The 72,089-nt window shown below is 37.1% G+C and overlaps 1 protein-coding gene across 1 annotated transcript; it reads left to right on the top strand.

Annotated features, from left to right (window-relative positions):
- The first annotated feature begins 20,043 nt into the window (after positions 1 to 20,043).
- On the top strand, positions 20,044 to 44,036 carry IL13RA2 (interleukin 13 receptor subunit alpha 2). Its single transcript, XM_081276545.1, has 11 exons — positions 20,044 to 20,155; positions 23,487 to 23,640; positions 26,807 to 26,933; positions 31,490 to 31,641; positions 33,156 to 33,309; positions 34,000 to 34,120; positions 37,157 to 37,341; positions 38,256 to 38,401; positions 39,931 to 40,078; positions 42,489 to 42,604; positions 43,890 to 44,036. The coding sequence occupies exons 3-11, from the start codon at positions 26,840 to 26,842 to the stop codon at positions 43,938 to 43,940; spliced, it is 1,167 nt and encodes a 388-aa protein (XP_081132671.1). The 5' UTR covers positions 20,044 to 20,155; positions 23,487 to 23,640; positions 26,807 to 26,839; the 3' UTR covers positions 43,941 to 44,036.
- The last annotated feature ends 28,053 nt before the right edge of the window (positions 44,037 to 72,089 follow it).

The following is a 72,089-nucleotide window of genomic DNA, read 5'->3' as shown; positions in this document are numbered from 1 at the left end:
TTTTCTGTGTGATTTTTTTCCCCCTATAAATGGGAATGTTCCACTTTGTAATAACTTTTCTCTCTTAAGCCTAGAGATAACCATAGAGCTCTTCTAAAATAAATGATTTCATTTATCTTTGCATGATGTTTTGATTTAACTTACAGAACATACATATCCTCTATATGCATGATTTCATTTGTTTATATATTATGATTATGTATATAGTAGGGTTATTAAAGTAAGAGTTCCAATTTTCACTGCTTTTACTCTGAAATGTTCTAGCACCTTATACCTTTGATACTTGTTTCCCTCTGAAAGAACACATAGTTAACACTTGAATATGAACATCACTTTTACACACTACACTCACTTTGGATGCTTCCAGATTAGTTTTCTTCTATTAATATGTAAGAAGGTACATGAAACAAAGACATCATCACCAAGGACTTACTGCCTATTTTTGATTGAAATATTATTTAACTATAGAATGTTATAAAGAGTTCCAGACAAGTAAGTAACATGGATGATGATGATGATGATGATGATGATGATTATTATTATTATTAATTTTAAGTGGGAAAAGTACTAAACTCGGGACCAAGAGATCTGTTTGCCAGGTCTCCTCCATATAGCTCTGCTAGCTTGGAACAGACACCCCACTCTTCCCTATCTTACTTTCTTCAGCTGTAAAAAAAGCCTGAGTCCTGACTGTGCCTAATGTTATGAAAGACAATAAAACTGTTAGAAATGACTAAATAGTGGGAACAAACAAAGGAGAGGCGAAACACATACAGGATTGATTTATTTCTTTTTGATGCTAAAATCTTACCTTTTGACCAAAAGATGATTTGGGGGTTAGTTTTTGAAAAATCAGAGGAATATATCACCTGTTGCAACTTGGAGGAGCTGAGCGGGGATGGGTAGCTTGTTCCTCCTGATGTATTTTTCAGGGTCTTCAAGAAATTCATTAGGAGGTGGCTCCTGGCTATGGAAGCAGAAGGCACCTACCAAAGACATTCTATGTGCTTCCTTAGCTGTATGATGGCAAGTGTTACTGCTTTCATTCTATTGATAAGAAAATTGAGAGTTAGAAAGCCGAAGTGCCTTGCCCAGATCTATGTGGCTCTTTCCATCATTCCATGCAGCTTCTACAGTCACTCTGAGGTAATCATGAGAAGATAAGCTCTGTGGAATTATGTTTCAAAGCTGTGTGTGGGTTCAAGATTTATGCTGGAGAGAAGGCTTGATCCTTGTCCCCATGCCAATCCACAGTTTTGAGAAAAAGGAAAAAGAAGTTTTATTGCTTTGCTAGCAAAGGAGAAACAAGTTTTATTGTTTTGCTAGCAAAGAAGAAACAACAGGGGACTCCTGTTTCAGAGGCTGGGATTCAGCCCATCCTGGAAAACAGAGGGCTTTTTAAAAAGCTATTCAAGGGCTACATTCCAGGTGTGCCTGGCAGGGGGTCCCAGGTGTGCCTGGATGGTGTGTTAGGATTCACTTGTTGTGGAGGACAGATAAGGTAATCTTGCTCCCCGCCCCCAGGTTAGGGAGGGGGAAAGGGAGGAGAGAAAAAGAAAAACAGGTCCCTTTAAAATAAGCGGCAAGGGCTGTATTCAAAAGTGGACCTCTGTTAAAAAATTAAGAGTTGAATGGTACATAGTGAGCAAAATATATGATCCCTGAACTCATGGAGTATAGTCTATTGGAGCAGAACTTAATCAGATAATCTCATGGTAAGTCTCTAAAGGGAAGGTAGTCAGTGCTTTGAAAGCATGTGACAAGGCCTCACTACACAGGTGGCAGCTCATCTGAGGTCTGAAGAATGAGTCACTGTTAATCAAGTCATCCTTCTACATGTCCCTACTCAGATTCTTCTTTTTTTGTTGTTTTGTGCTGGTGGTGGGGTGTCTTTTGGCAGTGCTGGGGAATTGAACCTAGGGCCTTGTTAGGCTAGCATATTGACACTGAGCCACATGCCCAGCCCCCTCTGTTTTCTTTTTAAGCCGCCTACTTACTGCTCCCATTTATTCTCAGGAAGTGGGCTCATCTCCTATTTTGCATAGAAAATAAAAGCCACCAGGTGTGCCTGAACCTTTTGTTCTTCCACCTTGTGTTTTACAAATACCTCGATTTTCACCTTCACCCATGTTTTTGTCCTATCTCAGAGGAAGACGTATCCCTCCACCAGTCCAAGTTTAATCTCTGTTTCTGAACCCATGCCCTCTTCTGGTTTTCTCAAGTATCTTTTTCGTAATTACTCCCTTACTCTTCAAAATATTGTACCTCTTCCTCTGAGTTCTTTTCTCAGCAAAGAAAGAGGGGAGAGAGGGCTGGGGATGTGGCTCTAGCGGTAGCGCGCTCGCCTGGCATGCGTGCGGCCCGGGTTCGATCCTCAGCACCACATACAAACAAAGATGTTGTGTCCGCCGAAAACTAAAAAATAAATATTAAAAAAATTCTCTCTCTCTCTCTCTCTCTCTCTCTTAAAAAAAAAAGAGAGGAGAGAGAGAGAGAGAGAGAGAGAGAGAGAGAGAGAGAGAGAGAGAGAGAGACACCTTTTCTTGACCTTGACTGTACAACAAACTCCTTTACAACCAAGGTTCTATAGAAAAAGAGTCCAAGGAACCTCACAGAAGAAATATGAATGGTCAACAAATATATGAAAAAATGCTCAACATCACTAGCAATTAGAGCAATGCAAATTAAAACTACACTGAGATTTCATCTCACTCCAGTCAGAATGGCATTTATTAAGAATACAAGTAGCAATAAGTGTTGGTGAGGATGTGGGGGGAAATGTACAATCATATATTGCTGGTGGGACTGCAAATTGGTACAACCACTCCTTAGAAAACTTGTAATGGAACCATCATTTGACCCAGTTATTCCACTCCTCAGCATAAACTTAAAGGATTTAAAATCAGCACACTATAGTGACACAGCCAATCAATGTTCAGAGCAGCTCAATTCACCATAGTTAAGCTATGGAAGCAATGGAGGTGCTCTTCAATAGATGAACGGATAAAGAAAATGTGGTACCTATACACATGGAATTTTACTCAGCCATAAAGAAGAATGAGAATATGGCATTTGCCCGTAAATAGATGGAACTGGAGATTATCATGCTATGTGTGAAATAAGTCAATCCCAAAAGAAACCAAAGGTCGAATGTTCTCCCTGATATGTGGATGATAACATACAATAGATGTGTTGCAGGGTGAGAAGTGAAGATTCACTGCATTGAATAGGGGGAATGGAAATAGGAATGACAGTAGAATGAATTGGACATAACTTTTCTATGTTCATATATGAATACACGACCAGTGAAACTCCACATTAGGCACAACCACAAGAATGGGAAGTTAGACTCTATATGTATGATGTGTCAAAATAGATTCTACTGTCATGTATATCTAAAAACAACAAATAAAAAAAGGGGTCCATGGGGCTGGGGATGTGGTTCAGTGGTAGAGCACTTGCCTGGTATGCATGAGACCCTGGGTTTGATGCCAGTGCTGCCAAAGGAACAGAAAACTGGTCTATAATGCATCCAACCGCCTTTACTGAGGCCACCAATTACTTCTTATTTTCAAAGGCAACAGACACATTTCAATTTTTGTCTTACTTTCCCCCAGGCACTCTCCCCACTGTTTCACATTGCCAAGTACTCAGCTTTTTAAAAAATTTTCTAAAAATTTTTTCGTAGTTGTAGATGGACAGAATGGCTTTATTTTATTTATTTATTTATTTGGATGTGGTGCTGAGGATCAAACCCAGGGCCTCATGCATGCTAGGCAAGCGCTCTACCACTGAGCCACAACCCCAGTCCAGTATTCAGCTTTTTAATATTCTCTCCTTGAAATGTTTTGCTGTATTAGTCTTCATGATACCAGCCTGTCCTGCCTTTCTGCTTTTCTGGTCACTAGTTTCATTCCTGAGTAAATTCAACTGCCCAAACATCTCTCCAGCTCTCCAGTTGTCTTCTCCATTTTTTTAATTGATCATTAAGGCCTATTTTACCTTCTTACAATGTATATGTACTTTTTATTTATTTATTTTTGATTGTACAGAAGACTGAGTCTAGGGGAGCTCTACCATTGAGCTACATCTCCAGCCATTTTTATTTTTTATTTTGAGAGAAGGCCTTGCCAAATTGTTGAGGCTAGCCTCAAACGTGCAATCCTCCTGGCTCAGAACTTGCTATCCTCTGCCTCAACCTCCTAAGTTGCTAGGATTATGGGTGTGGTCCACTGCTCCCCACTGTGTTCCATCTTTTTTAAAAAGCATTATTGTTATCATAGTATGGGCCTTCATCTTCTCTATCCTGAACTGTTGAAAAAGCCTCCTAAGTTGTTTCTCTCTTTTTGCCCCTCTCAGATCTGTTCTCCTAAGGGTGGCAAAAGCTATATTCCTAAAATTTGCATGTTTTAAACTGAGCTATTGATACTGCTGTTGACCGGTGACGAGTTCTTGCTTCCCCAATGTTGAAGAATAACACCAGAAAAGCACACACACGCCGAGGCAAGGTCAGAGTAGAAATTAGAAGTTTATTAAAGAACAGCAGAAAAGACTTCTCCCGGAGGAAGAAGGGGACCCAAGAGGTGGAATCCGTGGAAGTGTGGTTGTTTCCCCTTTTTATAGTTCTTTCAGTGATGGAATGTAGGTGGGAAGGCCGAGGGGTGGGACACAGGTGGGCCAAAGAAGTAGTCTGAGCAGGAAGGACTTCATTAACACTTCTTTGGGATGGGCTATCTTCAAATCTGCTGGGGGCTGTTCATTAACACTTCTTTGGGATGGACTTTGGCCTAGGGCCTTTTCAAGGACTTCATTAACATTCCATGAGTTGTCCTGTTTCCCTGAGTCATTCTCAGCATGGCCTCCATTTTAGATTTCACTCGATATTAGACCCGATTTACCTAACTACACTGACTACCTAACTTTAAATCTGGCTTCATTATTAGACATAATCCTCAGGTTTAAAACACCTTCAGTATATATTTATTTTGTATTTTCTTTTATAAATTTTTTTTGGTTGTCGATTGACCTTTGTTTTATTTGTTTGTTTGTTTGCTTATTTATTTATATGTGGTGCTGAGGATCAAACCCAGTGCCTCACACATGCTAGGCAAGCACTCTACCACTGAGCCACAACCCCGGCCCTTCAGTACCTTTTTATAACCCTTGTGATAAAGTCCAAAATCTTTTAACATGGCTCAGAAAGCATTCCTTCCTATGTACATCTCACACTGTGGCCAAGACAAATGACTTGTAGATCCCTGAATGAGTTAAGCTTTATCAATTCTCTGTATTTGCTCAGTTAATTCTCACTGAGGAAAAAGCCTTCCCTCATCACCTTCTTTGACAAATACCACATCCTCATCTTTGAGATAGCATAGGTCCTGCTTTTCATAAGGACTCTTACGTGACCACAACGCCCAAGACCCAAGAGTACCTGTCCTCTGTGCTTCTAATTGCTTGCCTCCTTCCTGGAATTTAACCACATCTTATAATTGACATTAGTGTCAATCTAGTCCACAACTTGGGTCTGGCAGAAATTCCACACAATGTTCTTTAAACTATCTTCTATTCAATGTTCTTCCAGGAAAAGTAAGATATACAATTTTAGTCAACATTGGAGCAGCCTGTTGGGTTATACAAATATTTGAGGCCTTAGGCAACCCCAAAATACCAAGGAGTCCCTTTTAGTTTTGATCATTAATCTTCTGTTGTAAGGGTCCGGCGAAACATCGGAGGAAGAGACCACAAGAGACCAGCTTCATGCAATTGGCAGGAGGGAGTTTATTGAACCAGCATGCTGGGGCTCAAGGCTCACTCAGGAAGGGAGAGCAGCCTAGAGCCCAGAGCAGAGGTCATGCAGAGCTTAAGTACACTTTTTGGAGAGGGTGGGGGGCTTTGCATACATCAGAACAAATCATCTTGAGGCGAAGGAAAATTGAACAACAACTTTGAGACATGATTAGTACATTCATTGGCGGGAACAGTCTGGGCAGGGGTGATTGGTTACTTCTGAGCGGGGTACACATTTAAACTGATTGGTTTTGTGGCCTGGATGCTTACGTGCTGAGCTATTTGGAGCCCTTAGCTAATAAACAACCAGGGAATCAATGGAAATATTTACTGGGCAGTTCAGGTATTGTCCTAACAGCTACAGAGATTATAGGTTCCGGGGGTTGCAGAGGAATTTTAACAATACTGGTCTTTTACACTTTAACTCAGACCTTTGCAGCTTAGAATCAGCTTAGAAATTTTACCTTTACACTGTCAACTTCTTAATATACTCTTTGATATGCCATTTTGTCTTACCCTACTAATGGTCCTTTCATATTTGCGGCTCCTCTTCCTGTGCTATGCTTGGGGGCACTGGATCATTACTAAGATGGGGTTCCCTGTGGCTAGGGCGCAGAACATCCACTGAGCTTTTGAAGCCTTTGAACTTCCTCTCCCGTCCTCTCCCTTTCCTATGTTCATATGTGAATACATGACCAGTGTAACTCCACATCATGCTCAAACACAAGAATAGGAAGTTACACTTCATGTATATATGATGTGTTAAAATACATTCTACTGTCATGTATAACTAAAAAGAACAAATAAAAGAAGTGGGGAGATCCATTTGATTCAGTGGTAGAGTACTTGCCTGGCATGCATGAGACCCTGGGTTTGATCCCTAGCGCTGTCAAAGGAACAGAAAACTGGTCTACACATATAACTGCCTTTACTGGGGTCACCAATTACTTCTTATTTTCAAATGCAACAGACACATGTCAACTTTTGTCTTATAAACTCTTATCTTGGGTCATCAAACGTTGAGCTTTTTCCTATTTTCCCTGTCACCTCTAACCTTACCAGACCCCTGAATTCTTTTTGTCTGAAGTATGTGTCCCTTCCTTTCCTTTCAGTACTCTAGAAGGAATTTTATCTGTTCTCTTGAGACACTCACTGACATTCCTAAGCATCATCTCTCCCATGAGCTTGAGTTTGTGAATTTTTGCTTTTGGTCCTGGCAACAGGGGAGAAGGGATCCCATTATGTAAGGAATAATAAAATGGCTCAGCAATCTTTTTGAAATGAGGAGAAAAAGAAAAAAAACTTAGAGCAAAACACAAAGCTTAGCTCAAAATGTTTCCTTATACTTGTTTTTTGAGATTGTCCTCTTTACTAAGTGGTGAGTACCTTTTATTTTATTTATTTATTTGGTACTAGAAATTGAACCCAGGGTAGCTTCACTTCTGAGCCATATCCCCAGCCCTTTTTATTTTGAGACAGGGTCTCACTAAATTGCTTAAGGTCTCACTAAGTTGCTGATGCTGGTCTCAAACTCGTGATCCTCCTACCTCAGGCTCCCAAGCAGCTGGGATTACAGGTATGCACTATTGTACCGATTGATGAATGCCTTTTAAAATATCGGGTTGATTCCCTAAGATTTCAGTAGAGGGTACAGAGGAGACTCACACAATCCAGTCTGGAGGAGCTAGCACAGAGTATATGTAGAAGGAAACACTACCTGAACAAAATCTCAATGACCAGAAGTGATCTCAATGATTAGGCTGTATAAAGCTTTGATTGGTATCAAGGCTTAGGACTTAAACAGGGTCCCACTTTTCAAGACTTATAAGGAAGAGATGAGTGTGAAAGTGTTAGTGGGTACAGAGAGTGGGAAGCATTGAGTGCCATATAAAAGGGTTTGCATGATATTTTATAAGAGATAATACAGCATGGAGGTTAAAGTCACAGACACCATTTGGCTTTGAATCTTGGCTTGCTCATTTGTAGTCTCTCTGTGCTTCAGTGACTTATAGGTAAAATGTGATACCAGTATGTATCTCATTATATATATATATATATATATATATATATATATATATATATATATATATATAGAGAGAGAGAGAGAGAGAGAGAGAGAGAGAGAAAAGTTTAAGTGATTTAATACCATGGGGTGTTAGAGAGTCACTGGCATTCTTTGAGCACATTTAATTGTGAGTTGTCATTATAAATTATTCTCTAGAGGAATGGGAAGCCAGTGACTACATTTGGACATATTTGAGTTTTTAAAGGTTATTCCAGCTACAGTGGAGAAAATGGTTGGGCCCTGTTTATGGTAAGGTGGAAAATGCATCTGGAGGTTATTGTAGTTAATCCATCAAGAGATGTTGGTGAGTGGAGCACAGTGTAATCCCAGAGACCCTGGAGGCTGAGGCAGGAGAATCACAAGTTCAAAGCCAGCCTCAGCAAGTTAGTGAGACCCTAAACAACTTAGTGAGATACTGTCTCAAAATGAAAAAGCAAAAGGGTTGAGGATGTGGCTCAGTGGTTAAGTGCACCTGGGTTCAATCCCTGATACCTACCCACCTACCCCCCCCCAAAAAAAAAAAAAGAGGAAGAGATGATGATGGCTAGGATAAAAGTAGTGGCAGTAAAGATGGAATGCTTAATCAAAAGGAATGGATGTTAGTCTAATAACTACAAGATTTAATAAATAATTGTCAACTCTACTATGAAGGAAAGTTTCCTGGTGGCAATATATTATAGTGTTTAAAAACACAGGCTAGGGGCTGGGATTGTGGCTCAGTGGTAGAGCACTCGCCTAGCATGGGTGGGACCCGGGTTCGATCCTCATCCTCAGCACCACATAAAATTAAAGGCATTGTGTTGTGTCCATCTACACCTAAAAAATAAATATTAAAAAAAAACCACACAGGCTATAGAATCAGACTGTGTTTGAATCCTGTTTTTTTCCTTCCACTACTTGTGTCATCTTGGGCCAGTTACTTGTCTGTGTCTCAGTTTCTTGTGTAAAATGGAGATAATAACTTTAGTAGGTGTTAACTGTTCCAAGGGGAACAACATGAGATAAGAATACTCCAAGTAGATGAAGAACATCATGTACATGAGCCCTGTGGTCAGAGTACAGAACAGAAACAGGACAGCTTCTAAGAAGCAGCTGAAGAATAGGTGCTATAATATTTATAGCTTTCAGGACCAAGCCAAGGATTTTGATCTTTATTCTATGATAAGGAAGCCATAATCGATTTTTACCATGGAAATTGCATAATTAGATTTTCACTTTAAACACCAAGATATACACTCTGCCTGCAGCATGGAAATAGATGAAGTGGGGTTGGAGTAAATTCAGGGAGATGTATTAAGATGCTGTTGTAGGGGGCTGGGGTTGTGGCTCAGCAGTAGAGCGCTAGCCTAACATGTGCGAGACGCTGGGTTCAATCCTCAGCGCCACATAAAAATAAATTTAAAATAAAAAAAGCTACTGTAGGGCTGGGGCTGTAGCTCAGTGGAGGAGTGCTTGCCCCTAGCATGTGTGAGACACTGGGTTTCATCCTTAGCACCACGTAAAAATAAATAAATAAAATAAAAGCATGCTGTTCATCTACACCTACAAAAAACATTTTTTTTTTTTTGTTTTTAAAAAGAAGCTATTATAATAGTCCAGGCAATTATGAAATGATGGTGGAGACTTGGGTTAGAATTGAGGAGAAATTGGACATAAGTAGTTTCAAGGGATATTTGACAAATGGACAGGACTTTATTATGGATTGGATATGAAGGATGTAGATGTCGAGGGAGACTCTGGCTTTTGGCTTATACTGGTGCATGGATGCTGCAAGAGCACTTATTTTCAGATGGAAGGTCATAATTTTTTAAAAATTGTTCTTATTAGTTATACATGATAGTAGAATGTATTTGGACATATTATATATATATATGGTGTGTAACTTCTCATTCTTCTGGTTGTACATGATGTAGGATTATATTGGTCATGTAATCATATGCACATAGGATAGTAATGTCCTATTCATTCTACTGTCTTTCCTATTCCCATCTCCCCTCTCTTCCCTTCATTCCCCTTTGTCAAATCCAAAGTAGTTCTATTCTTCCTTACCCACTCCCTTATTGTGAATTGGCATCTGTATAACAAAGAAAACATTTGGCCTTTGATTCTGGGGGGATTGGTTCATTTCACTTAGCATGATAGTCTCTAGTTCCACCTATTTACCACAAATGCCATAATTTCATTCTTTTTACGGCTGAGTAATATTCCATTGTGTATATATACCACATTTTCTTTATCCATTCATCTGTCAAAGGGTACCTAGGTTGGTTCCATAGTTTAGCTATTGTGAATTGAGCTGCTATGAACATTGATGTGGCTATATCACTGTAATATGCTGATTTAAAGTCCTTTGGGTATAAAATTAGGAGTGGGATAACTGGGTCAAATGGTGGTTCCATTCCAAGTTTTCTAAGGAATCTCCATACTGCTTTCCAGAGTGATTGCACCAATTTGCAGTCCCACCAGCAATATATGAGTGTACCTTTTCCCCCACATCCTCACCAACATTTATTGTTATTTATATTCTTAACAGTTTCCATTCTGACTGGAGTAAGATGAAATCTCAATATAGCTTTAATTTGCATTTCTCTAATTGCTAGATATGTTGAATATTTTTATATGCTTGTTGACCATTCTTGTTTCTTCTTCTGTGAAGTGTCTGGTTCCTTTGCGCATTTGATTGGGTTGTTTAGTTTTTTTGTGTTAAGTTTTTTGAGTTCTTTATATATTGTGGAGATTAATGCTCTATCTGAGGTGCAGGTGGCAAAGATTTCTCCTATTCTGTAGGCTCTCTCTTCACATTCTTGATTATTTACTTTGCTGTGAAGAAGCTTTTAAGTTTGATTCCATCACATTTGTTGATTCTTGATTTTACTTCTTGCGCTTTAGGAGTCTTGTTAAGGAAGTCAGGTCCTAAGCCAACATGGTGAAGATTTGGGCCCACTTTTTCTTCTATTAGGCATAGGGTCTCTGGTCTAATTCCTAGGTCCTTGATCTACTTTGAGTTGAGTTTTGTGCAGGGTCAGAGTTAGGGGTTTCATTTCATTTTGCTACATACAGATTCCAGTTTTCCCAGCACCATTTGTTGAAGAGGCTATCTTTTATCCAATGTATGTTTTTGGTGTCTTTGTCTAGTATGAGATAACTGTATTTATGTGGATTGGTCTCTGTGTCTTCTATTCTGTAGAAGGTCATGATTTTGGTATTTGGCATTTTGCATTTGAGGTATGATTGAGATTTCCAATTAAAATGTTGAGAAAACAATGGAATATATAAGTCTGGCACTGAGGATAGTAGTTCAGGTGAGAGACAAACATTGGAAAGTCATTGGCACACAGATGATAGTGTAAACTATACGATGGCTAAAATCACCTAGGGAGAATGTAGAATCAGAAGAGATGAACATCTTGGACCAAACTTCAGAAGAGTCTGTAATTCTCTATTAGGTAAGTAAAGAATGAGTCTGAAAATTAAATGAAAAGAACGGCCAGAGAGGTAGAAGGAAAACCAAGGGAAGAGTGTTTCAAGAAGGGTAATAGAAAATAGGTGGGTGCTGTGAGAGATTACACAAGATTGGAATGGAAAATCTGATTGGATTCATCACTGTGGAGGTCATTAGTTATACTGGTGAGAACTGTTTCACGAGAGTCATGGATTCTGCTTAGATGAGGGAATGGAGTGATGAAGAACAAGAGGGAAGCTTTAATAAAAATAGCAAGGACAACTCTTTCTGGAAAAGTGGCTCTCAAGAAGATGGGAGCACTGGGACAATAGTTGAAGGTAAATATGTGGGTAAGGTAGTTTGTTTTTATTTTTAAGATTGGGGAGAAATGAGCACGTTTCAATGTTAAGGGGAGGTCTCCTGAGATATGTATATTCATACATGCATTTTATGTATGTTGAAAATACAGAAAAGAAGAAGAAAAACAGTGTAAGATCCCTGCAAATGTGACCAGGGTTAGAATTCAAAATACATATGAGGATATAGATAATAGAAAATATACCTCCTTTATTATAGCAAGAGGGAAGAAAGAGTGGATGTGGGAAGTTTCTTGCTTCAAATCAGAAAGATGAGGGAATTTCCATCTATTAATTTCAGTTTGTTTTTAAAATGAGAGGCAAGGTCATGCACTGAGTTGGGAGAGAAGGAATGAGAAGTTAAAAGAGGGGGAGAGGTTTATCATTTTCAGGAATGGGATGAATTTCCAGTCTCAATAACTTAGTGAGGCTCTAAGCAACTTAACGAGACCCTGTCTCAAAATAAAAAAGGTCTGGGGATGTGGTTCAGTGGTTAAGCACCCCTGGGTTCAATCCCTGGTACCCCCCCCCCCCGCCAAAAAAAAGTATGAAAAGTATATGAATTTAAGTAGAGCTATGTAATAGGGCTTTTGAGTAGTACTGTAGGCTTATTTAAAATGGAATGTTATGAATTTAGCACAGAACTAATGTCTTGTGATATTTCTTTTTCTTTTATTTCTGGTGGTGCTGGGGACTGAATCCCAAGCCTTGTGCATGCTACGCAAGCACTCTACCAACTGAGACATATCCCTAGCCCTTGTGATAATTCTTTTACGAGCAATCACCTGGTGAGGTACTGGCATAAAGAAAGTCTAAGAGATTCATGCAGGGTGGGGATTTTTTTTAGGAAGTTATGATATAAAACAGGCAGAAGAGCTGGGTGTGATGGTGCATGCCTACAAACCCAGCAATTCTGGAGGCTGAGGCAGGAGGATTGCAAGTTCGAGGCCAGCCTCAGCAACTTATCGAGGCGCTATGTAACTTTGGGAGACCCGGTCTGAAACTAAAACATAAAAAGGGCTGGGAATGTGCCTCAGTGCTTAAGCATCCCTGAGTTCAATTCCCTGTACCAAAATACAAAACAAAACAAAACAAAAATAGGCAAAGAGGCAAATTCAGTAATGTAGTTTGGGTTGAATAGAGAGGGGAAGAGGGCAAAATCTGGTTGATGGATTTTAAAAACAAGAGACAAGTCTGTGAATTGAAAGTTTTGCAAACCAGGAAGATGTTCATAATGGCAATATTTGCAAAACAGACGCCAGGAGGAAAGGAAGTTGTGGGAACATCATTTATCTTCCTTGGCTCTGTGTCTGCATCTGCAGATAAGCCATGGCAATAGATGATGAAGGCCAAGTACATGTTTGGATTTGTAAATTTGTATATATATCTCATTATCTTTGGGTGGTAAGTATCAAGAAAACTAGTGGGGGTAAAATTGTGGAGTATGGGTCACTGTGGCACACACCTGCAATCCTAGTAGCTTGGGAGGCTGAGGCAGGAGGATCATGAGTTCAAAGCCAGCCTCAGCAACTTAGTGAGGCTCTGTCTCTAAATAAAATACAAAAAAAGATTGGGGATGTGGCTCAGTGGGTAAGTGCCCCTGAGTTCGATCTCTGGTACCAAAAAGGAAAAAAAAAAAAGAGTGGAGTGTTTCTAGATGGTAGGAGGTACTAGTCATTCTGAGAACCCTGTGGATACTCAGTCAAAGGGAGCCAAAGCCCTGCTTTATAGCTGTGATACTACAAACACTTCTCTTCTCCCTTGGCATGATTATCTTGTTCATCCAGCAGAGGTCAAACTAATTCTGGAAGCTTCTTTAGCACTTTTGGAAGAACAGTGTTCACTGTTGACACAATTAGCATTGATTTAGTGCAAGAAAACTTGAACTCCAGGGCATTCTGATAATAACCAAAACATGTGGGTTGAGCTGTCAACCATTGGAAAAGGTGGATACAGCATAGGATTCAAACTGTTTCAGTACAATATCACAATGTCATTCAGAAAACTGTGGCAATAGCTGTTGATGGTAGAAGTGCTGCAACGCTGGTGAGCAGCTCATAGTAGCAGAACCACCAGAAGGTTCTCCAGGACGAAGATACGCCCCCACTTTTTTTTTTTTTTTAACAATAGTAAGCACTTTAAAGGCCTCAGAGGAGGATATTGAAGTGATATCACATTGTATTTTGTCCCCTTGGCCTTTTGTGGTTATAATATTTACAAATAGGGTGGTTCGATATGTTTTATTTCCCAGGTACTTGGTCAGAGCTTTAGCCAAGGAGGTGCTGTAGAGGCTATTAATGTGACCTTGTGCAGATAGGCTATAGGAGCTTTAGACTCAAAGGTTATGTAGATGCTGGGGGGGGGGTGGCTGAGGCAGAAGGACTGCAAGTTCAAAGTCAGCCTCAGCAATTTAGTGAGGCCCTAAGCAACTTAGCAAGACCTTGTCTCTAAATAAAATATAAGAAGGGCTGGGGATGTGGCTCAGTGGTTAATCACCCCTGGGCTTAATCTCTGGTACCAAAAAGAGAGAGAGAAAAAAAAAGATTATGTAGAAAAAGACAAGTTGGACCACAGAAGTGTATTCTTGTATTAGAAACTGGGGGGCAAAAGGATAAGAACTTTTAAAAGACTTTGGCACACAATGCTAAATACTCCTCCAATTAGTTTTAAGTGACAGGTTCTGTTTTGATGAGAGAGCAGGTTATTTTTTTCTCACTTAACTGCCTGGGGACACGCTGATCTAGGGCTGCATGAAGAGCTTGAAGTTTACTGCACGAGGTCAACAGGGGCCATGTGCTGCTCTGAACTTGTTGTTCTGCCATGCCTAGGGTGTTTCCCTCATCTGCTTGATCAAAGGTGGCTCAGTACCAAGACTACATTCTAACAAGTAGGATGGAGAAAAGGGGAAAATGGGAAGGGGAGAAAAGATCCATTCTCTAGACCAAACTCACGAGATGAGTGATAACACTTTCATTTGTATATCTTAGGCTAGAACTTATTCATATGCCATGTGTATCCAAAAGGACACTCAGAAACCTGGTGATCATTTTATATGGCTATATGCCCAGCTAAAACCTGGCAGTTCTATTACTACTGGAGGAGAGGAGAATAAATACCAGGGGGCAGCTAGTAATTTCAGTTACGCCATCTCCCAAAGTGATTGCATCAGTTTACATTTCTACCAGTCACCTGAAAGCAGACACATACTTTATAATATCTTTTTTTCTGTCTGCCCTGTCAGAGAACATTGGGTTTTGCCTGTTTTCCTATCTGCAGCATTGGATTCAAAATGCAAAGTTAGGAAATGCCTGAGAAACGAAGATCTGTACGAATGCCTGTGACCACATCGGCACTAATACAGTAAGCAAAGGTGAAGTTAGGCCCAGATTATAAAAATAGACTCTGAGGCTCCATTTTGCTAAGGCTCTAAAGTCACTTTAGGAAGCATTGTCTGACTAGACTCAAAAACAGCTATCAAAACCAGTGAGAAAAGAGCTGGGGCTGTAGCTCAGAGGTAGAGCAATTACCTTGCATATGTGAGGGTTCAATCCTCAGCACCACATAAAATAAATAAATAAAGTTATTGTACCAACTGCAATTAAATTTTTTTTTAAACAAAACCAGTGAGAAAGTGGGTTGACGTTTTAAGAAGTTATAAAGCATCAAGCCTCTCCAAGCAGGAAATCCATTTCTATGACAGATGATAAGTCTGCTGAAAAACAGTGAAGCTCTGCCCACATATGAATAGAAAATAACTTTTTCATAATTGCTTTAAGAAAGTAAGCTTATGAGCCTGGGCATGGTGGCACACACCTGTAATCCCAACGGCTCTGGAGGCTGAGGCAGGAAGATCATGAGTTCAAAGCCAGCCTCAGTAAAAGTGAGGTGCTAAGCAACTCAGTGAGACCCTGTCTTTAAATAAAATATGAAAAGGGCTGAGGATGTGGCTTGGTGGTCCAGTGCCCCTGAGTTCAATGTCCAATACACCCCCACCCCCTGCAAAAAAAAAATGATGGGTTTAGTCTTCAAAGGATGTATGGAAAATATTGTTGGAAAACCAAGAAAAAATGAAAAACATTTTGAGAAGAGAAATTGCCTTGGTATTTAAAAAAATAAGAACAGCTAGTAATCCAAAATATATTAATTTCTACGTAGTGGAAAAGAGAAGAATAGGTTAATTTCTTAAGGACAAGAGAGAGAAAATGCAAAAAGAAATTAGAAAGAAGAAAAGATGAGAAATAGGCCTGGAGAAAGAGGGGCAGAAAGGAGAAGCAAAGAGCAAGATACTGAAATCATGCTACTCTCCATGGTCTCCATTCCAAACAGCCTGCCTCTCTAAACCAAAATAAAAAAAAATCTTGCCTGCAGATAAGCACTTACTGAAACTCTTTAGGGGTATGTTCAGCCATATTGTTTGATCCCTCAAAGTTTTAAAAATGCAATAAAGGTTATATGTTCCTATCCTGCATTTTGAAATCAGAACTAGACCCAGAATTTCTCAGAATATAGTTAAAGTTGTTTCTAATGACTTTTGCTGCAAAACACAAATTTAGGAAAAAAAAAAAGAAGAAGTGAAACTTCATATTATAAGGAGAAAGGAATGGTAGAGTCTGGAGAAATTACAGGGTTTCAAAAGTAATATTTTGTTAGAAATGCAAGAAGTTGGAGATAGCTTTGCAAAACAATTTGAACAGATGGGAAGTATTTATTTAAATAATTCTTGGTGAAAGTAAACTTTGGTAGTTTCTAATTTCCCCAGACAAATGCTTTTCTTGGCATGATACTATTTTTATAAAGTACTTTGATATGTTTCCCTCAAATTAAAGAGGAATAGAAACAATCCAAGTATGGGCAGAATTGGGCTTTCATGTGAAACATTGTCCATATAGACATATATATTTTGTGGTGCAGGGGATGAAACCCAGGTTCTTGTACCTGCAGGAAAATTGCTCTACCACTGAGCTACCTCCCCAGCATATCATTCCTTCATTAAAGAGGGAAGAACCCAGAGATTCTTTTTTTCCCAAGCTATAGCTCCTTATGTCTCTTCATAGAAAATTTCTCAAGGGAGATAGAGTATGGTTTGGAAGCCTGCAAACCCGAATGCCCTCCCCTGGGAGACATTTTCATATGATGTGATTTTGGACTGAACTCTATTACTGACTGAGTTGGGATTATAGTAATGTGCCAGTATCTTTTGATTTATATAATCTTTTTTTTTTTTTTTTTTGCTATATATCAGGGATTGAACTCAGGGGCACAATCATTTTGATGTAAGATATCTGTGTTCAGAAATTGGTGGCTAATGCCTGTGATCCCAACAACTCAAGAGGCTGAGGCAGGAGGATGGCAAGTTTGAGGCCAGCCCCAGAAACTTAGCGAGGTCCTAAGCAACTTAGCAAGACCCTGTTTAAAAACAAAACAAAACACAATTAAAAAGGCATGGGGAATGTATCTCAGCAGTGAAGCATCCCTGGGTTCAATCCCCAGTACTAAAAAACAAAAAACAAAGATAGGGGTGAATTGTGATATTGTGATTTATAAGATTTTTATTTGTAAGTTTGACCTTTGTCCAGTTTCCTGGCACATAGCTCCTAAGACCCTTAGAATCTCTTGAACAATAAGTATCTATGTTAATGGTATGGCTACTGATGATTGGGGGCTTCTAATTAGCCTCAGGGTGGGGGCTATAGGAACCAAATTTGCTATAGAAATCAAATATATGTTTAGAAATTTGGAACTTCCAGCCTTTCTCCCACAATGCCCCACCTCCAGGGAGGGGAAAGAAGCTAAGATTGAGTCGATTACCAATGGCCAATGATTTAATCAACCTTGCCTTCTTATTAAAGCCTCCATAAAATCCAAAGGTCTGGGTTTAGGAGCTTCTGGATAGATGAACAGACGTAAGTGCCTGGAGAGGGCATGGAAACTCAGCTCTTCTTCTCACACGCCTTGCTCGCTTGTCTTTTCCATCTGGCTATTTGTTTGTATTCTTTGTAATATCATTTACATTAAATTAAGGAAAGTAAAGTGTTTCCCTGAGTTCTGTGAGCCATTCTAAAAAATGAATCAAACTCAAGGAGGGGATTGCGGCAACACTGATTTATAGCAGTTCTGTCCTATACAGGTCATTACCAGGGGCTTGTGATTGGCATGTGAAGTGGAGGGGCAGTCTTGGGGACTGAGCCCTCAACCTGTAGTATCTGATACTATCTTCAGTGCTATCTTCAGGTTGGTAATGCCAAAGTTAATTAGATTCAAGATACCTAGCTGGTATCTGCTGGAGAACTGAGTGATTCCCACACGTTTTGATGAACAGAGATGAAGTAATATGTATTGTGCTGACTGTGTGGAAATAGGAAACATGTTTTGGCTTTTTTTTTTTCCCCCTAATGGTTATGTATATTCACTCTCTTCAGTTTTTATCTCTTCATTCTTTTTTTTTTTTTTGGTGGGGTGGTCCTGGGGATTGAATTCAGGGACACTTCACCACAGAGCCACATCCTCAGCTCTATATTTTATTTAGAGACAGGGTCTCACTGAGCTGCTTAGTACCTTTCCTTTGCTGAAACTGGCTTTGAACTTGAGATCCTTCTTCTTTAACCTCCTGAACCACTGGGATTACAGGCATGTGCCATGGCGCCCAGCCTCCATTCATTCTTGTTTTTAAATATATATATATATATATATATATATATATATATATATATATATATATTTACTTGTAGATGAATGTAATACATTTTATTCATTCATTCATTTATTCATTTATATGTGGTGCTGAGAATCTCAAACCCAGTGCCTCACACGTTCTAGGTAAGCGCTCTACCACTGAGACACAACCCCAGTCCCCATCCATTCTTTCTTGAACTCACTTGACTCTTAGTTTAACCCCTGATATCCATTGAATGGATTCCCTTACTAATGTCACTAATTATCTATATTTCGCTAAGCACCATAGGCCATTCTCAGGCCTCATCATATTTTACCTATCAACAGCTTTTGACATTGTCTGTTACTCTATACTTGAAACTTCCCCCACTTGTTTTCTGAGATACCTCAAACTCTGAAATTTCCTCTTACTTCTTTGGCCTCTTCTTGGTCTCCCTTCCTCGCACCTCCTTATCTATTTAGCCTCTGGATATTTGAGGACACTAGTCTATGGCCCTCTTTTCGTTATCTCATCTACACTATACCATAGATGACTTCAGTTGATTCTATGGTTTTTAAATACTTTCTTTCTGCTGATGACTCCCCAGATTATATCTATATCTCTGATCTTTTCCCCAATCTCTGGAGTCAAGTATCCAACTGCCTACTTATCTTCTCCTCTTGGATATTAGTTAGGCAGCTCAAATTTAACCATCCCAAACTTAACTCTTAACTATCATCCCTAGACCCCTTAAACAATTATCTCATTGCCCATGGCAAAAATAGAGGCATCATTTTGTGATACTCCACACTCAATTCACCAGTAAATTCTATGAGCATCTTCACTGCTATCATCCTGGTCCGAGTCACTGTTTGCTCTAGTCTGGGTTATTCTATTTTTTTCTTCCATCCATATGATAGTTTTTTTTAATTGCTTTTATTTTTTAAATACATACAATAGTTTTTAAAATGCAATTTTCATCATATCACTCTGCTCACAACTGTCTAATCACTTCCCATTTCACTAAAAATAGATGGTAAATTCTTTACCACAGCCTACTTTCTGCCTATACTTGTGAAATTATCTTCTAACCTTTCCTATTTCCTATCATACTGGTCTTGCTATTCCAGGAACTACTAAAATGATTTCTGCTTTAGGATTTAAAAGTGTGCTTTTTCTTCTACCTGGAAGATTCTTTCCCTGATCCATTCCCTCATTGAGGTCTTTCATGTCACTCTCACAGAGAGGCATTCCCTACCCAGCCTTTCTAAAATTAACCTCCATCACCCTCTTCCTTGTTATCCTCTTATTTACTTTTACACAACTTATCTAATATGTTTATTGTCTGTCTCCCACACCAGAAATGAGGGTAGGTACTCTGTTTTGTTCACTGCTGTAGGCCCAGGACCTATGACAGGGCTTGGTATATAGTAGTGTCCCCAAAACAATTTTTGAATAATGATAGAAATATTTGTTTTTATTAACTGAAGGTCCTATATGTAATAGAATACCACATTTCCATGTTCTTATAATCTATACTTTATGGACATAAAATAGCACATTTGTGGAATAATCTCAAAAGATTATAAAACCTGCTGTTGCACATTTCATATTCTGTTTTTACTGAGTGTTAAGAGGGTGGAGCACACCCTACTACTTACTTTTGAAGAAATTACATGACGTGAATGTTTTGGGTACAGTACATGCTGTCTATTTGCAAGCAAGTATTTGGGAGCATCTGGGAGTGTGGAGGATTGTTGAAACAAAAGAGATTGTTTTGCTAATTCCAGAGCAGCAATGCAGGACAGTGAGTGCATTGGTCTTCAGCTGGGACTTCATTTGGATAGAAAGTAAGGTATATTAATAATAAGAATTTGACTTGTTTTAAGGAATATTTACTAAGTGATGACCTACAGTTTTTTTCCCCCCTCAGGGTCATAAAAATTTATTTTAATGCACTGTTTTTTTAAAGGCTTGTTGGTGATTTGTTGGGTGGGATTATAAAATAACAAATCTCTGACCTTCTTGGAATAAGAACAAATTCTGAACTGTGTAGAATGCTTCATGAATTAACACTGTAAACTTGGATGTTGCCATGGTAGCACAAAACTGAATTCTCTAGCTTTGACAGCACTTCAGGAAACTTGTTAGCTGGATGAATTCAGGATATCATACTGGAAAGCATCTAAATAATTATGGAGTAGAATGACTACTTATGTTTTGCCAATATTTATTGAACATATTCAATAAATATCAACATATATCAATGTTAGTATACAATCTTAGAAGGGATACAAATATAATCATGCTATGTAAAACTGGATATGAAATGATATTTGTTAAAAATAAACCCTATATGTATTTCATTTGTCTACACTTACTTTACCTTTCTGCATGTGCTTAAATGCCTTGTGTCTTTTGTAGGAAATTACTTATACTACTTGACTAATGGCAAACATGATAAATCTGTTTTAATGCCTTTTGTATTTGAATGTACATAAAATCATCCTCAGCATTCTTTATAAGCTTCTACACTGCAGGATATGTTATTTTAAAAATGAAATTAGGTTTGACTCATCACTAGGTCATAGGCTGATGATCGCCATGTATCGATCTCAGCATGTTGTTAGATCTCAAGGCCTGGCAGTTTCCAGATTCTTTGATTATGAGGTTGAGTCATGGCCATACTCCAGAAGCTATGAGTAGACATTAAATGTGGTGGATGGTCTCCTTGAAGCAAGATTTGTTATCCAGGAAGCCAGTGATCTTGATTCACATCCTGAAATGGTAATTGGATACATAGCAGATTAGTTGATGAAATTGAGAATGTTATCCCAGGGATAACTTATATGAGAGAAAATTGATCATCTCAGAATGAGACTATTTGAAAGACAGTATTATATGTTAAAGGAGCATGGTCTTTAAAATCATATAGAGACATCTTTTCTTGTTTAAGTTTTATGAACTTGAGAAGTTTACTTAAATTTTCTGAGCCTCAAATGCCTCATTTGTAAAATTGTAATATTAAGATAATAATATCAATGTTTGGGAGACTCAAATGAGCTAATCCATATCAAGCACCTGATGCAGAGGTGGACATTTAATAAGAACTAAATAAACTATGATCGCTGTTATAATTTTCCAAAGTTACCTGGCAAAGCTGATGCCAGAGCCCAGGTCTCCTGGTCAATGCTTTCTCATGTGAGAACCTACTGGTTGATCATTTCACCTGCAGATGTAGGTTAACTATTCAATCCTAGGGGCTGGAATGTAGGTCAGTGGTAGAGCACCTGCCTAGCACATGTGAAGTGGTGGGTTCTATCTCTAGTACAAAAAAAAAAAAAAAAAAAAAAACAAAATATGTAATCGTGCTACTTTTCCATTTCTCTCTACTCAAGTTCTCCTTCTCTATTATCCAAATTTCTTTTCTCCCCAATCCCTATTCTAAATGTTTTAGCTGATATTTTTAGATACTTTAAAAAGTGTGAATGGAAAGTATCAAATTTTGTAACACTGATTATTTTTTTATTACTTAAAAGTAACAGAAAATCATGCCTATGTCATTTTTATTTTTATTCATTTGTGTGTGGTACTGGGGATGGAACTCAGGGGAGTTTTACCACTGAGTTACATTTCCAACCCTTTTATTTTTATTTTTGAGACAGGGTCTCATTGAGTTACCCAGGCTGGCCTGAAACTTGTGATCCTTTTGCATCAGTCCCCCAGAAGTTGGGGCTGGAGGTATTTGCCATTGCTCCTGGTTTATGTGCCCCCCCCCACCTTTTTAAAGAAATCACTTTAGTGACTTTGCAAAATTTCATTCATCATTTTCTAATAAATAATTATTTATTTCTGCCACTTAGTCATTTCCTTTAAAATAGAATAAATTCAAAAGCCTATGATTATTTCAGACACTTCAGAGAAAACAACTTCTCTTTCTCCTTCTCCTCCTCCCCCTTCTCCTCCTTCTTCTCTTTTGACAATATAGAGAAGAAATTTTTCTTAAGAAAAAATAAAAGCATATTGCCAGGCATGGAGGTGCATGCCGGTAATCCCAGTGTGGTGAGAGGCTGAGGTAGGAGGATCGCAAGTTCAAAGCCAGCCTCAGCAAACTTAGTGAGGCCCTAAGCAACTTCATAAGACCCTGTCTCAAAATAAAAAATAAAAAGGTCTGGGCATGTGGCTCAGTTGTAGATTACTCCTGGGTTCAATCCTCGATACCAAAAAAAAAAAAAAAAAAAAAAAAAAAAAAAAAGGTGTATTATACATTATTACCCTTAGGACATTTTTCTGTGCCTTATTTCTCTTTCCTTTCCTTTTTGTATGGATTTTACCAGCTGTGAGAACCTGTACTAGTCAGATAATCTCTCTAAGACCTAGTTTTACATTTTGTAAATATTCAATAACAATTTTATGCATGTTCAGATTTATTAAGAGAATTCAACAAGTTCTTTATAAATTATACAAAGCTTGACAAATGCAAGAAATTATTGTTATTAAGATAAAGATTGGGATGTGGCTCAAGCGGTAGCGCGCTCGCCTGGCATGCGTGCGGCCCGGGTTCGATCCTCAGCACCACATACAAACAAAGATGTTGTGTCTGCCGAAAACTAGAAAATAAATATTAAAAAGTTCTCTCTCTCTCTCTCTTTAAAAAAAGATAAAGATTAATAAATGCAGAATAATAGGTCAGCAAGGATGGTAGAAATTGGAGATTAATTGTAAGTGCCTAGTTGTCAACAGTAGAATATAAAACCTGAATTGTTAGGAACAAATATGTAGGTTGAAGCTTATTTTCAAGTTTTACTTAGTGACAAAGTTCTCAGAAGCAAATCCTTTAGTATATAGAGTAATCTACTGTTCTCAAAGCACTTTCACATACTTAATCTTTAAGACACCCCATGTCAGGCTTGTATCATTACCTCCATTTTATACATGCAAATTGAGATGTAATTTGCTTCCAAGCATAGCAGCTGAGGCAGTGTGCACCACTGTGCCTTTGATTATAAGAAGCTCCTCTGCCATAAATCTGTTACTTTATCCAAAGAATAATTAGTCCTGTCAACTTTTGCAACACCTTGCGGTGATTCTAAATTTGCTTTAGATGGCTTTTAGCACCACCCATAACCTCCTCATCTTGTAACTTGTGGTATCTATGTTCTGGCCCTCTGGCTATTTCAGGAACACCTATCTAATTTTTTCAATGTGCTTGGTTATCAAACAAGAAGAAAAATAGTAGAGATTCTAATGAATATATCTGAAGTGGAGAGGAAAGAAAAGGAGAGCCTGTGATAATTGCTTATGATAATCCAATTCTTGAGAAACCATAGTATTGGTAAGTACCTGGAGTTTCTCCAATAATGCAAAGATTATCTGGCCAATTTTTTTTTTTTTTTTTTTTTTTTTTGGTACTGCTGGGAATGGAACTCAGGGCCTCTCACGTGCTAGGCAAACACTCTACTATGGAGCTATACCTCCCTGACCCAGCTAAGTCCTCTGTGAGGAGATTAATTTACATGACTTTGAAGAGGTGGGAAAGCAAGGCTGAAAAGAGGAAATTGCTTTAGGTTTGCCATTCCAAAGGACATTGCCATTGGGAAGCTGTCAGCAATAGTGTTTTGTGAAACTGAGTATGTTGAAAATAGAAGTCTACTCTTCATATTTAGCCCTGTGTAGTGATGGCCATCAAGGGCTCTGGCACTAGTCTAGATTCAGATCCAAACCTCCTCATTTATGGTGTGTGTGACTTGACAGAAGTTGTTTACCTTCTCTATGTCTCAATTCCTGGTCTTTAAGATGAAACTAAAATTTGTGCCATAATGTCCAAGGCTGGCTGAACATTATATAGTGTTGTCTGAGGTAATATGTGTTTAGTGCTTAGCATTGAACAGTTCTTGGGGTGCTGTGAATGCTGAATAAATGGCAGAAGGTATTATTATTATTATAGATATTTTGACTGTTGCCATTCAATCTCGTACCTTATGCAAAATTTATCTGGAATAGTATGTGGCAAAAAAAGTATTCAATCCATATATATTGAATTATTCCTGTGCCAGAAGTGTCACGATAATAAATCTGGATGGTCTGGTTGATGGTTTGTGTGGTGACAGCAGGTTGAGGAAGGTTGGATGAAGGATGCTTTTGGTAAATTAGGACAGACTCAGGACAAGAAAATTTATTTATTCTTAGTGCAAAGGGTTCAAGAGGCCTGGTTTTCAGTCCTAGCTCTGCACCATAAGTTATGTGAGTTTGGACATCTCTGGTTGTTATTTCCTCATTTTTTATTAATATTTATTTTTTAGTTGTAGTTGGACACAATGCCTTTATTTCACTTATTTATTTTTATGTGGTGCTGAGGATTGAACCCAGGGCCTTGCACGTGCTAGGCGAGCTCCCTACCGCTGAGCCACAACCCCAACTCTATTTCCTCATTTTTAAAAAATAAACAGTTAATACCAGATGAGTAGTTCTTAAGTGTGGACAGGGAGGTATGGAGTATACCAGAAACTTTTCAAATCTCAGATGTCTGCATTTCCTTCCCCATCTGCCCTTTGTCTTCAGGTCTACCTCCCTTGCTCCCTGAGAAGATTCAAGTTTTCCTGGTAACCATACAATATATAAAGCCCCTCACTGTACTAGTGACAACCCTAGAACTCAGAAGCCAATGATATAATTTACATGAGCTCATTTGGGAAAGTCTAGGTTGGACCCTAGATGTAACTCAGGAGCTCCTTTTGTGGATCTTTCTATGAAGGACTCCAGAAGCCAGCTTTTCTGTTTCGTATGCTTTAATGTGTTGAGTCGATCCAGGAAATGCTTTTTAATAGTCGTAATCAGATTTCACTAGCCTCTATAAAACAGAAGCAAATGACTTTTTAACTCTCTACTTAGCATTTATGCTGTACATTATGCAGAGCTATGAAAGTTTTAAGAACAGCTGGAGAGAGGAGAGAGAGCTTGGTTAGGCTCTCTTTGATAGCATTTTAAGGGAAACTTGACTATATTAGTCCTTACAGGACATGGAAACATTTCTTTGTCCAATTTAATGCCTTGAGCCCAACAGAAACCAGTGTGTTCATCTTAATCTCTGGGAGTAGCTCTGGGGAAGAGCTGTAATCTTTTGGTAACCAAATCTACCTAGTACTTACAGATGAATTAATGGGAAGCTAGGGACTAATGAATGGGGAAGGAGGAAATGAGGAGAGGAATATTTGTTGAATCTCAGTAAGAAAAATGGAATCCTCTTGTGCTTTTATGAGGCTTAGAATAAAAAAAAAAAAAACAATAGCATAGTGTTGCTTCAGTCTGATTAGCTAATTGAAGGAAGACTTAAACACTGTGGTCCCAGAGGAAAGCTTTTATAACAGTGAGCCAAGCATTTGGGCCCAACATAATAAGGTGAAAGTATACCATGCTGGGAATCATAGGCTCTCTGTTGTACATCCAACTCAATTACTAATTTGCTGTATAATCTTGGGCAAGTTTATTAAGTAAGTATTTGTAGGCATGAATCCTTTACATTTTGATCACAGAAACAGTATTCTTCAAGGATAAAAGAATGATTATCTTGTATTCTGTGGCAGTGAAATGTTATACTTTCTAAAAAGAGGTAATAAAGGCTGTGGATATAGCTCGGTTGGTAGAGTGCTTGCCTCACATGCCCAAGGCCCTGGGTTCAATCCCCAGCGCCAAAAAAAAAAAAAAAAAAAAAAAAGCAATAAGCTTACATTTTCCCTTTAGAAAGCCCATCCTTTCTGTAGGTTGTGTGGACAAGGGGCTGGAGGCAGGAAAGACTGGACAAGGAGATCTTTGATGATAAGATACTCAAGTGAGAAAGTAATAGTGCTAATGGTGTGCAAGGATTTGAGGGAGACTTTCAAGTTACTGATTCAGAAAACTGGGAGGATGGTGATGCTATCTCCTGATCCAGGAGACAAAGGTAAAAGTGGGACAAGTGTGAGAGAAGAAGATGATGATTTAATAGTTATGAAGAAATACAGCAAAATTATCTAAGGCTTTCTCAGTAGTCAGCTTCCAATGTTTTTTTTTTTTTTTTTCTCAGAAGAGTGTCAGTATGTTTTCTATGTTGCTGGGCAGAAGATGATTGCTATGGAGACTAATGTTGTAACTGCTCCCCCGCCCCATGCACCAATAAAAATGCTCTGGTGGGCCTGACTCCTTCATGTTGAAGGCTATTTGAAGTCATCTTAAAATGTCCAAAGCATGTAGAAAGTGTGAATGTGTATGGGTGAGGGGTTGAAGGTCTTCTTGGGTTTGTTTTGCTTTGTTTTTACTGTTATTAGAAAGATGAGACCAGAATTCTCCCATTCTGATTCCACTTGTGATAGACTTGATTATTTCTATTTCCATAGCTCAAGTGGGGCAGATTTCCCAATTCTGGGTAGAAAGCACACAGAGAGCTCCCAAAAGTATTGTTCATCACATTAATTCACTTTGTTATTTGGTGTAAAATATTTCAGTTTTGTAATTTTCTTTCCTAGAGAGAAGATTTCAAGATACTAAATCTTAGAGAAATGGCTTTCATTTGTTTGGATCTCAGATGCCTATTTATCTTTTTAATTTGCACAGAATTTAGCTCTACTTTCTCTTCAAGCACAGAAATAAAAGGTAAAACAACAAGTGAAATTGATATTAGTGGAGTAGTTTTAAAATTAGGAATATTAACTCTTTTCAGTCTACCTTATGGAAGTGCATAACTGGTAGGTGGATTGTTCTTAAAAATTATTTCAGGAAGCCAGGTGTGGTGGCCCACAGTTGTAATCCCAGCTACTCAGGAGGCTAAGACCAGAGGATTACAAATTCCAGGAATCCCTCAGCAACTTAGTGAGGCCCTAAGGAAAATAAGAAATAAACCAGGCATGGTGGTGTATACCTGTAATCCTAGCAGCTTGGGAGACTGAGGCAGGAAGATTACCAGTTCAAAGCTGGCCTATGCAATTTAGTGAGACCCTGTCTCAAAATAAAAAATGGCCTGGGTATATAGCTCAGTTGGCAGAGTACTTGTCTCGCATGCACAAGGCCCTGGGTTCAATACCCAGCACAAAATAATAGATAAATAATAGATAGATAGATAGATAGATAGATAGATAGATAGATAGATAAAATGGGCTGGGGGTGAGGATCAGTGGTTAAGCACCCCTAGGTTCAATCTCTAGTACCCTCGAAAAATTATCTCAGGAATAACAAAATAAACCAAACAAACAACAACAACAAAAAAAGCACTTTCCATACTTCTTGTATAGTCTTTCCTAAAAAAAAAAAAAAGAAGGATATCTGAAAACTTATTGCCTGATATTTAACCACCTCAAATCTTTCCTTGATAATTCTCCTTACTTTTATGAAAATTAGATAAATAAGAATATAACAATTTAAAGTGAAATGTAGAAATAATTACAGAACTTTTCAATCATGTTTAATGACAAAGATAATTAGAATAATTCACTTGATGAAAATTTCTAGCCATAAGGATCGAAACAACAGGATTGTCATTTCATCCTCCATAGAGATCTTCTTTATAGGTGCCTGGGGGGCGGGTCCCAGGTCACATCATAATCTGTGCAACAATTTCTTTCTGTGAATTCAATTCCTCACCTAGATATGGATTATAAAGTGAGGAATTAAAATGATAATGTGGAAGAAATGAGAGGAAATAATTAGCAAAAAGGCAACATGAGGGCACTATTATGGTGCTACTAGATTTTTTGGGACAACTCTGAAATTTCATTAGGTTGGAGGATTCAATTAACCGGAAAGTGGCAATAAGATCTGTTCTCCAAATAAATTAAACTATCGCTATTTGTGGATGACATGATAATATACTTAACAGACCCAAAAGAGTCTACAAAGAAGCTGCTAGAGTTAATAAATGAATTCAGCAAAGTGGCAGGTTATAAAATCAACACGCATAAATCAAAGGCATTCCTGTATATCAGCAACAAAACCTCTGAAATGGAAATAAGGAAAACCACTCCATTCACAATATCCTCAAAGAAAATAAGATACTTGGGAATCAACCTAACAAAAGAGGTGAAAGATTTATACAATGAAAACTACAGAACCCTAAAGAGAGAGATAGAAGAAGATCTCAGAAGATGGAAAAATGTACCCTGTTCATGGATAGGCAGAACTAACATCATCAAAATGGCGATATTACCCAAAGTTCTCTACAGGTTTAATGCGATGCCAATCAAAATCCCAACGGCATTTCTTGTAGAAATAGACAAAGCAATCATGAAATTCATATGGAAAAACAAAAGACTCAGAATAGCAAAAGCAATTCTAAGAAGGAAATGTGAATCTGGAGGCATAGCGATACCAGAGGTCAAACTGTACTACAAAGCAATAGTAACAAAAACAGCATGGTACTGGTACCAAAACAGGAAGGTGGACCAATGGTACAGAATAGAAGACACAGAGACTAATCCACAAAGTTACAACTATCTTATATTTGATAAAGGGGCTAAAAGCATGCAATGGAGGAAGGATAGCATCTTCAACAAATGGTGCTGGGAAAATTGGAAATCCATATGCAACAAAATGAAATTGAATCCCTTTCTCTCGCCATCCACAAAAATTAACTCAAAATGGATCAGGGAGCTAGATATCAAATCAGAGACACTGCGTCTGATAGAAGAAAAAGTTGGCTCCGATCTACATATTGTGGGGTCAGGCTCCAAATTCCTTAATAGGACACCCATAGCCCAAGAGTTAACAACAAGAATAAACAAATGGGACTTACTTAAACTAAAAAGTTTTTTCTCAGCAAGAGAAACAATAAAAGAGGTAAATAGAGAGCCTACATCCTGGGAACAAATTTTTACCCCCCACACCTCCGATAGAGCCCTAATATCCAGAATATACAAAGAACTCAAAAAATTAAACAATAAGATAGCAAATAACCCAAACAACAAATGGGCCAAGGACCTGAACAGACACTTCTCAGAGGAGGACATACAATCAATCAACAAGTACATGAAAAAATGCTTACCATCTCTAGCAATCAGAGAAATGCAAATCAAAACCACCCTAAGATACCATCTCACTCCAGTAAGATTGGCAGCCATTATGAAGTCAAACAACAATAAATGTTGGCGGGGATGTGGGGAAAAGGGTACACTTGTACATTATTGGTGGGACTGCAAATTGGTGCAGCCAATTTGGAAAGCAGTATGGAGATTCCTGGGAAAGCTGGGAATGGATCCACCATTTGACCCAGCTATCGCACTTCTCGGACTATTCCCTGAGGACCTTAAAAAAGCGCTCTATAGGGATACAGCTGCATCAATGATTATAGCGGCACAATTCACAATAGCTAGACTGTGGAACCAATCTAGATGCCCCTCAATAGATGAATGGATAAAAAAAAAATGTGGCATCTATACACAATGGAGTATTATGCAGCACTAAGAAATGACAAAATCATAGAATTTGCAGGGAAATGGATGGCATTAGAGCAGATTATGCTAAGCGAAGCTAGCCAAGCCCTAAAAAACAAATGCCAAATGTCTGCTTTGATATAAAGAAAACAACTACGAACAGAACAGGAAGGAAGAGCATGAGGAAAAGACTACAGTAAACAAAGACAAATGGGGGGAGAGAAAGGAGAGAGAAGGGAAAGCACATGGAAATAGTAGGAGACCTTCAATGATACATAAAATTATAAGAGGTTATGAGGGGCAAGGGGGAGGGGAAAAAAGGGAGACAATTGAACAACAGCAGGGGAGGTAGAGAGGGAAGATGGGAGGGGAGGGGAGGGGGGATAGTAGGGGATAGGAAAGGTAGCAGAATACAATAGTCACTAATATGGTATTATGTAAAAATATGAATATGTAACAGATGTGATTCTGCAATCTGTATTTGGGGTGAAAAAGGGAGTTCAAAGCACAATTTGAGTCAAATGTATGAAAGATGATATATCATGAGCTATGTAATGCTTTAAATAATCAATTAAAAAAAAGATCTGTTCTCCAAATTCTAAGGCACTTATCCATAGAAGACATATTTTATATTTTTCCATTCCTTTTTTGTGTTTGCCACAATATTTTATGTGTATACTAAATACTGAATTAATACTAATTAGTTATTGCTATTAGAGACATTTATGTAATAAAATTCTCCCATCCTAGACCAAGTTCTCGTGTACATGACTGGGAAAACTCTATGTTGAAATTTTTTTTTAAGTTGTAGATGGACACAATATATTTATTTATTTACTTATTTTTACGTGGTGCTGCCGGATGGAACCAGGTGCCTCACACGTGCAAACCAGGTGCTCTACCACTGAGCTAAAGCCCCAGCCCTCCATGTTGAATTTTTTATTTCTGTAAAAAAAGTTTCCAGAGAATCAAAGTTACATTTTGGAAAGCAGCTATGCTCATCAATATTCCACTAATGCCACCCACCAAGGTCACATTTTGCTTTTGTGATTTCTCTTTTTTTTGGGGGGGAGGGTTCTGGGGATTGAATTTAGGGACACTTGACCACTGAGCCACATCCCCAGCCCTATTTTGTATTTAATTTACAGACAGGGTCTCACTGAGTTGCTTAGCACCTTTTTCTGAGGCTGGCTTTGAGTTCACGATCCTCCCATCTCAGCCTCCCAAGCCGCTGGGATTACAATCATGTGCCATTGCTCCTGGCACTTATGTGATTTGTTAAAAGAGAGAACAACGATGTAGCAGTAATCTAGATTGAGATATAATTTATATAACATAAAACTCACCTTTTTCAAAAGTACTATTTAGTAGTTTTTAGTACATTCACAAAGTTATGAAATAACTACCACTATCAAATTCCAGAATATTTTCGAAGAAACTCCTTAAACAATCACATTATGTTCTCTGCTCCCTGTAGCCTCTGACAACCACTCATCTACTATGTCTATGGATTTTCCCATTCTAAATATTTTATATGAATAGAATTATAGAATATGCGGTCTTTTGTGACTGGCTTCTTTCGCTTAGCAAAATATAAATTCTTCCATGTTGTAGCATATGTTAGTACTTCACTCCTTTTTGTGGCTAAATAATGTCCTCGTTGCATAGATGTACTGTATTTTGTCTATCTATTTATCATTAATGGACATTTAGAGATAATCTGTATTTACTAATCTTTGTCATAAAATACAAAGAAAAAGTTAAAATATTTTATTGATTTTATTTTAGTTAATCCTCCTCAGGATTTTGTGATAGTGGATCCTGGATATTTAGGTTATCTTTATTTACAATGGCAACCTCCACTGGCTCTGGAAAATTTTAAGGAATGCACAATAGAATACGAATTACAGTACAGAAACATCAATAGTGAAAGATGGAAAGTAAGTAAAGCATGTACTTACAATATTAGAGTTATCATTAGATATTTACTTGTGGTTCTTCTGACTACTGTGTCTACTCTAATTCTCATATTGCAATAGTTCTAATTAGTATAAAACAAACTACCGTGTCTGTGTATATCTCCTATCTATCCTGCTAAATATGTTTTCGCCCCATCTACTGTTAAGACTTACCACTGGAGGTACAGGAAAAAAGATACTTGGTCCCATGGAATATGAACTGGAAGAGCACTTGTTTCACCATATTTTATAATTACTTATTATTTTAGTCCATTTTCCATTGCTATAATAAAATTCCTGAGGATGGGTGATATATAATGAAAAAAAGGGTTATTTGGCTCATAGTGGTGGAGGCTGAAGGTCTAAGATTGTGTGGCCCATTTGTTCAGTCTCTGTTGAGGGACTGAAGGCTGATGGCATTACAGTGGAAGCATGTGTGAAAGGGAGGGATCACATGGTGAGATAGGAAGCCAGAGAGTGAGAAGGGACCAGTCTTAACATTTTATAATATGACACTCTTATAGGAATTAATTGGCATCCTAAGAGAATTACATTATTTTCTTCTGAGGGCAGTGCCCCCAATAACCTAATCACCTTTTGCTACACTCTGCCTTTTAAAGGTTCCACCACCTCCCAACATTGTCACACTGAGGACCAAGCTTCAAACACATGAACCCCTGGGGGATACACTCAGACTATATTTATCCATAGTACTTATAGATTTAGACATGGGTTTTATATATGCTACTGTATTGTGGGTTTTTTTCTCTGTAGGAGTCAAGCAACTTGACTCCAAGTTGTGCCCCACCAAACACAACTTGGTTCTTTGTATGTATTGTAGTAAGTTCTTAATGAAAGTTGATTGAATTATGAACTATTTACTTCCTTGGCAATCACGTTCATTTGAAAATTCCTGTGGTAGAAAGCATCCTGTTACTTCCATAATTCAGCTAAGTAGTTTCAAGGGACAATTCAAATAAACACTTATTTAGCAATTTTTTGTACTAGCCACTCTGTAAGATATCAGGAATATAAGAATTAAATAATATATGATTCTCATCCTCCAGGAGCTTACAATTTGTCCATCTTTCTTCAGATACCTCCAGGATTTTACTTTATGTGATTCCTGAAGGCTTCATATTATATTGGAAGGGTCAAGGGTCAAATCATTTGCCATGTAATGTATATTTGGTATGTGAAAGTCCTCAAATTGGTTCCAAGTTGGTTACAGACATAGAACATTTTTTCTCTTCCAGAAGTTTTTGTTTTTGTTTTGAATTAGATGCTAAGATTCAAATAATCTTATCAAACAATATTATATACAGAGGTGATTCCTGCTGCAAATATTTCTGGAGCAACAGAGCAGATAATCACCAGGAGTATCTTAGATGTTGGGAACTTTCCAGGGTATCAATAACCTCTCAGTTTTATTAGTGTGGTTCACTATACCATGGCTGTTTCTAAGTTTGACTTTGTCTTGTCTTTTTATCAAACAGACCATCGTTACTAAGAACCTGTATTATAAAGATGGGTTTGATCTTAACCAAGGGATTGAAGCAAAGATACACACACTTTTGTCAAGGCAATGCACAAATGGATCAGAAGTTCAAAGTTCATGGTCAGAAGCTACTTACTGGACATCAGAACAAGGTTAAAACAAGGCTCCCTTTTTACATTTAATGTTAGCAGAACAATCTACGTAGGGAATAACTTCCTTAAATCTTGGGCACCAGAACGTATATACGATAGATCCAGTGACAGTGTGGCACAAAATAGAATCCTTCTTAGTAGCGAGTGACATGCCTTTTTGAATTATTTAATTCAGTAAAGATGTTTGACAAAAACCTATATGTTGCTGGGTGTTGGTGGCACACGCCTGTAATCCCAGCAGCTCAGGAGGCTGAAGCAGGAGGATTGCGAGTCCAAAGTCAGCCTCAGCAAAAGCGAGATGCTAAGTAACTCAATGAGACCCTGTCTCTAAATAAAATACAAAATAGGGCTGGGGATGTGGCTCAGTGGTTGAGTGCCCCTGAGTTCAATCCCTGGTACCCCCCCAAAAAAACCCTAAATCTTAATACATTAATACAATCGCCAGTATGGGGGTCGTGTTAGTAAATGTGTATTTGCTCAACTCCTCACAGCATCATAGAATTAGCAATTTAATATTTTGGCATCTGTTAGTGTCAGTGAGTTCCAATAACTTCCTCTAAAAATATTCCCATTATGTTGATTGCTAAATGAAGTAGTGAGGCCAAAGGAAGTTGAAATAAAATTTCACTTGAATTTGCAAATGATTCATTATCATGTCTTTGAAGTATTCATAGTTCATTCATTTCTTAGGAAGTCTGGAAACTAAAATTCAGGACATGGTTTGTGTATATTACAACTGGCAATATTTGATCTGTTCTTGGAAACCTGGCGTAGGTGCACATTTGGATACCAATTACACCTTGTTTTATTGGTAAGTATTTTTATAGTTGGAATTCCATGTTAGGAAAATATCTACCAAATCAGTCCACAATATGTTTTACTATATTTCCACTAAATTAAGTTCACTGTATTTATCAGATTTGTATTTCTGATGGTGTTGATTATAATTACTTGGAATTTTTGCCTGGCGCGGTGGCACATACCTGTAATCCCTGTGGCTCAAGAGGATGAGGCAGGAGGATCGCGAGTTCAAAGCCAACCTCAGCAAAAGTGAGGTGCTGAGCAACACAGTGAGACCCTGTCTCTAAATAAAATACAAAATAATAGGCCTGGGGATGTGGCTCAGTGGTCCAGTGCCCCTGAGTTCAATCCTCAGTACCTCCCTGCTAAAAAATTACTTGGGGTTTTCAATGGGAGTAAGTGGGTTTTGGCTGCAGATTCTATAAAGCATTCTATGAGTGAGATCATAGAATGTTGTTTTTATACTTGATTAAATTTTGTATCCTTTAGATAGATAGAGCTATAATCTAAAACATTTGGGTGTATTTTGTATTCTTGCCTTTTTATTTTACTCTTTTTTTTTGGAGGGGGGTACCAGGGATTGAACTTAACCATTGAGCTACATCCCAAGCCCTTTTTTATATTTAGAGACAGGGTCTTACTGAGGTTCTTAGTGCCTCACTAAGTTGCTGGCTTTGAACTCATGATCCTCCTGCCTCAGCCTCCTAAGACACTGGGTTTATAGGCATGCACCACCACTCCCTGTATTCTTACCCCTTTAAAAATTAGTTATTAAACAGTATCCATTTTCTGGCTCCTTACCTTTGTTAACTGTCACTGAGGCTTTTAAACTTAAAGCCATCTTAACTCTTCTGTTTCCTTCTTTCCTTGCTTCTTTCATAGTAGCACGATCCCAGGTACTGATATTCCTTTGCAAAGTTGCACATCTACTTTTCATTCCCCATCTCTATCGTAAGAAGCTCACTTTAGTCTCCCCTAATTTCACATCTGGATGATTGTCATAGCCTCCCAAATGATGATGGCTCTGCTTCTAATCCCTCCCCTTCCAATCTGACTCCTTGCTGTTCGTTCTGCACGCTGTAGCCAGATTTATCTTCTTACATGGCCATTTTTATATGCCACCCCTGTGTTCAAAAACCTCTGGGAGCTACAGATTGCCCCCACGGTGAATTCTAGCCTGCCATTCAAGTCTCTGCTTCCTTGTGTCACTGCCTTTCCAATAGTACTTTCTATTATCACCAATGCGAATGTACCACTCCATTTAGATCCATCTCTACATTGTTTTCTCACCTGTGTTTATGCCCTTTTATGCCTATATATGTGTTGCCATCTGGGATGCCCTCTGGCTCTCTCTTTTACCAACTCCTATTCATCCTTCAAAACCTGTCTACTCTCCAATTTCATGGACCTTTTACTGATCATGTCAACTTCTGTTCAGGTTTTTTTTCTCTGAACTATTACTTTTTATAGCTCTCAATTATTTATTGTTTAGATGGTATTTAAAATTGTACATGTGTTCTTTGTCTCTTCAACTTTTTGGAGTTGCAGGCATAAATTGTTTCTTATATTTCTTTTGACCATTTCTGGAGTGCTAATAGCACTACATATTAAATAAATGAATGAAACAAATGATAGCATTGGTAAATTGGTAGGTAAGTACCAGAACTTATGCATTTACTAAATAAAATAAAAATTAAGAGAGGACACAGTGCAGCAGTTTGTGAGCTTTAGGTTCAAATTATCATGACATCTTTCTTTAGAAAACTGTATGCATGACTAGGTATAAATTATTAATACTCCTTAGAACTAGATTCTAATCCCTGCTCTGGCATCATTTAACTTGTTGGCCTTGGGTGCATAATTTCCCCTTTGGGGGCCTCAGTTTCCTCACCTAGAAGTGGATGGGTAACTTTTGAAGGTCTAAATTATTTGTTCTTAATTCAACAAATATTAAGCATCTACTAAGTTCCAAGATAAAAGTATGAATAAGACAAAGGAACTACTCTCTTGAATGCAATGGATCATGTTCAATGCAAATTTAACCTCACTTAGTGGAATGGGGGGAATAAATACTAACATATTAGAGAGTGGGGAAAAGTGGGTGGCCTGGGCTTCTCCACTGGCACAAAGTAAGTCAAGTCTTCCAAAAGTCAAGTCTTCCAAACTCTAATCAGGTGAACTAACCATAAGACTACAATTCTGCAAACTCTGCCTGAAGTCAATATTTGGCATAAAATTAATTTAGTAGAGTCAAGCTCTTTTCACTATCATCTTATCAGCTTCTATCTTGGCCCAATTTCAAAACAGACTTTGACTGCTTTTAAAGCAAATGTTACATTTTGCATTGCAAGCTATTTTTTTAGGAAGATAAACCAGGCATTTATTACTTTAGAAATCAGTATGGAACCGCCCACTCCTAATTCCCATTAACAGTATTACCGGAATGAGGTTAACTTAAAATGACATTTCTTGTTTAGGAGAATGGGAAAATTAGACATGTACTTGCCAAAAAACTTCTCCTTTTCTTCCCCCCACCCACAGTTGACTTTCTGAGATTTATATCTTAATGTGTTTTGTATACTCAGAGGATTTTCATTCATTTTATTAAAAAAAAACAATATTTTGTAAGTCTACTTTTTGATGTGCTTTCTTTCACAATAATTTTCCCAGTAAAATATTAAAAAGGCAGCATCATGCATGATTATTTATATAAACCCTAGGATTTCTTAGTAGGAATCTTATTCTTTGATTCTCAAATCCTGTTGGTGAGTCAACATGATGTAATTACATGAGTAAGAATCCTCGTTTCATCTTTGAGATTGTGTGCAGACTACTATCAGATTGTAAGCTCCATGAAATTATAGTCGATGTCTGCTTTCCCTACTATTGAATCCTTAGTACTTGTAGCATGCAGCATATAGTAGGTGTTAAATATTTTGTTATTAAATTTTTTTATTCACATGGTTTTTTAAGATAATTGAAAATGATGCACCATGACACTAGCAGGTACTGTTAAACACAATTCTTGCAATACTTCTTTTTACAGGTATGAGGGCTTGGAACATGCATCACAGTGTGTTGATTATATCAAGTCTAATGGAGTAAATGTTGGATGCACTTTTCCTTCTTTGGAGTCATCAGACTATAAAGATTTCTTTGTCTGTGTTAATGGATCATCAGAATCCAAGCCTATCAGATCCAGCTATTTCATTTTCCAACTTCAAAATATAGGTGATATAAACAAACAACTTCAAATTCTTCTTCTTTTTTTTTTTTTTTTTTCCCCAACCACTTGAGGGAGAGAGAGATAGAGGCAGACAGGGAATGAGAGAAAGAGAGATGAAGAGACTCATGGAAGTGCAAAGCCAGAAATATCAAGTCTAGTGTATGAGGAAATATGGAAAACAGGAAATGGAATGAAGTATACAGCATCATTTTAATTTAGAAATCTTAGTTTATTTCCCAGCATCAAAGAATTTGCATATAGTACTTTGTTCAGTGTGAGTGACAGAGTAATTATGGAATCTTTTATTCCCAGGCCATGATATGCAAATGGTTGGCTATTTTCTGAGTCTGTTCTCAGTTCTAACAGTGAAAAGAGTGACAGGTTCTAGGGTCAGTAGGTTTGAATGTTGAATCAACCACTTTCTAGTTGTGCAACTTTGGGCAAGTTTCTTAACATGTGTTTCAATTCCCATATCAGTAAAATGAAAATAATAGGTGACTACCTCATAGATTTAATGTGAGACATGAATGAGATCATGTTGCAGCATCCCTGTTATACTGTCTGATTGTCATAAGCACAACATAAGGGGTTAGCATTTAGTACGAGTTGTAGTAGTAATGGTTGTGGTTATTGTTTTTTAAGCTACAAACTGGGAAAATTATCAGAATGGTTTGGATCTTCTAACTTTTCTCTTGGGTTTAAATATTTATCAGCATAAGATATATTTAAAAAATGAGTTCCAAAATAGCCAAGTTTCTCAATAAACTCATTTTGATTGGCAAGTGATTATGATTTTAATTCATATCATAGGCAATAAATAATCTTGAGCCACCTCCTTTAACCCTGGATGTCTCCACCTTTGGATAAGGTTCTAATTTTAACAACCTCCATGTTAAAATGGTTTCCTTCTGCTTTTCAGTTAAACCTTTGCCACCAGACTATCTTAATCTTACTGTGAAGAATATATTTGAAATTAACCTGAAATGGAGCACACCTAAAGGACCCATTCCAGCTCAGTGTTTCATTTATGAAGTTGTGCTCACAGGAGATGAAACTTCCCAGATGGTACGAACATTGAATTTATTTAGGAAAGTCAAAACATAGCATTTTTTACATAAATTAGGACACTTGAGAACACAAATCATTTACTAGCCACAAAAAGAATGAAACATGACATGTATCTTAGTTTCCAGAAACTCAAATCTAGTGGACAAAAGAAAGATGTTTCCAGTCTGAAAGCATAATCAGTCATACTGACTTTAAAACAATATTGGATTTTGGAGATAATCTAGTCACTTGTTTCCAATTTTTATCAATAAATGAAAGTTACCAAGGGACTAAAATGGATTGTGAAGAGGCCTCAGGTAAAAATAAACAAACAAAAAAACCCAACACAGACCAAAAAAAAACCAATTATTTTTTGGGGGACCAGGGATTGAACTCGGAGGGGCTTAACCAATGAGCCACATCCCCAGCCTTTTTAATATTTTGTTTAGAGATAATGTCTTGCCAAGTTGCTGAGGTTGGCTTTGAACTCATATCCTCCTGCCCCAGAGTGTGTCACCATGCCCAGCACAAAAACAATTCTTGAGGAAAAACCATGAGGTCAAAATTAGAATATGGCACTACTCCAAGGGACTGGTTTAACCAGGGAAGAGGGGCTTAGCACAGGGGAAGTAGGGAAGAGTTCTAAGACAAACTACCAAACAGCATCAACAATGTGGTATTTGTTGTTTAACCCCACATTGTTATATGCTAATTTTATTCATGGTTTCCAATTTAGAGAGTGGTGGGAAAAAGTAAGCCACTAATTCTAATTAATTCATTTCATATACAGAGGAGAAAACTAGTTGTTGAATTGACTTACAGGTCCCAGAGAGGTGAATTGACTTCACAATCAAATTACACAGCTAGAACTGTAATCAAGATCTGATTCCCAGTTGACTTAATCTACACTACATTATGATAAGTTACAACAAATGAAAAACTGTTATTTTGGATGGGAAAAGCTTTCAGCTCTTAGAAATGCAAAATTGAAGTAATTACTTTAGTGTTTTTTTTTTCCCTATGAAATCACCCAATTTGAGATATTCTTGTATCTGCAATGATAGTTTCATGTCAATCCAAGTACTATTACACATGTCTTATGGAGTAAGAACAAGAGGAAAAAAACCCAGCTTTATGTATATGAACTCTATAGTTTCCATAGAAACCACATTTACATGATGGTTCTGTCTTTTGGAAACTCAGTGGATGTAGCATCTTCCAGTTTATAGGAACAGGGAGATTTCACACTAGTCTATTATAATGGGCATTATAAACACCAAGGAATTTTGCCCTCTCACACATGCTGTCTTTATCATCACTTTAGCAAAAAATTAAAATATAGATAAGGAAGGGAAGAAAAAAAAAGATTGAAAAAACCCCCACCATACAGAGAGATAATCACTTCTAGGATTATACCTTTCTATTCTTTCGATGCATATATTGTCTTAAAAAAAAATCTAAACCCACATTGAAAATGACAGATGGAATTTCTTTAATTGAAATTAGATCAAATAATGACATCTCATTTTTTTCCCCTTGGCTTTTAGACCACCACAGTTGAAAATGAAATCCACATCCCGAGAACATCAAATGAAAGCCAACAACTCTGCTTTTTAATAAGAAGCAAAGTGAATATTTATTGCTCAGAAGATGGACTTTGGAGTGAGTGGAGTGACGAAGAATGCTGGATAGTAGGTATGAGCTAAAATGACAGTAACTAATTAACTGTAGCTGTTTGCTAGAAAATTAATTTTCTCTCAATGTATTTTGCAATTATGGAGAGCAATGTCTCCTATGTAGTCTATCAATGGAGAAGAAAAGTTAGCAAACACCTCAACCAAACACAGATTTCTTGAAAGTCTAATATTCATGTAGAAATAGAAGTCTTGTTATGCACGATCGTGTTATTTTTTGGTACCGGGGATTGAACTCAGGGGCACTGAACCATTGAGCCACATCCCCAGCTCTATTTTGTATTTTTATTTAGAGACAAGGTCTCAGGAAGTTGCTTAGCACCTCACTTTTGCTGAGACTGGTTTTGAACTTGCGATCCTCCTGCCTCAGCCTCCCCAGCCCCTGGGATTACAGGCATGCACCACTATGCCTGGCTCACAGTCATTTCTTGAAGAGCATAATTTACTAGGAAACACTGAAATTGTAGCCAAACAGCTAATAAGAGCATTTAGTTACAGTCTATTACCATCTTTTTGAAAGTAAGCATTTTAGTGATGCCAAAAGTATAAGTGTTCCAGCAAGTGAAAAATGTGAAGCTTAACTCAAAAGAAAGCAAGTATGAAAGAGACTCCAGATGAGGGGCCACCCAAATTCACAGAATCTGTTCTAAAACAGGGAGATAGCCAGGTGTGGTGGCACAGGCCGATAATCCCAGTGACTCGGGAGGCTGGGTCAGAAGGATCTCAAGTTCCAGGCCAGCCTCAATAAATTTGGAGAGACCCTGTGTCAAAAAGCTGGAGATGTGGCTTAATGGAATCATGGCCCTGGGTGCAATCTCTAGTATCTGCCCCTCTCCCCCCCACACATGCACATACACACAAGGGGCGGGGAATAAAACCAACTTTTCTGAAAAAGAGAGATGTTCATTGTTGGTACACTAGAACACTACAGGAAAGGACTGTTGTTGATACTAATATTCAAATGAGTCCAAAGAAAAAGAAAAATGTCAAGCCTTCAAGTTTTAAGGTTGGAATAGTCCAGGTTATCAGAGGATGAGATAAATCACTTCTGGCTATGAGTAAAGAACAAAAGGCTATACTGGAGATTGAATCAGAATGGGTTTATGAAAAGAAAGAACAGTCTGATGCCCAGATTCTACCAAATGCAAAACTAATTTCTAAAGTAGAATCACTGAATGATGATTGAAATAGCAGCATTTCAAATCTAAAGACAGCAACAGTGATAAAACTTGGCCCTAAAATTTATATAGCTAATTAGAACTTGTTACTTTCATAAAGGAAGGGTCACCAGAAAATTTAAGGAGTTAAAATTTGTTTACTGGATCCCAACTTTTGAGAAATTCCTGAAGTGTAAAATATTTTACTATAGCTTTGTAAAATATTGATTAAGAAGAACTGTTTTTCTTTTACCTCATGCTGTGAGCTAAGAGGCTGAATAAAAATTTATCTGCTGTTAAAAAAAGACTAGCTCCATTCCTCATGCACACATATATTTTTATTGAAGACGAGCTCCTGCTCCTTACAGCATCAGGTGATATAAGTAAACATTTGATTTGCTGAGAGTTAAAAGATTTACAGAACATATTTGTTTAATCGCTTGACTAATATTTTATCCTATTTACTTATTTAATATTGGAGATTGAACACCAGGGCATTCTACCACTGAGCTCAATCCCCATCCCTTATTATTTTTTATTTTAAATTTTGAGACAGGGTCTCACTAGGTTTCCTGGGCTGTCCTCAAACTTTCAATCCTTATGCTTCAGCTTTCTGGATTGCTGGAATTATAGGCATGCACAACCATGCCCAGTGCTATTTTTAAATGAAAATTCACAAGGTCAAATTTTAAACAGAATCATATCAGGAAATGCACTTAGGGTAGTTATTTTTCTGATTGAAATTAAAAGAAGTCACAGTTCAGGGGCTAGGGGACGGTGCTCAGTGATAGAGTAACTGCATAGCATGCCAAGGTCCTGGGTTCTATCTTTGATACTAGCCAGAAAAAAGTCACAGTTCAATAAAGTAATTGTTCTGTATAAACAAGTAGTTCACAAATGAATGGAATGGTATATACTGAAATACCACTGTGGCATCTACACACTGACAAACACAGCAGGGGCTGCCGGGTTGCAAGGTGTAATGCAGTTCTTCACTATTAACTAGAACTTTATTTATAAAATAATTTGATTTCAAAAATTAGTTATAAGGGGCTGGGGCTGGGGTTGTGGCTCAGAGGTAGAGCGCTCGCCTAGCACATGTGAGGCCCTGGGTTCTATCCTCAGCACCACATAAAAATAAGTAAATAAAATAAAGGTATTGTGTCCAACTACAACTAAAAAAAGAAAGAAATGTTAAAAAAAATTAGATATAAGCCTCTAACAGTCTCCCTTTTGTGTGATTTTTAATCCTAGATGGCGTACGGACGAAAACTATGGTATTTTTTGTGATACCATTTATTTTTGTTTCATTTTTTATTTTATTAATAACTTGTCTGCTTTTGTATAAACACAAAGCTGTACTGAAAAAGGTAAGTTGTGTAACATTATAATGTTTAGATTGAGACAGTAGATAACAAAAAAAAGTCCTTTGTTTTTAACTGGTGGGCCTACATTTTATAACTTTGCCTCCTCACTGTGGGTATACAATTAATGCTGATTAGATTATGATGTCTTCAGAAAAATACAGTAATTCCAAAAATTGACCTAAAAGGCTACATTTTGGAATTTGGTGTGTTAGTTTTATCAAAATAGGAGAATCATGTTTAGAATATGAAATACTATTTTCTTCTAGATTAGTGAACATTGAAAGAGTTACAAGGAAAACAAAGGATTGGGAGAAAGTAGAGTGATGGAAAATGGTCATAGAGTGAAGTACACTACTAGTGTGGGTCTAGGTAGGAGACGTGTCAAAATGATAAAACATGCAGCCTGCCCTTGGAACTCATGCACTAGTAGGGGGAGGCAAAATTCATGCAAAAATATAACCTGTGATACTACTTTTTTGTTTTTTTTGGTACTGAGGATTAAACCCAGGGGTACTTTACTAATGGGTTCTATCTTCAGTCCTTTTTGGCGGGGAGAGAGAGGGCACCAGGGATTGAACTCAGAGGCACTTGACCACTGAGTTTTTTTTTTTTTTTTAGTTGTAGATGGACACAATACCTTTATTTTGTTTATTTATTTTTTTATGTGGTGCTGAGGATAGAACCCAGTGCCTCACACGTTAGGCGAGTGCTCTACCACTGAGCCACAACCTCAGTCCCCTATTTTGTATTTTCTTTAGAGACAGAGTCTCATTGAGTTGCTTAGCCCTTCTTTAAATTGCTGAGGCTGGCTTTGAACTCATGAACCTCCTGCGTCAGCCTCCTGAGCCACTGGGATTACAGGCCACCATGCCCGTCTTCAGTCCTTTTTTTTTTTTTTTTTTTTTACTATTTTATTTTACTTTATTTTTTTATTTTGAGACAGGGTCTAAGTTGTAGAGGTTCTTTGCTAAATTGCTAAGAACTTGCAATCTTCTTGCCTCAGACTCCCTAGTTGCTGGGATTACAGGTGTGAGCCACCAGGCCCCGTCTCTGAGATGATTTTAAATAATTGCTATTTGAGTTGGACTGATAATGTTATAAAATTTCAGAAGAGGAGGGGATCACTATGGGTTGGTGGGCTTTAAGGAGAAGTTGTAAATTGAAGGGAAAAAAAATCTTAATACTATGAGTGTGCATGAAATGCTTCACTTTGTCTGCTGAATGCTTTGTTTTTTTTTCTCTGAATTATTGAGGATTGATTAATAACAGAGCTCTTTCTAAATTTCAGATTTTTCTCACAAAAAAAGAAGCTTTTTCTCATCAAGAGATACTATGCTGACTTATCAATTTCTAGTTATATGGCTGAAGGTTAAAACGAGTTTTATTAAATGGAACTTCAAATGTTGATTACATCTTATTGTAAAACTTTGTTGCATCTAAATAAATTTTAAAGTACTGAAACCCTCAGCTAGTAGTAAATTTACTGGATTTTATGAAGTTTTTGTTTTCCTCATAAATCTGTAGTGATAGTGATGCACATAGAGAAGTCAAGGGATAGGCGAAATTTCTATTCAATGATGTATTAATAAAGTGATGTGATTTTCCAACTTGCCCAGAGTCTGGAGATATTACAGAGTTTTGAAAAATGAGGTGTTTTTTTTTTGTTGTTGTTGTTGTTTGTTTGTTTTTGTTGTTTTTTTTTTTTTTTACTTGTTTTAAATTGCACTCTGGACAAAAGTATTCACCATTAATAAGATCATTTGGCTTTAAAAGTAACTTGAGAAGAGGACCAGTTGGAAGCAAAAAGTTTTAAATACATTCATAGTCCTAAGTATGTGCTTCATATTTCATGAAAGAAAAAAGTGGGAAGAATGCAGTGCTTTAAGGCTGAAAATAAAGAAATGACTAGGGATCATATTTGAGAAATTCAGAGGTCATAAACTACAAGGAAAAGCTTGGGAATTTCCCATACTAAGAGCAGACAGCCTTTCCTAATTTCAGACAGTGTGGGGGTTTTTTGTTTGTGTTTTATTTTGGTTTGGTTCAAGGACCAAAAGGCAAAAGCCTGTGAAATCGGTAAGAATCCTTTTAAAAGTATACACAAACTTCAGAGTCTACCTCAGTGTAGACTACCGAGGTGTAGACAGTTGCTTTAAAATTTAGGGAATAATGGACTACAGATTACAATCAAGAGCCAGGTTTGGGGACTAGGGTTGTAGCTCAGTGGTAAAGCACTTGCCTAGGATGTGTGAGGCACTGGGTTTGATCTTCAGTACCACATTAGAAAATAAATAAATAAGTAAGTAAGTAAGTAAATAAATAAATAAATAAAATGAAGGTATTGTGTCCATCTACAACCAAAAAAAAAAAAAAAAAGAGCCGGGTTTTAGTTTGGACTATTTTCTATTTAATATTATTCAGAGTAGAGTAGGCATCACCTGGGAGCTTATTAAAAACTCTCCAACCAAGATTTACTCAGCAATCTGCATTTTAACTACATCCTCCAGTGATTCATTTGCACATTCCACTTAAAAAACATGGATATATAATAGTATTTTAGAATGAAAATTGCTCAAATAATTTAATGGAGAGATAAGCTCGTAAGCAGGGCAACAATTATGAATATCATTGCCATTGATCATCTCTAAAAGGGAAAAATAACTAAAATGGAAATGTAAACCACAATATTATTTTTTTAACTACTACTTGTAATCAATGATATAATGCACCACTCTTTCTGTAAGTAGACCAGTCATTATTAAACATTAAAACCCCTATGGTAATATGAATTAAGGTATGACAATTGCTGTTAAATCAGGGCTTGCCAAAATTGTTGTTAGTATGCTTAGGGAATATTGGGGAGGAGAAAGGGATGTGGAGGAGAGAGGTCAAGGTCAAGCAGGGAAATAGCAGGCAACTCCATTCTGGGGTGCTGAGTGGGTTTTCGAGAGCTAGTATTCTAATTCTCCTGTTTAGGGCATGCATAACAGGCCCTTCTCATCAAAGGATTTCTAGAGTGACTGCTATAATCCTAGAAGTCCCAAACAGCATTGCTCTCAACAAATTGGATGTGAGAATCAATATCCATTGAATCTTAGAAAAGGTTCCCTGGAATTCCTGACCTGCTAGCCTGTGTAGGTTTACTAACCTTACAATAATGTGAACCCAGACTTAATGAAGTTTAATTTTGTGAACTGCCTTTTATATTGCATTATGATGGAATTTTAAGAAATTGAATTTTTCCCAAATGCTAGGTACACAGACAGTGCCCTAGGTCATAGTCCTAAGTCATCTGTCTTCTGCACCTGGGGCTGCTTCAGCCCTTCACTTGGTACCCTTCTCCTAGGACCTCCCAGATCCATCAACTAAAGTATAACACCTATCACAGCAGGAGGATTCCATCAGAACCTTACTCCAGGGCTGAGGTGAGCAAGGATAGTTTCATGGGTTATGTGTCCTGTGTAATTACAAAGGACCCCATGGTTGGAATAGCCCCAAACATGGTTTAATGATTTGCCATGTTGAAATTCTTAATAATGTTTGAAGAGAAGGCCCCATTTTGCTTTCTCTACTCTGCCCTGCTAATTATGTAGCCACCCCTGAGAGCATCAGTTCTGATTAGACTGTTTAGACTATACCATTAAAATGTGAACATCACCCATATTTTTTATATTGATAAATTAGAGATTGTAAACTTAGAAATCACTCTGATCATTTCATTCATTCTTCCATTCATCAGTCCATCTTAAATCCTATTCAACATTTATTACATATAGGCCATAATTCAGATACTCTGCTAGTGTAAACATATAGCCATCCAGACTGAGGGTCATCTGCATGAAGGGGAGAGAAGTGACATTTATCACATCTGCTATGAGTCAATTCTGTGTTAGGTGCTTTATATATGCTATTGTTATGCACCACATAATGACATTTCAGTCAATGATAGACCACATATATGATGGTGCTACCATAAGATTATATCACCTAGTGATATTGAATCCATCTTAGTTTGTGTAAATGCACTCTATGATGATCACACTATAAAACAAATCACCTGAGGATTAATTTCTCAGAAGGTATTATTCCCTTTGTTTACTGACACATGACTGTATTTTAATGATCTTTTGATTCTTACTATAGAGTGGTGTTTAGTTCTCATTATAAATGAAGAAAAACGTAGGTTAAAAATTTTGTCTTAGGCTGGGGATGTGGCTTAAGCTGTAGCGCGCTCATCAGGCATGTGCAGGGCACTGGGTTCGATCGTCAGCACCACATAATAAAATAAAATAAAATAAAATAAAGATGTTGTGTCCACCAAAACCTAAAAAATAAATATTAAAAAAACTATCTCTCTCTCTCTCTCTCTCTCTCTCTCTCTCTCAAAAAAAAATTGTCTAAAGTGGAGCTGGAATGGGAATTCATTATTATTTTCATCCTTGTAATAGTCCTAAGACATTTTTTCTAAAAAGAAATTATTTGAAAAAGCACTTCAAGATTAGTGAACTGATGATCTCTGGATTCTATTTGCCATAAGAATAACCATAATAATTATTTTTTTAATAAAAACAACCAAATAATTAAATTCTGTGGAAATTGTTCCCAAAGTTTCCATTAAATAGAGGAGAATTTATTCAAGAAAATCTATTGAATCTTAGTAAGAACAGCTAGAGTTTATGACATTTGAGCCATAAACTATTCTCCCCACCTCATCCAGCTTAGTGAAATGGAACCTACTCTAGGTAACTGTAGCCAATAGCACAGGGCCACCTTTTCCCATCTTCCAATATAAGGGTATGATTTCTCTCCAGAAGGATTGGTTACCAACTTTCCTTATACTTTCCAGCTCTATACTGCAGAAGCTCTATTCCAGGAAGAGAGGTCAGGCCTTTACCCACATACCACTTGTAGGACAGACAGTTTATCCCATGCATAGCAGGCCAAGAAAACTGAACCCCAATAACTGTCACCTCAGCTTGCTTGTAGGTAGAGGCTACACCCAGTGAAGAAAGGAGAAACTAAGAAAACCAGGGATGCATTCCATGTCCATAGTCCTGCCTGTAAGAGGTACCCCTATAGATTCCTGCCCCTATTCACAGAACAATAATACAGAGTTTCTGCCAATGTGGAGATGAAGCCATAAGAACAGAAAGCTTTGTAGCTCTCCTTAAGGGAACTGACATTTTTTTCAAATAGAGAATGGGAAAGTTCAAGTCTAAGGCCCATATTTAGAAAAAGCAGATCTTTCTAGTGAACAGTTAGGAGGAGATTGGTATTCTCATGACAGCAAATGAGAAAAAAAAAAAAGGTAGATCAAGTTAAAAGAGAATGCAGCTAAGAAAAGCCACCTTGATACTGGTAGTAAAGCTCAACAACAGGTCTCAAAGACTGTCCTAACAGTGGGACAGCATTTAATAGTACTACCCTGTGGAAGAATTTATGCTGCAGGTCATTGTGGAAAACAATGGAGTAAACAACTAGTAATTAGTAGGCTAACAACTGGGTATGAGGCAGGCAAACCAGAAACTTAACAGGGAGATCATAGAAAAAAGAGTGTTTTAGTCAGCTGTTTTGCCACTGTGACCAAAATACCTGATAAGAACAACATAGAGGAGGAAAAGTTTATTTGGGGCTCACAATTTCAGAGGTCCCAGTCCATAGATGGCTGATTCCATTGCTCTTGAGCCCAGAGCGAGGCAGAACATCATGGCAGAAAGGTGTGACAGAGGAAAGCAGCTCAGGACATGACAATCAAGAAGACAAGAGAGAGTGGGGGGAACGCTCTATTCACCAGGGACAAAATATAAACCCCAAAGGCACACCTCCAATGACCCACCTCCTCTAGCCATACCCCACCTGCCTTCAGTTACCACCCAGTTAATCCCTATCAGTGGATTAATCCATTGACTGGGTTACAACTCTCATTATCTAATTATTTTACCTCTGAACCTTCTTTCACTGTCTCACACATGAGCTTTGGGGGGACACCTCAAGTCTAAACCATAATGGAGAGTAAAAGAGAGCTGAGGGTATAGCTTAGTGGTAGAGTACTTGTCTAGCATGTGCAAGGTCCTGGGTTCAATCCCCAGGGAGAGACAAAGAGAGAGATGGGGAAGGAGAGGTCAGAGCAAGCTCAAGGCTGTGCCCTCTGAAGAGCAACATTGGAGGCTATACTTGGGGGAAGGAATGTACTTTATTAAAAAACTAATCAAGTACCTAAACAAATAAACAACAAACATTGAGGGGAGCAGAGTAACTACAATATATTATCTAAAATGTCTGGTTTTCAACAGAAAACTGTAAGATATGCAAAGAAATGGGAAAATGTGACCCATACACAGAGAAAACAGGCAAAAGAAACCACAGCTGCCTTTGAGGGATTCTGATGTTGGATTTAATAGACACAGACTTCACTTCAGCCATTATAAATATGTTTAAAAAAAAATAGACGAAGCCTTCCTTAAAGTAAGAAAGGAAGATATGAGGATACTGTACCATCAAACAGAGAATATAATAACATTATTTTTTGATATACAAAATGAAAATTCTAGATTGAAAATGCAATAACCAAAATGAAAAATTTACTAAAGGGGCTAAAGAGTAGATTGGAATTTACAGAAAATTAAGTGAATTTAAAAAAAAATTGAAAATAAAAGAAAAAAAGTGAATTTGAATATAGAGCTTTTTGTTGTTGTTGTTTTTGTTTTTTCTTTTAGTTGTAGATGGACACAATACCTTTATTTTGTTTATTTATTTATTATTTATTTTTATGTGGTGCTGAGAATCGAACCCAGTGCCTCACACATGTTAGACGAGTGCTCTACCACTGAGCCCCAGCTCCAGCCCCTTTGTTTTTGTTTTTTAATACCAGGGATTGAACCCAGGGGTGTTTTACTGTGGAGCCACTTCCCTAGCCCACTTTTTATGTTTTGTTTTGAGACAGGGTCTCACTAAATTGCTCAGGGCCTGGCTAAGTTGCTGAGGCTGGCTTTGAACTCATGATTCTCCAGCCTCAGCCTACTGAGCTGCTGGGATTATAGGCATGTGCCACTGTGCCCAGATGTAGAGTTGGGTTTTTTTTTTTTTTTTAATCTGAAGAACAGAAAGAAAAAAAGAAAGAAAAGGAACAGAACTTTAGCAAAAAGTGGGAAGCCAATGAAAACATCAGTATTCATGTCATAGGAATACAACAAGGACAGAAGAAAAAGAAAGACAAATATTGAAGAAATAATGACTGAAAACATACATAATTTGATGAAAAATGTTAATGCATCCAAAAAGCTCTCTAAATTCCAAGTAGGATAAATGCAAAGACATTCATATATAAAGGGAACTCTAATAAGAGTAATTTATGACTTTTTTTTTTTTTTTTTTGGCACCAGGGATTGAACCCAGAGGCTCTCAACCACTGAGCCACATCCCCAACCCTTTTTTGTATTTTTATTTAGAGACAGAGTCTTGATGAGTTGCTTAGGGCCTTGCTAAATTGCTGAGGCTAGCTTTGAACTCGCAATCCTCCTATCTCAGCCTCCCAAACTGCTGGGATTACAGGTGTGCACAATCATGCCCTATTAACAGTAATATTTTTATATGATTGGTCAACAAATATATGAAAAACTGTTCAATATCTCTAGCAATTAGAGAAAGCAAGTTAAAACAACACTGAGATTCCATTGCAATCTAGTCAGAATGGCAATTATCAAGAATACAAGTAACAATAAATGTTGGTGAGGATGTGGGGAAAAAGATTCACTCATACATTGCTGGTGGACCTACAAATTGGTGCAACCACTATAGACAGCAGTATGAAGATTCCTTAGAAAACTTAAAATGGAACCACCATTTGACTCAGTTATCTCACTCCTCTGTTTATATCCAAAGAACTTAAAATCAGTATACTACAGTGGCACAATCACATCAATGTTTATAGTAGCTCAATTCATGGTAGTCAAGCTATGGAACCAACCTAGGTGCCCTTCAACAAATGATGGGATAAAGATACCATGGTATATATACACAATGGAACATTACTCAGCCACAAAGAAGAATGAGATTACAGCATTTGCCAGTAAATGGATGGAACTGGAGCCCAACATGTTGAGTGAAATAAGCCAGTCCCCCAAAACCAAAGGCCAAATGTTCTCTCTGATAGGCAGATGGTAACACAAAATAAGCGGGTAGGGAGGGAAGAATAGAAGTTCATTGGATTAGACAAAGGGGAATGAAGGGAAGAGAGGGGAATGGGAATAGGAAAGACAGTAGAATTAATTTCCTATCCTTATATATGAATACATAACCAGGGTAACTCCACATCATGTACAACCAAAAGAATAGGGTCCTAATTAGAATAAGTTATACTCTATGCATGTATAATATGTCAATAACACTATACTGTCCTGTATATCTAAAAAGAACAAATTAATAAAATTACAAAAAGAAAGAAAATCTTTATTTTCTCAACTGCTTTGAAAGACAAACTTATATAAATTAATACTTACAGCAATGTATCATTGGGTTGGTAAAATATATAGATCTTATAAATAGCAACATAACAGCACAAAAAAGGAACAGAACTACAAAGAAGTAATGTTTCTATCTTACTGTCATTTAGTTAATATAAATCTGAAGTAAATCTGATGTGATAGGTGTACTGAAAATTCTAGAGCAGCTATCAAGAAAATAAATTTTAAAAATAGAGTCAAAAATGTTAAAGTAATTCAAATGTTACACTAAAAATATTTGCTTAACACAAATGAAGGTAACAAAGAAGAAAAGAGCAAAATAACATGTCATTAGAAATCGCAAAAAAGTAAAATGGCTCCTTGTGAATCCAATCATAACAATAATATGAAACATGAAAAAATCAAGCTAATCAAAAAGCAGAAAATTTGAGACTGGATTAAAAACAAGATCCAATCATGTGATATCCATAGAAGACATATTTATTTATTTATTTATTTGTTTATTTTTAAACATTTTTTTTAGTTGCTGAAGGACCTTTATTTTATTCATTTATTTATATGCGGTACTGAGATTTGAATCCAGTGCCTCACACATGTGAGGCAAGTGCTTTACCACTGAGCCACAACCCCTGGCCCCAGACATACTTCTTCAGATTCATGATATTTGTTTTAATTGAGAGGCATGAAAAAAAAAAAGATAGCATGCAAGTATCAACCATTACATTGCTGAATGGGCTCTGTTAATGTCAAGCTAAAGAGATTTTAATTAAAAAATAACTGAGAATAAAGAAACATTTTATAACCATAAAAGGATGAATCCATTAGGAAGATGTAATATATATATATATATATATATATATATATATTTATATATATATATATATATTTATATATATATATATTTATATATATATAAACAAGTCAGTCCTAGAATTCAAGGAACAAAAGCTGAGAGAATGAAAGGGAGAAATGGCAATTTAACAAATATAATTGGATTTAAATAACCTACTTTCAATAATGGGTAGAACAACTAAAGAGAAGATCAATTATGAAACAGAATACTTGAACAATAATATGAACCAACTCGACCTAACACACATCTATAGAACAATTAACCTCTAACTAACTGATGGATCAAAGAAGAAAACACAAGGGGAAGTTGAAAATGTTTTGAGAAAAATTAGAACAAAAACACAATATATCTGAATTTATGGGATGCAGTCAGAGTAGTGCTGAGCAGGAAAAGCATAACTATATATTTGTTCATTAAAAGTAAAAAAAAGCTGGGTGTGTTGGTGCATACCTGTAATGCCAGTGTCTCAGGAGGCTGAGGCAGGAGGATCTTGAGTTCAAAACCAGCCTCAGCAATTGGTGAGGCTCTAAGCAACTTAACAAGTCCCTGTCTCAAAATAAAATAAAATAAAAAGGGTTGAGGATGTTGCTCAGTGATAAAGCACCCTGGATTCAATCCCTGGGGCCAAAACCAAACAAACAAAAAAAAACCCTCTAATTCAATAATCAAATCTTTCACTTAAAATATTGAAAAAAAGCAAACTAAACTTAAGTCAAGCAGAAGATATAAGTATTAAAGAACAGAGCAAAATAAGTAAAGAATAGCAAAACAGAGATAATCAACAGCTAAAAATTTTTATTTGAAAATATCAATAAAATCAACAAATCTTTGGTTAGAATAACTAAAAAGGAAGTGAAAAAGAGGGGACTGGGGGAAGGAGGAAAGTTGGGAAGGGGAAACAACTCCAATTACTAAAATCAGGAAACTGCAACAAACTCAAGAGAAATAAAAAATTATTATAAGGGAAGACTGTACCACAAATTATAAAACCTCACTGAAGTTGCCAAACTCCTAGAAAATGCAAATGATTCAAACTGACTTATGAAGAAATAAAAAATCTGAATAGTAAAAAAAAAAAGGAGAATTTATCATTTTAACTTTTTTCCCTTTTTTTCTCCCCACCAAAAGCCTAGGTCCAGATGAATTCACTTTGAATTCTAGCAAACATTTAAAGAATAATCTATACCATACTAGTCAGCTTTCTGTGGCTGGGACAAAATATCTGGGCAACAAAGGAAAAAACAGAGGAGGAAAGATTTGGCTCATATTTTCAGAGTCTTTCAGTCTCTGGTTCTGTCCTTTTAACATGTCTGCATCGTTCTTTGAGCACTTCCTTGCTTTTGGTTCAATAAGATATTCTGGGTCCATCTTGTACTTTTCCTGTCCTAATCATAGAATTGTTTTTTCTCCAAGAATTCTTTCTTTCAGTTTTCTTTTTCTTTTCTTTTCTTTTTTTTTTTTTTTTTTTTCCTTATAGCAGGGATGAATCCAGGGGCAGTTAACCACCGAGCCACATCCTCAGCCCTTTAATTTTTTTAGTTTTTTTGTTTAGAGCTAGGGCCTCACAAAATTGTTGAGGCTGCCTTTGAACTCACAATCCTCCTGTCTCAGCCTCCTTAGCTACTGGGTGTGCCACCGCACCCAACAAGAATTTTCAATTTCTTTCAGTATAAAATGGAATTTAAAAGCTGCTGTATGAACTCATTATTTTTCTAGGCCGTACCATTGGACAGTTTGGGAAATAGATATGTAGGTGTGTGTGTGTGCATGTGTGTGTGTGTGTGTGTGTGTGTGTGTGTGTGTGTGTGTGTTCTCCTCATTCTACTCAAGCTCTGATGTCACATAATGCTGGACTTCCTCCAACCCAAGTGAATGCCAACCTCAGCATACTCAGACTGTGACCGCCCATGCCAGTCCATTCTTTCACAAATACACCTCCCTGATCCTGCTAGCCTTTGACACCCAGCCTGCCTCCTTCTTGTAGATTTCCCTCATCAAGCATAAAGGTTCTGACTCTCTGTACCAGGGCAATTTCGAATTTGGATACTCCCGACTGAACTGAATCTTTGCATCAGGCTGCTCCTCTATGATGATGACCTCCTAATCCAACTTGGGCACTGACTGTTCATGCCAGGACAGGTTCTAGCATGGACACCCTATTTACCCTGATCAGGCCGTGACATCTCCTCATAACCTGCCTGCTCCCATCCACCTTTTGAGGATTTCATCTTGACCCCCTTGAGTTCTGATTCCCCTCACTAGGTTGCTCTGGCTACAGGAGTATTCACCTCGAACATCTCACTCCAGGCCACTATGGTTCCACTCTCCCACTCCCTTCATGGAACCCTACCTTGATCTTTCCCACCTGATGGCTTTATAATGAATTGTTGAGCAAGAGGAACAAGAGGAAAGGAGTGCTTGATTTGAATTTTGAAGTACAGGCCCCAATCAAAGGTAGATGAAGGGGCTGGGGATGTGGCTCACTGGCAGAGCACTTGCCTAGCATGCGTGAGGCCCTGGGTTCGATCCTCAGCACCATATATAAATAAATAAATAAAATAAAGGTATTGTGTCCATCTACAACTAAAATATATATATATATATATATATATATATATATATATAGATGAAGGGAATTTGAGCCAGAGGATGATACATATGAATTATGGGGCATAGAAACATAATTTCCTAAGTTTATATTTCTCACCAGATAGTTACCACACACATCACAATTTATTGAACTCTTTTTTCTCCCATTTGAAATACCTTCTACCTTTTATCATATGTTTCATTCATGTGTGTGTAGTTGGGTTTATCTAGACTTTCTTTTCTTTCCTTTTGAGCTACTCTAGTCATAGAGCAGTATCTCTCCATTTAATCGTGAAATCTAATAATACATTTCTTTAAGAGAGAGAAAAATATTTATTAATATTAATATTTATTTTATTTTATTTTTTTTTTTTAGTTTTCAGTGGACACAACATCTTTATTTTATTTGTATGTGGTGCTGAGGATAGAACCTAGCGGCCCGCGCATGCCAGGCAAGCACACTACCACTTGAGCCACATCCCCAGCCCCAATAATACATTTTAATATCCATAAGGATAGCCATCCCTCTTCTTTTTCGGAAATCTCCTTCTCTCTCTCTCTCTCTCTCTCTCTCTCTCTCGTGTTTTTTTTTTTTTTTTTGTGTGTGTGTGTGTGTCTGTGTGCAATACTGGGGATTGAACGCAGGGGTGCACTCATTACATTTTTTTTCTGCATATATTTTAGAATTCGCTTGTTTCATTCTCTACCCCAATTCTACTGGTATTTATTTATTGATATTCATTGTAATTATAGAACAATTTGGTCTAAGACTGTGTGTTTTCCTACCTAAGAAAATGGGCGCCTTCGCATTTTGTTAAGTCCTAGATTGTGTTTTTCAGTTGCATTTCAAAGTTGTTAAACAGACATTGCATGTTTCTTGTTAAACTTATTCCTAAGTAAGTATCTGCTTGTAGCTTTTTAAAATATATATATATATATATATATATATATATATATATATATATATATAGAGAGAGAGAGAGAGAGAGAGAGAGAGAGAGAGAGAGATTGGCTATTTTGGATCTTTTATTCTTTCATATTATTTTAGGATTTTTTTTTCTAGTTCTATGAAGAATGTTATTGGAATTTGGATGGGGATTGCCTTGAATCTGTAGATTGCTTTTGGCAATACGGCCATTTTAACAATATTAATTCTGCCAATCCATGAACAAAGGCTGTTTTTCATTGTATAGTGTCTTCTGTTTCTTTCTTCAGTGTTGTATAATATTCATTGTAGAGGTCTTTCACTCCCTTGATTGATTTTATTCCTAAATATTTCTTTTGAAACTGTTGTGAATGGATTTTTTTCTAATTTCTTTCTCAGCAGGTTCCTTATCGGTGTATAGAAGAGCTATTGATTTTTGTATGTTGATTTTGTATCCTGTTACTGTGTTGAATTTATTTATAAGGCCTAAAAGTCATTTGGTGGAGTCTTTAAGATCTTTAAAGTACAGGATAATAAGGGATTATTTGACTTCTTCCATTCTTATTTGTATACTTTTTTTCCTTCTCTTTCCTAATAGCTCTGGCTAAATTCCAAGTACTATTATGAATAGGAGTGGTGAGAATGGACATCCTTGTCTTTTTCCTGATTATAGAGAAAATGCTTTCAGTTTTTCCCCATTCAATGTGATGTTGGCTATGGGTTTTTTATATGTAGCCTTTATTATGTTGAAGTAAGATACTTCTGTATCTAGTTTCTTTAGGGCTTTTTATCAGGAACAGGTGTTGAATTTTGTCGAGGCTTTTTCTGCACCTATTGAGATGATCATATGATTTTTATCCTTCATTCTGTTGATGTCATGCATTATGTTTATTGATTTGTATATGTTGAACCATCCTTGTATCCATGGAATGAAATCAGCTTGATCAGATGTATGATCTTTTGTGTGCTGAAGAATTTGGTTTGCAAGTATTTTACTGGAGATTTTTACATCTATGATCATCAAGGTTGTTGATCTGTAATTTTTTTTCTTTTGCTGTTTTTCCGTCCCTATCTGGTTTTGATATAGGGTAACACTGGCTTCAGAGGATGAGTTTGGAAGCATTCCTTCTCTTTCCATTTCATGAAATAGAGGAGTATTGAAGTTAATTTTTCTTTGAAGGTCTGGTAAAATTCAGCAGTGAATCCATCTGGTCCTGAGCTTTTGGTGGTTGAGAGACTTTTTATTACTGTTTAAACCTTGTTGTTGGATATGTTTAGTTTTTTTTATATCCTCTTGATTCAAATTTTGTAGATTTTTTGTGTCTAAAAATTTGTCCATTTCTTCTAGATATTCCAACTTATTGGAATACAAATTTTCAAAGTAGTCCCTAATAATCCCTTGGGTTTTAGTGGTATCTATTATAATACCCCATTTTCATCTCTAATTTTATTTAATTTGGGTCCTCTCTCTTTCTTTTGATTAGATGAACTAAGAGCTTTTCAATCTTGTTTATTTTTTCAAAGAATAAACTCTTCGTTTCATTGATATTCCACACCATTCTTTTGGTTTCTATTTCATTATTTTCAGCTTTGATCTTTATTATTTCTTTCCTTCTACTGGTTTGGATTTGGTTTATTCTTGCCTCCTTAAGAAATTGAGATACTTCATTAGGTTATTTATTGGAAATGTAATTTTCAAACAAATAATTTATAGCTCTGAGTTTTTAGTACTTACAGCTATAAACTTCCCTCTTAGAACTTTCTTCCTTTTCTAGGGTTTTGAGATGTAGTGTGAGTTCATTTATTTGTTGTTTTTTTCTTTTTTTGAGGAATGAATTCCAGGAAATGAATTTCCCTCTTAAAACTGCTTTCATTGTGTCCCATAGATTCCGGTATGTTGTGTCTGTATTGTTGTTTATCTCTAAGAATTTTTTGATTTCCTCAACAGAAGACAAGAAATAATTAAAATCAGAGCAGAAATCAATGAAATTGAAACAAAAAAAACCATTGAAAAAATTGATAAAACTAAAAGTAGGTTCTTTGAAAAAATAAATAAGATCGACAAACCCTTAGCCATGCTAACAAAGAGAAGAAGAGAGAAAACTCAAATTACTAACATATGGGATGAAAAAGGCAATATCACAACAGACACTACAGAAATACAGAAGATAATTAGAAAGTATTTTGAGGAACCCTATATTCTAATAAAATAGAAGACAGTGAAGATATCGATAAATTTCTTAAGTCATATGATCTGCCCAGATTGAGTCAGGAAGACACACACAATTTTTATTTTATTTTTTTGGGGGGGAAATCATTTCCAGATTTAATAAGTGAACGTACAGGACACCCAGTAAAATTTGAATAATTTCTAATTGCCATTCATACATATGTTGAGATAAAAGAGCACTATTGCAAGGGATATACCTATACTAAAAACATATTCAGTTTTAGTCTGAACTAAATTACAAATATCTAAATCACATACCTCTCTTTCATTAAAAGTCCTTGGGACACACACAATTTAAACAGACCAATAACAAAGGAAGAAATTGAAGAAGCCACCAAAAGACTACCAACCAAGAAAAGCCCTGGATCGGATGGGTATACAGCGGAGTTTTACAAAACCTTCAAAGAAGAATTAATACCAATACTTTTCAAGCTATTTCAAGAAATAGAAAAAGAAGGAGCTCTTCCAAACTCATTCTATGAGGCCAACATCACCCTGATCCCAAAACCAGAAAAAGACACTGCAAAGAAAGAAAACTACAGACCAATATCTCTAATGAACATAGATGCAAAAATTCTCAATAAAATCCTGGCAAATTGAATACAACAGCATATCAAAAAAATTGTGCACCATGATCAAGTAGGATTCATCCCTGGGATGCAAGGCTGGTTCAATATACGGAAATCAATAAATGTTATTCACCACATCAATAGACTTAAAGATAAGAATCATATGATTGTCTCGATAGATGCAGAAAAAGCATTCAACAAAGTATAGCATCCCTTTATGTTCAAAACACTAGAAAAACTAGGGATAACAGGAACTTACCTCAACATTGTAAAAGCTATATATGCTAAGCCTCAGGCTAGCATCATTCTAAATGGAGAAAAACTGAAGGCATTCCCTCTAAAATCTGGAACAAGACAGGGATGCCCTCTCTCACCACTTCTATTCAATTTAGTCCTTGAAATACTAGCCAGAGCAATTAGACAGACAAAAGAAATTAAAGGCATAAAAATAGGAAAAGAAGAACTTAAAATATCACTATTTGCGGATGACATGATCCTATACCTAGAAGACCCAAAAGGTTCTACAAAGAAACTACTAGAACTAATAAATGAATTCAGCAAAGTGGCACGATATAAAATCAACACGCATAAATCAAAGGCATTCCTGTATATCAGCAACAAAACTTCTGAAATAGAAATGAGGAAAACCACCCCATTCACAATATCCTCAAAAAAAATAAAATACTTGGGAATTAACCTAACAAAAGAGGTGAAAGATTTATACAATGAAAATTATAGAACCCTAAAGAGAGAGATAGAAGAAGATCTTAGAAGATGGAAAAATGTACCCTGTTCATGGATAGGCAGAGCCAACATCATCAAAATGGCGATATTACCCAAAGTTCTCTACAGGCTCAATGCAATGCCAATCAAAATCCCAACGGCATTTCTTGTAGAAATAGATAAAGCTATCATGAAATTCATATGGAAAAACAAAAGACTCAGAATAGCAAAAGCAATTCTAAGCAGGAAGTGTGAATCTGGAGGTATAGCGATACCAGAGTTCAAACTGTACTACAAAGCAATAGTAACAAAAACAGCGTGGTACTGGTACCAAAACAGGCAGGTGGACCAGTGGTACAGAATAGAGGACACAGAGACCAATCCACAAAATTACAACTTTCTTATATTTGATAAAGGGGCTAAAAGCATGCAATGGAGGAAGGATAACATCTTCAACAAATGGTGCTGGGAAAACTGGCAATCCATATGCAACAAAATGAAGCTGAACCCCTTTCTCTCGCCATGCACAAAAGTTAACTCAAAATGGATCAAAGAGCTTGATATCAAATCAGAGACTCTGCGCCTGATAGAAGAAAAAGTTGGCTCTGATCTACATATTGTGGGGTCAGGCTCCAAATTCCTTAATAGGACGCCCATAGCCCAAGAGTTATATACAAGAATAAACAAATGGGACTTACTTAAACTAAAAAGTTTTTTCTCAGCAAGAGAAACAATAAGAGAGGTAAATAGGGAGCCTACATCCTGGGAACAAATTTTTACTCCTCACACTTCAGATAGAGCCCTAATATCCAGAATATACAAAGAACTCAAAAAATTAAACAATAAGATAACAAATAACCCAATCAACAAATGGGCCAAGGACCTGAACAGACACTTCTCAGAGGAGGACATACAATCAATCAACAAGTACATGAAAAAATGCTCACCATCTCTAGCAGTAAGAGAAATGCAAATCAAAACCACCCTAAGATACCATCTCACTCCAGTAAGATTGGCAGCCATTATGAAGTCAAACAACAATAAGTGCTGGCGAGGATGTGGGGAAAAGGGTACACTTGCACATTGCTGGTGGGACTGCAAATTGGTGCAGCCAATATGGAAAGCAGTATGGAGATTCATGGGAAAGCTGGGAATGGAACCACCATTTGACCCAGCTATCGCCCTTCTCGGACTATTCCCTGAGGACCTTAAAAGAGCGTACTACAGGGATACTGCCACATCAATGATCATAGCAGCACAATTCACAATAGCTAGACTCTGGAATCAACCTAGATGCCCTTCAATAGATGAATGGATTAAAAAAATGTGGCATTTATACACAATGGAGTGTTACGCAGCACTAAAAAAACGACAAAATCATGGAATTTGCAGGGAAATGGATGGCATTAGAGCAGATTATGCTAAGTGAAGCTAGCCAATCCTTAAAAAACAAATGCCAAATGTCTTCTTTGATATAAGGAGAGCAACTAAGAACAGAGCAGAGAGGAAGAGCATGAGGAAAAGACTAACATTAAACAGAGAGGAGTGGTGGGAGGGAAAGGGAGAGAGAAGGGAAACTGTATGGAAATGGAAGGAGACCCTCATTGTTACACAGAATTACATATAAGAGATGGTGAGGGGAAAGGGGGAAAAAACAAGGGAGAGAATTGAACAACAGCTGATGGGGTAGAGAGGGAAGATGGAAGGGAAGGGGAGGGGGATAGTAGGGGATAGGAAAGGTAGCAGAATATAACAGTCACTAATATGGCAATATGTAATATTGTGGGTATGTAACAGTTGTGATTCTGCAATCTGTATTTGGGGTAAAAATGGGAGTTCAAAACCCAATTGAGTCTAATGTATGAAAGATGATATATCATGAGCTCTGTAATGTTTTGAACAACCAATAAAAATATTCTCACATTAAAAAAAAAAAAAAGAACTTTCTTCACTGTTCCATAGATTCTGGTATGTTGTATTCACATTTTCATTTGGTTCTAGGAGGTTGTTTTATATATTTTTTAATCTCACCATCGTATTCAATTCTCAAAGTATATAGTAATTGTTTTCTTGAATTCTCTAGATATAAACTTATGTCATAAGCAAATAATGCAGATACTGCCTTCCATGACTGTATTTTTTATTTTTTTTTCAGAACTGAAGATTGAGCTGAGGGGCCCTTTACTACTGAGCTCCATCCCTAGTCTTTTTGATTTTTAATTTTGAGACATGGTTTTCTTAAGTTGCCCAGGCAGGCCTCAAACTAATGATCCTCCTGCCTCAGCCTCTTAGATAGAGTTCACTGGGATCACAGGAATGCACCACCAGGCCTGGCCATCACTTACTTTTTAAAACATAAACTTAAAATCTATAATAGTTTTAGATTTACAAAAAAAAAATGCAAGGGTGATATGCAGAGTTCCCATATATCTCACACATTATTGTTTACTAAAGTCCATACATTTAGACCTCCTTAGTTTTTACCTACTATTTCTCTGACCCAAGAACCCATGTAGAGTAAAATATTACATTGTTTAGTTGTGCTTCTTTAGGCTTCTCTTGATTCTTTCAATTTCTCAGACTTTCTTTGCTTTTGATGGCCTTGACAATGTTGGAGAGTACTGCTCAGGAATTTTATAGAATGTGCCTCAGTTAGGATTTGTCTTTTTTTCCCCCCTCATGATCAGTCTGGTGATATGTTTTTTTGGGGGGAGGAAGAACATAAGGTTAAAGTGGCATTTCCATTACACCATATCAAAGCTCCACACTACCAGCATCACTAGATCACTAGTCACTGTTGATGATGATGATGATATATAAAGGTGAAATTCACTGTGGTGTATTCATATATGTACATAGCTAATTTAATCACAATTTTTTTTGGTGCTGGGGGCTGTAGCTCAGAGTTTGAACGCTTCTTGCCTAGCATGCATGAGGTACTCTGTTCGATCCTCAGCACCACATAAAAATAAAATAAAGGTATTGTGTTCACCTAAAACTAAAAAATAAATGTTAAAAAAATTTTAGGGGGGTGCTGGGAATCAAATCCAGGGCCTCATGCATGATATACAAGCACTCTACCACTGAGCCACATTGCCAGCCCCAATTTGGTCAATTTCATTCAAAAGTTCCTTCCTTCTCCCATTCTTCCTCCCTCTCCTTCTGTCCCCTTCCTCTACTCCTCTTATCTCCCTTGTGGCTCTGATTGTTGCATTTTGACCATTTGGAATTCTTTTGTGTCTCCCTTTGACATATTCCCATCATTATAGGGCTTCCCTCCACCCACAGTATTTCCTCTTCCATGTTTCTTCCTTAAATCTTTGAAATAATCATTTCTCTGAGGAATCTGGTCCCTTTTATTAGAAAGGAGTATTAGAAACCAAGATCTGGCCACTAGATGTATTTGTTGCTACCTGCTCATTTCTTTTAGGTTTTTGAGGATGTCATTTATTTTGGGCCCTTTCAGATAATAGCACAAAGAAATAGATGCATGTATACTCATTAGTGTACATGCACAAATATTTCTATATTCAACCATCCATGTGTATAAGGTCAAACACACATTCGTATTGATATATACCCAACAGTAACCTCTCACCCCATGGATCATTGTTACCTTTCCTTTTGTTTATCTGCTGCTTCCCATTCCAACCATGAGGAACCTGTCTTCCACCATTTGCCATCTACCTGATTGTTCAAATACAAACGGTGGTGTCAGCATTAAGAACCCGTACCCCTATGAGAACAACATCATTGGCTAGAGTGCTCATGACAGTTTATTTTACAGACTCCACTCATTTCTAGTTACTTAGGTCAGCCATGTTATTCACCACTCTCTTCAGTGAGATTGTTTCCTACATTTATAATACAGACATTGTGTTGTCACATTCTGCATTCCATTTGAGATTCCCCTGACCTAAATGATTTCTTTAAAGGTTCATACTTTGTGCTGTACAGTTCTATAAATTTTGACAAATATATAGGGTCATGTATTTACCCAACAAACTCATACCAAATAGTTTCACAGCCCTAAAAATTCTCCTGTCTGTCACCTATTGAATCCTCATCCCATTTCCCTCTGGATTCCTGTCAATTGCTGATATTTTGCTCCATGGTTTTACCTTTTCTAGAATGTCACATAAGTGTAATCATGTCATATGTATCATTTTTCAGACTAGCTTATTTCACTTAACATGGTGCATTTAAGTTTTACTCATGTCTTTTTATGGTTTGATAGTTCATTTTTTTTTTTACTGCTGAATAATGTTCCATTATGTTGATCCACAAGTGAATTTACCCATTCAGCTCATGAAGAATACTTGGTTGTTTCCAGGTAGATTTTTTCCCCCACATATGAATAATGTTGCTATGAAATTTGCATGCAGGTTTTTGTGTGGGCATAAGTTTTTGTATTAGTTGGGTAAACACCTGTGAACATCCTTGTTAGATCATATGTTAAGACTATGTTTAGTTTTATTAGGAATTGCTAAACTTATTTCCAGAGTAGCTGTATCATTTTGCATCCTCATCAGCAATGAATGAGTGTTCCTGATGATCTGCGTCCTCACAAGCAGTTGGTATTGTCAGATTTTTGTATTTGGATAATTCTCATAAGTACGTAGAAGTGTTTCACTGTTTTAATTTCATTAGGGTACTTTTTAAATTGGGATGCCATATTTATACATAATAACAAAATTAGTTGGTACATATTTGTTCATGCACATGATATAATCATGTAATTTGGTCAATATCATTCCCCAGTATTTCTCCTTTCCCTCTCCTTTTCCCTCCCCCTGGTCTCTTCCCTTTACTCTACTGGTCTTCCTTTTCCTTTCATGAGATGGCCCCATTCCCTTTTTCATCACTATCAAGTTATCACTTCTATATTTCCATTTCTTGTAGCATTTATTTACATTACGTTTTATTACCATAATTTCCACAGCTGCCTTATACTTAAGTCTATGTTTAATAGATTCAGTGCTTACCAGAACTTTTTGCTGCTCTTTATTTAATTAGTTCTTGGTTTGCTCAATTAATCCTCTAGTACTATTTTTCCCCCCATAAAGGACTCATTCCTTGATTTCATGTGTATTTGAAGATATTTGTCTAATTACTCTATTTTCCTTTTCTGTATCACTTAGTGCTTCAATATAAAAATTTAAAGTTAGCACGATAAAGATCCCCTCTGTTAGGGAGAACTTAGGCAACACTATTTTGAAACATACCCTCCATCTTAGAACAACTGTCACCGCAGGGTCACTCTGACTCAGAATGATGGTCAGCCTGACCTAAAAGGCAGATAATACTCTGTAACAGGAATTGTTATCTGGGAGTGAAATCTTGAGAAACACGTGTTCCACATGGAACAGTGACCACCACAAAGAGATGACCACAAGGACATTTTTCTGGCAATCAATCCTCTAGCAATGACCAAACTACAAAACTTCCCGCACCCCTTCACTCCTCTATAATTTTCCTAGGCTGTAAGCTCCAGTCCCACTGGGATCCTCTCTGCAATGTTACTGTTGAGTCCCTCTTCTCTTTTTATTTCCTTCATTCAGTTGTTTCCTTACATCCTCCTTCATGTCTGTTTGTTCCAGAGTGTTCAAAGGAGTATTCCTATGTCTTTGAAAGCTAGGAACTTTACTAATGAAGGACCCCAGCCCCATAACCTAAGGCCCGATTATGAAAAGTAGAAAGTATGCAGTAAACAGGTGAGCTCACCACATAACCTGTTAGAAAGGGCAACCTGCCCACATCACAGGACATGCTTGAGCAAACTGGGATCATAAACGGGAACAGGGAGGAAACAAAATGTAAACCTGTGAGATTTATGAGTTTTTCGGGAACCTATAGTGAAAAACAAGTTTATCATTGTGAAAAACAAGTTTATCATAGTGAAAAACAAGTTTACCCTTTAAGTGACATGTATGCTGGATTCAAAAACACCTGTTATTGTGCTAGGTGGAAAACAACTCCTTTTTCCCTATAAAAGATCTGTACCCCAAAGCCCGGTGTGCCAGTTCACCAAAGCTTCGGCTGAGGTTTTGCTGTGCACCCGCAGGCGCCTGTGTATTAAAAAACTTGCCTCTTGCTTTTGCAGCCAGTGTGACGCTAGTTCTCTTTTGGGCGGGGGATTTGAGGGTCTAGGGGTCTTTCACTAAGATATTCTTATTGTTTCTTTGAATTTCGGAAAATTTTCTAATGTGGTTTTGAATAAGTTTTCTGTTCTAATTTCTTTCTTTCTTTTTTTTTTTTTTTTGTGGTGCTGGGGATTGAACCCAGGGCCTTATGCATACAAGACAAGCACTCTACCAACTGAGCTATCCCCAATCCTGTTCTAATTTCTTCTTGTCTCTTTTTGTGGGAAATCAATAATGTGTTGAAGCTCCTATTTATGTCTTAAAAAGTCAATTGTTTCTTCCTAGTTCTTTTATGTTCTTTCTTCAATATCGTGGATTACTTTTCTCAAGCCAATCTTCTTTATCCCTTATGGTGGTTTTGATGATGTCTCTTCACTCACTGCTTCCAGGGTAGTCTTAATTCTTGAAATAGCTTGATTTTTCTCTTTCACTTCTTTCCCAATCTCTTCCAACTCACATCAAACTTGTTTTTCTTTCTTAAGCACTTTTGTGTGGATTTCTTGTTTTGTATTGCTTTTTAAAGGGAAGACACTTTTCCCCATCATTTTTTTTTAATTCTTAGCAATATGTCTAATAAGGATTTGCCCCCATCCACAACAATATATTTTAGTGATTACTCTTCATCTGTTATTTCTTTACCTTTTTCTACTCTTTGATTTATTTTCTGGTAGCACATTTACATATACATCAGTTCCTTTAAAATTACTCCTCTTTAACTCAGGTAGTTCTTCCTAGACCAGCTGTTTGGGGGGATACACAATGGCTCCCAGGACTGGGAAGCACTTTAATCCAGCAGTGAACAAGAAAAGTCAGAGATGGATCCCAATTGAGGTCTTCTTGTTCATATGCAGAAGTCACACCAGGAGGCTAACCAGTAGACATATTAATGAGCACAAGCAAAGCCTATTTCAAATGTAAAAGACCTTAAAGCTCACCTCCAGCCAACTCTTTTGTCCCAGAGGTGGAGGAAAGGGGAAGATTGGGGTGAAGCCAGATGGAAGTTATAGAAAAGCTTAGCCTTGTTACTTTTTCAATGCCTGTTTTACATAAATTTTGCTCCATGCTCTACCCAGAACCATATATAAGCTCAGAAACCAGCACACCAAAAAAAAAAATTTTTTTTAACTTTTCTGCTATCAGGCCCCCACCTGCATGGTAGAAGTTCTCTCTTCTCTCGTCCAAGGTAGGGAAGCACTCCACCACTGAGCTACAATCCAGCCCCATCCTCATTTTTTTTTTTTTTTTTTTGGTACTGGGGATTGAACTCAGGGGCACTTGACCACTGAGCCACATCCCCAGCCCTATTTTGTCTTTTATTTAGAGACAGGGTCTTACTGAGTTGCTTAATGCCTCACTGTTGCTGAGGCTGGCTTTGAATTCATGATCCTCCTTCCTCAGCCTCCTGAGCCGCTGGAATTACAGGTGTGTGCCACCAGGCCCGGCTTCCAATTATCCTTGAAATACAAGGGTGCTTCTCTCTTTTTTTTTTTTTAACCAAACTCTGTTTGGCATATTGTCATCTGGTTTACGCTTTCTTTCCCTTTAGCAGACAAAGATCAACAGCTGAAATGCTTTTTACCACTCAGAATTTCTTCCACCTTGTATCACAATTGCAAATACTATATGTGTTACCGTATTTTTTTATTTAGTGTTGTCTTCTTGCTACTCTGTAGTGCTTATAGAGCTTAAGAAGTCTTTACTGACTGGACAATATTGACACCCTGCATACTTCAGGCTGGTTACAAGCAAGGTGTACATGGTTTTACCTTCCTATGCTAATGACCCTAGAGACCTAATTGTTCTGTTGGCTCTGAATGTGATCTGCCACCAAGGATGTTTTCTGCATGTTATCTATTACCACCATCCAATTTCAGTGTTTTTAGAGACATTTAGTTATATTCATTTATTAATTTAACAAATATAAAATAAGAACTTGGTATGCATTCTGCAATTAATTTCTTTTTATATATGTGTGTGTGTGTGTGTGTGTATATATATATATTTATTTATTTTACTTTTTTAGTCCAGGGATGCTTAACCACTGAGCTACATCCTCAGCCCTTTTTTATATTTTATTCAGAGACAGGGTTTAACTGAGTTGTTAAGTGCCTTGCTGATCTGCTGAGATTGGCGATCCTCTTGCCTTAGCCTCCTGAGTTGCTGAGATTACAGACGTGTGCCACCACATCCTGCTTGGTAGTCTTTAATTTCTAAGAAATTGCATACTTTATTTGCTTAATCTTTATTCATATGTTCAAGTATCTCTTTGGTTTATTAAAGTATATTAAAGAATTTTATTTCATATTTCATATCTAATAATTTCAATGTATGATGTTCTAATTTTCTAATTCATCTGACTATTGTCTTTGGTATTTATTGATCATGGTGCTTTATTTTGTAGACTATTTAAGGCTTGTGTGGGTGTAATATGGTTATTTTTCTCAGAAAAAATTCTGTGGAAAAAATTTTTGAGGGCTGGGAGAAAGGACATTTCTTCAAAGGAAGTCTTTAATTTTGTCAGTCTGGAATCACTATAAATTAAATTCTTTCAAGTTTTGTGGGACAATGCAGTTAATGTGAATTGAAGCTACTGACTCTTATGTAAGCTGGTTAATGGTATGAATTCTCAGGGCAGTTACTCTTTCTACTCACCATCAAAATTCAAAATCAATAGTCTGACTTGTAGTCCTCCAACTTTCTCTCTCCAGGAGTTGGGATATTGGGGTGAGTTTAATTCTACTTTATCCTTAAGTGCTTTTTAACCCCTCAGAATTTCAAACAAATAAACTATAAAATTTCTTGGAAATTAAAGAAGGCCTAAATAACCTTATCATCTTTAAAACTGTAGAATGCATACTAAGTACTTATTATATATTGGTTATCCTTATACTGGAGATAAAATTTTCTCTCCTTGTTTTATGCGAGGTCTTCTATTGGCTTATAGCACTTAGATGATCCCATGAGTCTGCAAGTAAGCTTGATGTCATCAAATTCCTTTGAGACAAAAGTCAATTTCAGTGTTCTGGGGTTTTACCTTCATTTACTCCTTAACCTGAATATTATTTAATGTTTCTTTAAATATATGGATATTTGTGGAGACTTAACTAGATTTTTCCCCAATATGTTTACATTTTTCATTTGAAGAGCTAGCCAGGTCACCTATTTCTCTAAGTACCACAAATGACCTCCACTGGTGCCCAGCTGTACCTTTCTGCATTCTCTCAATCTCTCTTTCACTAATTTACATACAGTGAAATTCATGCACTTGAGCATCAATTTGCATTATTTTTAAAAGTACTCTTGAGACAGTTTCCTGAGCACCTTGCTTTTATCAACCTTTGGTATCTTAGTATTAACTAATAATTATTTTAGTTGTTTTCTTCTTTCATTAGTGGAGACTATGTAGAGAAAGAAAGAAAAATTCAATTGATGGATACTAAGTATAGGTTACAGTGGGGTGCCAGGCTGGATGTTTCTAGATATTTATCAAATAGTATGTAAACCTTATGCTTGTAAAGGGAGTTGTGTTTAGAAAACAGTTGGGGGCTGGGATTGTGGCTCAGCTCACCTAGCAGGAGTGAGGCCCTTGGGTTCGATCCTCAGCACCACATAAAAATAAATAAATAAAGTAAACATATTGTGTCCAGTTGCAATTAAAAAATAAATATTAAAAAAATTAAAAACAAAAAAACAGTTGGAAGGCCAGGTAAAGTGGGGCACACCTGTAGTCCCAGTAGTTTGGGAAGCTGAGGCAGAGGTTCAGCAAATTCAAAGCCAGACTCAGAAACTTAATGAGTCCCTAAGCAATTTAGCAAGATCCTGTCTCAAAAGAGAAAAGTAAGGGCTGGGGATATTGCTCAGTGGTTAAATGCCCCTGGGTTCAATCCCTAGTACCAAAAAAAAAAAAAAAAAAAAAAGCAACAAAACAGGTGGGGGTGGGGGTGGGGACATAGCTCTATGGCAGAACACTTGCCTAGCCCTGAGAGGCCCTAGGTTCCATCCCCACCACTGCAAAAAAAAAAAAAAGGCAGTTAGGATAGTTTGTACATCTTGCTACTGAGTGACTTAGAACAAAACATTTTACTTTAGTGAATCAGTCCTCATGAAGATAACAGGAGCCTGATGGCAGTTTAAAGGACAACTCACAAGTAGCTCATCCAACTACATAAAAGTAGAAATCAATAGTTTCAATCCATAAATCTTCTTGAGTCTGAGTCTATAGACAGGGAACTTGCTGCACAGCAGATCATAGGAATTGATTGTCCTTAGGGAAACTAGGGTAAGGGCCAGAGAAACAAGAATTGGGGCAACTATGCTTGTCTTTCTATGAAATATAATAATTCAAGTTGGACAATTAAATTATTTATATTACCAGGGTAAAATAAAAACTGCTGGTTTTTATATACTTACAATATTTTGAAGTGAAATTAGATCTAGACTACGGCTATTCTTTTTAATCCATAAGTGAATGCTTAATTTTGGAGAGATATCATCAAAAAGCCCATCTTATCACAAGTCCCCTTATCACCAGAATATCAAAACCTGTGAAGTCTTTACCCCTTAGTTCTTTTCCTCAAGAGAAAGAGCTCATTAAAGAGACATATTTTTATTGAGTTAATACTTCCTGTTCTGTGGCAGGAATAACTCAATAATTGGTAGTATGTTGGGAGGTATTGGTTTATCATATAGATAACCTAGTATCAGATACTGCTCCTCAGAAAACAGAAGTACCATAGAGGAATAGAAAACAAGTCAGTATTTTGTTGTTGTTGTTTTAGAATCACACACAAATACCAGAATTCAAGACTCTTTAGTGATTATATTCTAGTCCAGTTTTTGTCTGTTACAGATGAGAAAATCGAGGCTCTGAAATGGGAACCAATTGGTCCAAATTTACCTAATCAGTGGAAGTACAGGAATAAGACCCCCATCTGAGTATTCTTCCCTGTTTTTTCTTTATATTATTTTATGCTATTTTTCTTTATTTCAAAAGGCTAGAAAAAAAGTTAGATAACTATGACACAGTGGGATGGCACTTGGGATACCGAGCAGCCAGGAAATAGCATGAGGACATTGAGTTTATGAGGGTTTTAGATGGATGTAGAGAAGAGCATAAAATTGAGAAATGGGTTCTTCCAAAGCCTAATAAAAAGAAAATAATACTTATTATACTTCCTTGGCTGTGGCCTTAGAAAAATGTGGATGTTCCCCTTGATTTTAGTTATCAATTATGATATTCCTTTTGCTTGAGATAACAAGGATTTCAGGTCTATTTGTTCACTAAGCTGTTGTCCTCTGTGTGCCAGGGATTTTAGTAAAAGGTAATCAAAGCTGGATGAGGTGGCGCACATCTTTAATACCAGTGATTTGGGAGGCTGAGGCAGAAGGACCACAAGTTCAAAGTCAGCCTCAGCAACTTAGCAAGCCCCTAACAACTTATCAAGACCCTGTGTCCAAATGAAAAAATAAATAAAACGAGCTGGGAATGTAGCTCAGTGGTAAAGTGCCCTTGGGCTCAATTCTCAGTACCAAAAAAAAAAAAAAAAAAAGGAAAAACTGTAGGAATCGGTACTACAAGGCCTTGTATTCCATAATCAAATATTTTAATGTTATTCTAAGAACTATTTTGCAATGGTTATAGATTCACAAAAACTTGTATGCAGAAAAGAGGTCCCATGTACCTTTCATCCAGTTTCTCCCAGTGGTAACCACATAGAACAATATTAAAACCAGAAAAACAACATTGGTATAATTCGAACGGTTTATTTAAATTTGCCTAGGTTTTTTTTCTTTTGCACTGGGGATTGAACCCAGGGGCCCTTAACCACTGAGCCACATCCCTAACATATATATATATATATATATATATATATATATATATATATATATATATATATATATTATATTTGTGATCCTCCTGCCTCAGCCTACTGAGTTACCGGGATTATAAGCATGCGCTACCATGCCTGGATAGATTTGACTAGTTTTATGCATGTGTGTGTGTGTGTGTGTGTGTGTGTGTGTAGTTGTATGCAGTTTTATCACATGTGCAGACCACAATCAAGGTATCAACCCACAGATCTGTTCTATGACCATAAGGAGCCATTTGCTGCCTATTTGTAGCCACCCCTCCCCTCCCCAAGTCCATATCCTCTAGCATATCATTAATCTCTTCCCTATAATTTTACAATTTTGAGAATGTCATATAAATGAAAGCTTATAGCACATAAACTTTTTGAAATTGTATTTTTTTTTTTGCTCAGAATAAGTCCCTTGAGATCCATCCAAGTTGTATGTGTCAACAGTTTGTTCCTTTTTATTGCTGAGAAGAATTCCATAATATAGATATACCATAGTTGTTTTTATCTATTCTTCCATTAAAAGGCACTGGGTTGATTTTGGTTTTTGGCTATTGTGAAAAAGGTTGCTATGAATACTTGTATAAAAGAGTTCCTTCTCACTGACCCTGGATCAACAAGAAAAAGGAAGAGGGTGGTACAAAAAGATATGGCGGGGGCGGGGGGCGGGGGGAGAACACATTCACATAACTTCTATTTCAGTGTGTTGTTATAATTGTTCTACTTTATTAGTAGTGATTGTTAGTGCCTTACTATGCCTAGTTCATAAATAAAATTTTATCATAGGTATGTGTGTGTACAAAAAACAGTACAGTTTGTATAAGGTCTGATACTATCTGTGGTTTGAGGCATCTATTGGTGGTCTTTGAATATATACCCTATGGATAAGAGGGAACTACTATACAGTTTTGTTTTTTTCCTCTGCGCTGGGGATTGAACCTAGGGTCACTGTATTACTGAGCTACATCCCCAGTCCTTTTTAATTTTGAGACAAGGTCTCAATAAGTTGACAAGGCTGGCCTTGAACTTGCAATCCTTCTACCTCAGTCTCCTAAAACACTGGGATGATCGACATGAACTACTGTGCCCGGTTCTTATATTTTAAAAGTTTAATATTTTAAATTTATACCTATGGT

The sequence above is a fragment of the Spermophilus citellus genome, assembly GCF_964194105.1.
Source record: "Spermophilus citellus genome assembly, chromosome: X".
In the NCBI taxonomy this organism is placed as follows: Eukaryota; Metazoa; Chordata; class Mammalia; order Rodentia; family Sciuridae; genus Spermophilus; species Spermophilus citellus.
Note: the sequence above shows the minus strand (reverse complement) of the source record. Positions and strands in the feature narration are given on the sequence as shown.

Bases quoted from the DNA above. Each gene is read 5' to 3' on its own strand.
- IL13RA2 (XM_081276545.1), top strand. From the start codon at position 26,840: ATGGCTTTCATTTGTTTGGATCTCAGATGCCTATTTATCTTTTTAATT. The intron at 31,642-33,155 runs GTAAGTAAAGCA...TTTATCAAACAG, and splicing joins TCAATAGTGAAAGATGGAAA to ACCATCGTTACTAAGAACCT. The intron at 33,310-33,999 runs GTTAAAACAAGG...TTCATTTCTTAG, and splicing joins TTACTGGACATCAGAACAAG to GAAGTCTGGAAACTAAAATT.